This window comes from Sciurus carolinensis, unplaced genomic scaffold (assembly GCF_902686445.1).
Source record: "Sciurus carolinensis unplaced genomic scaffold, mSciCar1.2, whole genome shotgun sequence".
Lineage (NCBI taxonomy): Eukaryota > Metazoa > Chordata > Mammalia > Rodentia > Sciuridae > Sciurus > Sciurus carolinensis.
In genome coordinates, this window is record NW_025920141.1 from 1,702,001 (window position 1) to 1,774,089 (window position 72,089).

The window sequence follows — 72,089 nt, forward strand, 5'->3', positions numbered from 1 at the left end:
ATTTTCTTCTCTTTATATGTATTCTTCCTCTCACTTGTCTGTCTTCCTAGATTCCCTTTCTATCTTTTCTTCACCTAACAACCAATCTGTGTTGGTTCCTCTTCCATTTCTCCTGTGGATTTTTGCTTCTGACTTCTCTCTTTCTCTCTCATGAAACCCATGTCCTGCACTGTTTCTGTTCTTTTGTTGTTCACTATTTGAGATCGTAAATCTGTCTGGCAAATTTTCTGTTTTTATTGTGACAATGATTGAACTCATCATTGCTCTTGATAACAAGAGGGCAGTGGAGACCTTGTTGTGAGCTACTAGATATGAGGCTGTACATTATTTGCACTGGGTGTTGTTGATATTGGTCTCACTCTTAAAGGTGGGATACTGAAAATCTTCAGTGACAATATACATCTACTGGGTAGAATCAGATCCATACAACTTGATGAGAAAACACAGAAGAAACATGAAAAAACAAGAGAACAAAATACCACAAACAAACCAAGATGCCCCATAAGAGAAGTCACTGATGACACAATAGAGGAAATGTTCAAGAAATAGTTTAGAATGTACATAGTTAATCTGATGTAAAGGATGCTATAAAGAGGGAAATCAAAGAGAAAATGAAGTGAATGATAAAGAGTTAGAGATTGTGAAAAAAGCCAAGCAGGGATCCTAGAAATAAAGGAATTAAAAAATCAAATTACAAATTCAGTGGAAGGCATCACCAACAGATTAGACTATTTGGAAGACAGAACATCAGACAATGAAGTCAAAATATATAATACTGAAATTATAGTTGACCATGGAGAGAAGTTGGTAAGAATCCATGAACAAAACTTCCAAAAATTATGGGATAACATGAAAGAACAAATTTAAGAGTTTTTGGGATAGAAGACAGAGCAGAGGTACAAACCAAAGGAATGAACAATCTTTTCAAAGCAAAATATCAGAAAATTTCCCAGACTTAAACAATGAAATGGAAAATCAAATACAGGAGGCTTCCAGGACACCAAATATACAGAACTGCATCAGACCCACACCAAGACACATTATAATAAAAGTGACTAAAATACAGTGTATGTATAAAATCTTAAAGGCTGTGAGAGAAAAAGAGCAAATTATGTATAGGGGAAAACCAATTCAGACATCATGTGATTACTCAGCCTAGATCCTCAGAGTAAAGAGGTCATGGAACAACATATTTCAAGCTCTGAAGGAAAATGGATGCCAACAAAGAATTTTATATCCAGAAAAATTAAGTTTCAGATTGAAAATAAAATAAAGACTTCCATAATAAACGCGAGTTAAAAAAATTCACAATCAGAAATCCTGTACTACAGAACAATCTCAATAAAATATTCCATGAGGATGAAGTGAAAAAAAAAGTAGAAACCAGCAAATGGAGGAACTACACTAAAGGAATAGTGAAAAAAGAATCTAAATCAAATTAAAAGCCAGAAATAAACCAAAATAACTGGGAATACAAGTCATATCTCAGTAATAAACTTGAATATTAATGGCCTAAGCTGATCAATCAAAAGATATAGAATTGTAGATCAGATTAAAAACAAGACCCACAAATATGCTGTCTTTAAGAGACTCCCTCATAGGCAAAGACACCCACAGATTGATGGTGAAAGAATGTGAAAAATCATCACTCTTATGGATTGCACAACAGGGATTTCCTTCCTCACATCAAATAAAGTGAACTTCAAACCAAAGTTAATCAGAACGGACAAAGAAGGTCACTTCATTCTACTGAAGGGAATTAATTATAGAGCAGCAATGCTTAACAATTGTAAATACTTATGTCCCAAACTGTGGAGCTTCTATGTACATCAAACAAACCCTTCTCAATTACAAGAATCACATAGACCACAGCACAGTAATACTGGTGATTTTAACACACCTTTCTCACTACTAGACAGATCGTATCAAGAAAAGCTAAATAAAAAAACTATAGAACTAAATAATACAATTGTAATTTAGACTTAACAGACATATATTAAGTATTTCATCAATTGACTAGTGAGTACACTTTTTTCTTGGCAGCACATAGATCTTTCTCTAAAATAGACCGTATCTTATGTTACAAAGCAACTTCTAGTAAATACAAAAAATGGAGTTAATACCCTGAATTCCATCAGATCACAATGGACTGTAATTAGAAATCAATGATAAATTTAAAAATAGAAGCTACTCTAAAATATGGTGACTAAATAATATACCACTGAATGACAAAGGGATACTAGAAGAAATCAAGGATGAGATGAAAAAATACTTGAGGTAAATCAGAATACTGATAAAACATACCAAAATCTCTGGGAAACTATGGAGGGAGTAATAATAGGAAAGTTCATTGTACTGAGCTCATTCATTAAAAGAAAAAAAGTCAAAAAATAAATGACCTAACATTACATCTCAAAGCCCTAGAAAAAGAAGACAAAATCAATACCAAAAACAATAGGAAACTGGTAATAATTAAAATCAGAGCTGAAATCAATGAAATTGAAACAAAAGAAACAACTGAAAAAACTAACATAACAAAATATTGGTTCTTTGAAAAAAATTAATCAAATTGATAAATGATAGCCACACTAACAAAAAGAAAATGAGAGAAAACCCAAAGAAGTAAAATACTCGATGAAAAAGTAATTATCACTTCAGATACAACTGAAATACAGAAAATAATTAAAAACTATTCTGGAAATAGCCATAGTACCAAAAGTGTCATACAAATTTAATGTAATTCTTATTAAAATTCCAATGACATTCTTCATAGAACTAGAAAAAGCAAACATGAAATTCATTTGGAAAAATAAGAGATCCAGAATAGTCAAAGAAATCCTTAGCAAGAAGAGTGAAGCAGGAAGCATAGCAATACCAGACCTCAAACAATACTACACAGAGCAATAATAATAAAAAGAGCATGGTGTTGGCAGCAAAACAGACACATAGACCAGTGTTACAGAATAGAAGACACAAGACAAACCAACATAAGTACAGTTACTTCATGCTACAGAAAGTAGCCTAAAACATTCACTGGAGAAAAGATAGCCTACTCAACAAATGGTCCTGGGAAAAATGGAAAACCACATGCAACAAAATGAAATTAAACCCTTATCTCTCACCCTGCATGAACCTCAACACACTGTGGATCAAAGACTTAGGCACTATAACAGAGACCCTGGGACTACTGGAAGATAAAATATGCCCAAATCTTCACTATGTTGGCCTAGGACCTGATCTCCCCTAGAGCCCAAGCAGTTAAATCAAGAATCAATAAATGGGATGGAATCAAACTAAAAGACTTCTCAGCAACAGAAACAATCAGTAATGTAAAGAGAGAGCTTACAGTTTGGGAGAAAACCTTTACCACAAGTACCTCAGATAACACTTTAAACTCTAGGATATAAAAAGAATTTTAAAAGCTTAACACCAAAAAAAAAAAAAAAAATCAATAAATGGCCTAAGGAATTGAACAGACACTTCACAGAAGAAGATATATAATTGATCAACAAATATATGAAAATAATGTTCAACTTCTGTAGCAATGAGATAAATGAAAATCAAAATTACTCTCAGATTTCATCTCACTCCTTTCAGAATGTCATTATCAAGAATACAAGCAATAATAAATGTTGGCGAGGATGTGAGGTAAAAGGTACACTTACACATTGCTGGTGGGAATGCACTTTGGTGCAACCATTATGGAAAGCAGTATGGAGAAAATTTGGAATGGATCCACCATTTGACCTAGTTATCTCATCCATTTGTTTATACCCAAAGGACTTTAAATCAACATACTACAGTGACACAGCCAAATCATTGTTTATAGCATCTCAATTCATAATAGCTAAACTATGTAACCATCCTAGATACCCTTCGACAGATGAATCAATAAAGAAAATGTGATATATATATATATATATATTATATATATATAAAATGGAATATTACTCAGCTTTAAAGAAGAATAAAATTCTGACATTTGCTGTTAAATGGATGGATTTAGAGAATATAATGCTAAGTGAAATAAGCCAAACCCAAAAAACAAAAGTCCAAATGTTTTCTCTAATATGACAATGCTAATTCACAATAAAGGTTGTTGGGGATAGGGAAGAAAAGAGTTATTTTATATTAGATAGAGGGTAGTGAATTGAGGAGAAGTGGTACAGGGTAAGGAATGACAGTAGATTAAAACAGACATTATTTCTTAATGTACACATATGACTACATGACCAATGTGATCCTGCAAGATGTAATAATCAGAAAAATTACACTCTATTTATGTGTGATCTATGAAAATGTAAATTCATTTTATTGTCACATATAACTAATTAGAATAAATAATATAAAAATTTTAAAAGAGTAGTACTTATACATCCTGACTAGAATAGAAAAAATCACCCTGATGCAATACAAGAGGAGCTTTTCCATTAACTCAATTATAATTGTTTTCAGATTTTTGAGATTGATCTTTCCAAAGGGAACTTGATTGAATCTACCAACTTCTAAACCAGGAAAGTACATCAATATCTCCATATTAGTTTGGCAGGAGGAATACATTTCCAAAAATTCTCCCCGAGACTTGATGGGTCATTGGGACATCTTATGAAAATAGCTACCTAATGCACAAAGCTATTTATTCCTCTGTGTCTGTGTTACTGACCTCTCAAATATAGCTTCATTCTTCTTAAGGATTTGCAATCATTTTTCCCTTAGATAATTTCTTTGACATTGTCAACATATGGCTGCACCAGTACTATGCACTATTACTTTTCTCTAATGCTATTTGATGTTTTATATTTGTCTTTGAAGTACAACATAATTTAAACTGTTATTTAATTGTTTTGTATCTAGGACCACTTTAATAAATAATTGTATAAATATTTGATTATTCTTTTGGTGTAAACTAAATTATTTGGTGAAAATGTATGTGTATGTCAAAATCCTTAATACCTATTAATAAGTTGCTTTCTACAAAATATTAGCAATTTATACTTGTAGCCATTGTTTGAAATGAAGTCTACTTAACTATAGCAATAACAACAATATGAAGTTTTGCCTCTGAAAAATACAAAATAAATTTTATCATCTTATAAAAAGATTATTGTATGTAAAGACTAATATTGGGGATTCTAAATTAAATATAATTAAATAAAAACCCAAAGATAATATATTTTGTAGTAATTTCACAGCAAATTTAAAGCAAAATTTGCCCTACACAAAGTTGAACAGGCAAGGAAGACTTTACTCAATACTATTGAAATAGGTGATAGAGGCCACAACTGAATCTGATCTCAACTCAGATGAAACAAAAGCTGAGAGGGTTTTGATGCACTGAGCTAATGTTGTTTAAAGATTCTCCAGGATGAGCCCTGGAAAACAATGTTGGGTACATTCCAATTTTGTTAATAATTTTCTCAGAGATTAGACAATGTGTGTTTGCCAACTGGTAAAAATTGACGTTAAACTCGTGCCCACCCATAGAGCTTAGAGCACTGGGGTAACACATCCTACGTGTTTATATTTCAAAATGACCCTTCCAGCTCTTCAGGATGACATGCCTAGGTTCTAACCTGCCAAGATATCTTCAGAAAGACATGTTTTCTTAGTTTAATATTAATAAGAAAATTGAGATTATTATAATAGAAATAAGAAAATGGAGGGTCAAAATCAGGAAGAAACATGTTTTAACATTAGTCAAAAGTAGAAGCCACCTTGATCTCCTGTAATGACAACTTATGGCACAATACTAGAGCAAGACTTTAAGAAATTAACCCAAATTATCAAAATATTTATATTCCCAATGGAAGAATGTCATAAGTCATTAAAACGCATATTAAGTGAATAGATTTACTTCCTTAAATACCACCAATATCTGGGAGGCTCTTGTACAGGATGGCTAAGAGAAAAAACTTTTTGCTAAAGTTTTGAATGTGTATTCCTATATGAATGAGATAATTGGGCTTTCAGAGTAAGAGATTTGAACATAGAGGAACAGAAGTTATCCAGAGTTTCTTCAGCTATGTTCTGAATTATACAAGACTTTGTGACAACTGAGGCTCAATTCAGGAAACATTCCTAGACCCTGCCTTTCATGGGCTCTGGAAGTCCAAGCAGACACTGGTTATGCAATGAAATTTCTCTTGTCCATCAAATATATTTCTGAAATTCTAACTACAGCTTAGTCATTCTAACAGGAGATGTCTGTAATTTTAAAATGAACACAACACATATTCTGTTTTTAAGTAATTTGCAATCTAGTGGAAATAATAAGATGTGCATTAGAATGGATTCAAGAAACAGATGATCCACAGATGCTATCTATGGATTTGAATTTGTTTATAAGTTTAACATTTTAACAACATATTTTTCTTATTGCCATTTTTCTCTTTTCTATTTAACTCATTAACATTCCTTTCAATTTTTTCTGCATACATCAGCAAGTTTCATAGTGATTACTTTTCTGTGAGTATTCTTTTTCTCCTCTCCTTAATGGAAAACATGCTGTCTATTCATATATTTTTGTCATTTCCTTCAGTTAATTTACTTGGCTTTAGCTACTACTCTGAAGATGAACTCTCTGCATTCAGAATATTTACTCATTATTAAAAAGCAACACTGCACAGTGTTCAAATTCTCTAGCTTATAAAAGATGAAGTTATCATATTATTATGATGTAAATTTGTTATCACTTATAGCAAAAGTTCATACTTTGTTTATCCCCAAAGATTGCTATCATTTTTGTCTTTTTAAGAAATGTTCACTTCATTTCATCCATATTCAAATATACAAAAGATAATGTTCTGCTAGCATACACTGTTTTGTTTTATTTTCTTAATAAATTCCATAGTAACACTGAGTAACTAATCGTATTACCCTTAAGAAAAATATTAGCATCACAGATATGTTTCAGTTGTTTTACCCCAATATTGTGAAATTCATCATAATGCATGCAACATGAAAATGTTTTATTATTAATAAAAGGAAGCTTACTTAAAATTGCATACATGGAATTGTTATGTAAGAACTGATGGATTCTTTAGATGAAAATAAATTAACAATGGCCAGAAAGAAGAGGTGCAAGAGTATTTGGGTAGAGAGAGAGCAAAGATGAGGCAGCCTGACTCTTCCTGAGCTGAGCGCGTAAAACTGGCTCTCACTGTGCTAAGCATAAGCCTAGCCAAAGGGGAGACATGGGAATGTGTAACAGAGGCCACTTTTCTCTTTTCCATGCCCACCAAAGAATAACACCAGTTCCTCCAAACACAAGGGGAAGAAGTGAGATGGAAAAGCACCAGACGAAGTGCTCATGTGTGCAGGTGAAGAACTCTTTCAATGAAATATCTCCTAAAGGGGAAAATTAAAAAAAGAACACACATTATTAATTTTTCTATCATTTTTTGAACTGTAGATCTCTAGTTAAAGTTTAGAATAAACTAAAAGGTTAAAAAGAGAGAACTTTTCATGCAAGGGTTTATATAGTACTACAGTCATTTGGGATATTTTGATGAGAGTGTCAGCTTATAAATTACTTGTTAAGTTTCAAATTCTCTTGTTCATAAAATAATTCAGTAAAAGTACAATTTAAAGTCAGAATGACATTTTAAGATACCTCAGCTTTAAACTCTTATTTTTGCTAGATTTTAGGAATTAAATGTGCAAACTCCTTTCCATCATCCTCAGCTAGGATTTAGGCTGTCCTTGGCTAAGTCATCCTAACTGCCTTTCTATTTTTTTTTTTTATTTTAAAGTTTATTTCAACAAACAGCTCTTCATGAATCAGGCAGCTCCAGTCCAGAAGTAGTTCAGTAATGTCAAAGCAGCAACACAAGAGGAAGAGTTTAGTAGAACAAACAGAGAAGTAAATCAAAGAAAATACTTGATTGCTTATAATTATATATTTGCACTATTTGGTCTGTCCTATTAGAAAGAGCCTAGATACACAAATATGCTGTCTGCTTCTAATTGATTGGATTTGAGTTTTGTTTTTCTTTAGGTATTTACAAGAAATAAATCTGATGTGTTCACAAATCAAACAAGGTTAAGGGAATTTATGAGGTCTAACAGATTTTGTCTGCTCAGAAATTCTTCTGGCCCCAGGTCCACAAAAGTGAAGCACCTAAAACAAGGAAGGTGATAATTCTGATCTATAAATTGTTAGTTGGGGCAAGCATGGGCTATTGCCCTAATTTTTAGGTACTACACACTTTCCAGGAAATTGGGGAAAGGAGGCTCAGAATGAAATCTGTCTTCATAAATCTGAAAGGCTCTGATGTGGGAGAGAGATTAGATTTCTTCTTTGGCCCCTGGGAGTACAACCAGAGCCAGGGAGGCAGCTGAAAATAGCACTGATCTGGAAACAGACAGACCTGAGTACAGTCACACATGACCACTGACTAGCTAAGACCCTAGGACAACTTAATTAGCATTTCTGAGGCCCTATTTGTTCACCCATAAAATAGACATTTTATCTCCCCCATAGGACCCTGTAAATATATAAAAACAAAGAATACTAGCATGCAGCAACTAAAGTAAGGGTTCAGATCTATTAAATGGGACTACAATATGTAAGTTATTATCTATACTATTGTGTGCTTTCAGTTCTTCCGCAGTCCCACATTCCTGGGTTATCCTTTTACTTGTAAGAATAGTGCCACCCTTTATATTGTCCTTCCAAATATTCTTGGAGTTTTCCTTCTTTAGGTCAATCACAGCAGAGGAGCGCTTCCTCCTGTTGGGATTCACAGACTGGCCCTCGGTGCAGCCGGTCCTGTTCCCTGTTCGCCCTTGTCCTCCTCTGCTACCTCCTGACTCTAATGGGCAACTCGGGTGCTGCTACTGCTGGCCATGCGGGACCCGCGTCTTCACACGCCCATGTACTACTTCCTCTGCCTCCTGGCCCTGGTGGACGCCGGTTTCATCACCAACTGGTGTCCCCGCTACTGACCAACCTGCGTGGCCCGGCCCCGCGGCGGCTGCACAGCCCAACTGTGCGCGTCACTGGCCCTGCGCTCCGCCGAGTGCATCCTTCTGGCGGTGATGGCGCTGGACCTAGGGACCGCGGTGTGCCGCCCGCTGCTTTAAGCGGGACTCGACTCGCCCCGCCTCTGCTGCGCGCTGGCGGGCACCTCCTCGCTTGGCGGCCTCACCAACTATGTGCTGCGCAAACTTTAAATGCTTAAATAAAAACAACCAATTTGGTCAGTCATCTTATGTAAAAGAACAAATATAAAATGGAACATCACAGGAGAAAGCTTTCACAATTGAAGCATTATCTGATGATAATTCCATTAATCGTATTTTAATATGCAATACTAATTATTTTGGCACCAACTTCATAGTTTGTTCAAAAATCAAAGTTTATTGTCCCTCAGGGACAGGAATTCAGCAGAGAGGAATTAAACCCACGATGACAGAGCTGCTGAATATGTAAAAATGTCAGACTAAGAGACTGGAGTAGGAGTGCAAGAATGGGAGATGGCCTGTACTTGTGATTTTATAGTCACTAAATGACACTTGGTATGAGAACTGACATTCAAGACTTCACAAATCATGAACAACACTGAAATATCGTCATGAAATAATGGAACACAGCACCCTCTATCAGACCAGGATTTCCCAACTTTGTTATTATAAATTCCTCCCATCCTGTTGTTCTTCATAAATACACTGTATTTCAAACATCGTCCTCAATGAAATTTTAATATCACTAATATGTAACCTTTCTCTCTGTTTATTTTGCATATATCTATACATTATGCATAAAAAAATAAAAACTTTCACAGTCCTCCACCTACCAGAATTTTTGGTCTATCCCTGGGAGACAATACAACTCCTCCAACTGCCAATTTCAGAACTCCTCCAAACACTGGTCAGACATATCCTGACTTAAATTTTTATATTTGGCATTTCTGTCCAATTTTAAAGCCTTAATTCATGAATTGTACAAATACATGCAATTACACCATGTGACCACAGTTTTCTTAGACTTTGTATATTACTGCCAAACTTCCCTTGATTCTCTAAAAAACCTGTCAACCTTCAAAATCCAGCATGTCTCTACTTCTGTGAAATTATCCTTTACTCTCTTCTGGAGTTTGTTCTTCAAGACCAATTTGTGCCAATTTATTATTTAGCAGTGATAGCCATTATAACAATTATAGCACTTCAAATATTTTTATAACTTTCCTCCTAGTTATAGTTGACAACAATAATATTTAATTCATTTTCAAATCTATATCAATTGGTCTGATTCAATATACACTTATAGATGAAGGAGTGAATTAATAGTATTGACATGTTAATGGAAAAGGTAGGGGATGAGCCTATACTTAAGGAATTCCTAAAGATGAACCAAATAGGAAAAGTCACTTAGTGTTTTCAGTACAATTTTGTATATAACAATAGAAGTCTTATAATTTTTTCTTTACATGCAAATACAATGACTGCATTTTGCAAAGAATAAAACTGCCTAAATGTTCTCCTGAGGGACTTGCTTATCGCGCTCCCCGCCCGCAGAGAGACACGACACCTGGTTCTTTTCAGCCTTTTTATTGCGCGCACCCCCATCCTCTCAGTTCTTTCTTTGTTCTCTTTCTTTGTTCTCCTTCTTCCTCTTAGAGGAACTTACACTCCAATATATATATTACTGTAACCAATCAGCTTTTGAGCACGAGGGGAGAGCATGAACAGATACAGGCAGTAAATGCAGACATGCAGTGATCATGCACTGTCCACGAGGGAACTCAACCAATCCCTGGAACTTCCTCAAAATAATGTCAGTTGTTTGTGCAAAAGTTAACTGCTCTGGCTCACTGCCAGGCGCCATCTTAGCCACACCTAGGGCTAGGGGTCCCGGGCACCCCGACAGTTCCCCCTTTTTTATTATAAAATTAAGGCTCGGGACCGTGCCTGTCTTAGGCGGAGTGGTCAACCACCGTCCTTACCCGTCTGACTACCGGTCCAGCATCGTGAGCCATACTTGTGGGGAACTGCCGGCCTCTAGGGCGGCCATGGCCTGATGGAAGATGATGTGATCTCTAGCATAATTTTGGCGCATGCACATGATAAAGCGCGTGAGGAAGATAACAGTAATAACCATGAGGATAAATAAAGCTCCCATTCCTGCCCATAGCTTTACAAAGCTGAAAGAAGAGGATATCCAACTTAGCACTTCAGACATTGGCGCTATATCGACTCTAGTAGCGTTAAGGCTAACAATTTGAGATCTAAGAATAGCAGTAAGATTATCAAATTCATAAGACCAGTTGGTACAAAGCTGAACAGATAAGATTCTAGACAAGTTTGCTGCATAGCTGAAGTTATGGTAAGCTACAGGTGTAACGCACAGTCCCGTCAGATGATAAATACATCCCACGTTTAACAGTTCCTGTAAAATGTCCATTTGTTCTTGAAGTAAGTCCACTCTTTGATTTATAAGGAGTATGCCTGCTGTTAGATGTTGGTTTAGGGTCTCTTTAGTCTGTAAGGCTGCAGCTGTATTTTCGGCCAAGTGATTGACTGCTGTTGCTGTAGGTATGGCAGTTGCTAGAGCTGCTGTTGCAGAAACCACTATTGCAGTGACCATAGTCGCTGTGATGCCAAATTCTCTCCTGTTTCTTGATAGTAACACTGGCAATTCTGCATCTGTAACAGAGACTGGGACTGGTAGGAAGGTAGGAACACACATTAAGTCTGCCAGCAGGAACCTAGAAGCATTTTAACATTGAGAGATAGCACAAATCTGAAGTACAATTGAGAGAAGCAGTTGTTTTGTTACATAGTTGAACTGTTCCTCCTAAGAGACTAAAAAGAGGTTGTAAGTTAGTTTATTCCGTGGAAACACACAAACTGAGCCGCAGCTCCAGTAAAGCACCGGGTTACCCTTATTACCCAGAGTTAAAAAAACCCCAAACAAAGAGACAAAGAGAAAGTTTATCTTTAGGGGACCTGAAGGTCTCCTTTATTCCCCCTTTTTGTTTATCATGGATAGAATCTTATATCCATTTGTCCATCCTGCCTCGGTTATCAGTTTGCTTAATCATTTGGTACTGTTGAGTAAGGACCATAGTTTGGATTGTTTGAAGGGAATAATACAGACTTCTCCCGGCAGGGAGAAAGGGGCCATGGCTGATATTTCAAAAGTCCCGAGAAGTGAGCGCACCCTACATCCCCTATAGGTCAAAGTTTCCTTTGTTCTTCAGTTCTCTCCCCCCTTACCTTACTCTCCTTCCTGCCTTCGTGACTAGGCCTGGTTTTGCATTAAGTGAGAAACCATGGGCAGGGGGAGGGCCAAGGTGATTCAGGCAGGTAAGGGCCCAGGGGTCATTAATTAGCATCTCCTTGCTTGCAGTCCTTGATAAAGGCAGGTAAATTTGGTAATCAATGAGCTCCGGAGATCCTTGACATTTGCAAAGGCAGATGGCTTCATGGCTTCATTTCCTCGAATTGACCCGATTCCCTATTTCTACACTAACTACCTGTCCTTAATTCTGGCTTCATTCCCCGCTTTAGCTATAGGAACTCCCAACTGCTTTAAGGAAAAGGGGGCGTCGGTCGTTCTGGCTGCTTCGAAGCTGAAAGGGGGCAGTGAGGGGCAAGCAGTTTGGAGTTCCTTTTTTAAAAATCGGGTCAATCGAGGGGTCCGAGGTAGAAGTCTGGTTGGGGAGGAGCAGGTTGTAAAGTCATCTGGGGGTGGGTGCTTCTATGATAGAAGAACAAAAAGACAGGAGTACTGAAATGAAATTAGTACAAAGTAAATGTTGCAGCATCTGGAACATGCCACTGAGTATCATGAAAATGACAGAAGTCAATCTTTCACCAGGAGGTGGAAGAACTGAGAAATTGTTCCCATAACTAGACCTAGCAAAGGCTGGAAAGGACAAGGCCTTTATTTGGGAACTTTAACATTATCCAGGTTATCAGGAATGTAAACACAACATTTAACTCTTAATGTCATAGATATCCCAAAAAATATAGTTAAGCTACTTAAGTCATCTGATTTTGTAAAATATCCCTTTATTGGTATGACCTGTGTTTAGTAGAGAGCTCTATACTTCTGTTACTTAGGGCTAGGTAATCATACGAGCAAACATAGATTAAGTCTACCTGTGTAGCTTAGGAAGATCTGCAGGCCTTAAACTGACTAAAAACTTCTGACTCTGGCAGTTTCTCTTGATAGTTATCAGGCACATTTGCTGAAGAATCTTTCTTTCATTTGTAGCTTCCAGTCTTTATTCTAGTGGACTAACATAAGTGTACATCTTAAGTTACATTTAATTATTATTTCTCTTAAATGCCCAAGAATGGTTATATTTTGGTTTTAACTGTTTTGCTGGGTGTCCAAGATCAAGCTGGTCAAATTGACCTGGTTTCTGTCTTGTTAGAGAGTCAGCTGAGTTCCCACAGGGGCCACTTGTAGAGAACTGAAGAGCAGCTTCTTAGCTCCTCCAGTACCATTGGTTAGGCAGGGTCTCCTTGATGAGGTGACTTCCTTTGGAAGCATTAAGGGATGTCTCCCTTTTTCCATGACCCTCCTCTGCAGCAGATGCACTGAGCAATTCTCATCCTCTAGTCTCAACAATCTCCTTGATCAGGAGGTTGTGTGACACAGAGTTGCAAAGCTCCTTAGAGAAGTTCTCTTGTTCGTGGGTTCAGGCTGACTGAGGACAAAAGATCCAAATACTGGCCTATATTGCCTTCTGTATTTAATTCCAATCTCTAAGTTTGATCTTAATCATCCAGCAAGCCAGTTTCACCAGTCATAAAGTAAGAGTACTGGGCTTTAACTTTAATGTCCATAACTTTACAGTTATTTACCCTTTTATCTAACTGGAGTCTGCATTAGTTCTGGAAGTTACCACTATCTGTTCTATAGGTGATGGCTTATTATCATAAGTTACCTAGGTTGCGTGTTCTTGAAGCAGCTACTTCTGCAAAACATTAACAGGTAACAGTTTTACAAAATGAAATTAGCAAGAGTAAAAATATATTCTGCTTGTATAATAGCTATCTTGAATTTTGACTGAGAACCACATTATATTTCCTATTTGAGATCATAGTAATTTTACAACAAAAAACCAATCTATTGATTATAACTTTAAATAAGCTGAAGTCTGACTTATTTTGGAGTCACTCTAACATGCAGTAAGGTGGGAGGCAGAGCCTTATCTCAGGTAAGGCGTGACTCTTTATAGATCTTAAGTGTTCTAATCCTACAACTAATTTTTGCCCCTTTTGCCATGACCAGCATGACCAAATATTCAAGTTTAGTGAGGGTCAAAGGAGTATTAGAAAATAAAGGTTTATAAACACAGATTTTGAAGATTAAGCTGAGATCAGATGGAGCTCTATTCTCTGATGGAAATGCAGACCTAAAGAGTTATGTTAGCAATCTTTATACATGTCTTATTATTTTAGAGACTATGTAAGCATTATTCTTTGTTTTTAGGAGAGTTATAGAGACTAGACCATCTATGCAACTTTTTCGCACAACTGCAAAGTACAATGTTAGGAACTCTGTGTAGCTCTCAAAGAAGTCCACTGTCCAAAGTTACTGTAAGGTGGGCAGGAACTAGAGAAGGGAACTGATGAAACACTGGTTACCTAGCAAAACAATTTCTTTCTGCCCAAGAGCTGTGTGCCTGATATCAATGTAAGAGCTGATAGGACTCCTGTACAGAGCCTCCCCAGGGAGGTTACTGCCACAGCAGTTAAGCATCTTGTGCTCCTACACAGGAACACTTCCAGGCACCAGGCATGCTACAGTCATGAAGTCAGGGACCCCAATCTCAGTCATTGTTGTCCCATTTTTGCTATAATGCATTATACTCTTTCTTAAATGTCAATTAAGAAGTTTATATATATTGATTTCTGAGTCCATATGAACATTAGTTAACACAGTCTAACATTATATCCAAAACAGGAATCAATCAAAGAAAGGCTGAGAGAGCTTTTAACTTTTCTTTTGTGTAGCAAAATGTTTTCACCTTTTACAATATGAACCTTTAAACAAATCAGGCTGTCACTAACTCTTAGATATATATTTACATTTAAGTTTTTATCTCAGTGAAATAAGTAACCCATTTTACATATACCTTACTGATAATATGTCCCATAATAGAACATTAAATGATAGAAATAAATTCCCAATTAAAATTTACTCTTTATAAGTTTAAGATTACTATTACAGACAAGTTTAATCTGGAGAATAGCAGCTTGATAAATTTCCTGCTTTAAAAACTTGTATACCTGGAAAATATGAACACATTTAATATACAACTAGAAACCATTTCACAATTACCTTGACACCTTTTTTCTTACCAAATTTAGTTTTTAAAGAAAAATTTAGACTCTGTAACACAGTACAATACTTTAACAGTTGTTTAACCATAATTGTATACACCCCAATTTTTAAGACTAATTGTTCTAAAGAATAAAACTTAATAGACACAAAGTTAAGAGTAAATTAGTGTTTCTAAGAAATCCTTGCCATTTTATCATGTCATTTTACCATGTAGATTAAACTTTGGTTTATATCAACACATTAGTATTTCACTTTAGGAAAAACCTTAAATAGCTTTAGCTGTTTCACATACATACAACCAACTTAGTTACACACAGACTTGTTGAAACTTGCCCTTTACTTACACACAGACTTTCTTAGCACTTAGACCCTCATGTATTCCATCACGCAGGCACTTTCTTACCCAGAAACATTTTTTTTAAATACATTTTCAAACCCAGAACCTTTTATTTTCTCTTTCCTATTTGTTGACCCCTTTTTGTTCACATTCTGAAACAACTGTTATGAAATTTCTGAATTTAGATAAATCACTCTATTTTAATAAGATTAAATATTTTGTTGTTTATAGTACTCTTAATTGAAACACAGTTGAAACTTTTGGGACCCTTTATATATAGAATTCCACTTGTTAGGACATAACTTCTAATAACCTTGTTTTTAGTTTAGTGATGACACAAAGCAAGTTTAAACCCTTTTTATTTACCAACCTATGAAAACACCAATAATGTTTAAGTATGTTACCCCATGTAATTTAAGGAGTTAAAAGTACTTGATGTTATTTAACAATTAGCATTTTAACTTTGTAAATTAACCAGACGTCTCTACAAACACATTTGAGTAATCCCATACATGTTAACTCCAATTTATTTATTTTATAAAAACCAAGATATCAGACAAGTGTCCTGAACAGGATCCATTGCCTCTTTCCTGCTGAAGAAAAGTCCTAGAAGCAATTGATATTAGACATTGTTTAACATTAACATTTCATTAGTTTGACCACCTGGAGACTTGCAAGTTATTTTTAAAGATATTTTACTTTCATTAGTTTACCCAATTTAAATTGAACCTTTTTAAATCACGTGAATAAAAGTATTTGGATCCATTTTTAAATTTTAATTTTAAGAGCGCTCAGTTTTGACAAAACATGACATTAGACAGCACGACATAACACATAACACAAAATCAAAGGCCTTGTAACTTTATAGGTAAATGTTCATTGCAATGAAACAGATGTTTAAAAACTTCAGTTGAATAAAAAATAGAACTGATCAAAAAGAAAAAAAATCATTAACCTAGGTATGCAGGATCAAAATTATGAGCTCAAAAATACAGCATTAAAGAAAAAACAAAACAAACGAAGAATCCTAGAAAATAAGTTAGTTAAGTTTAAAACGGACACCTTTTTTTTCTTTTCTTCAGGTTACCCCCCCCCTTTTCCCGCAGAGACTGCTGTAATTTACATTCCATTGCAGGCTTTGACAAGGCCAGGCAGAGGGGAGGGAGGATCACCCAGGACTTTTTAACCCTTTTTTTTCCTGGTTGAGAAATCAGGTTTAGGTTTGAATGCAGAAAATCATGAAACAATTATCTCCCAATACTTGTGGGGACTATGGCTACTATTTTATGTTCCCACTGTGGAATATTCCATGACTTTTTAGCAACTCCCTAAGAGGCTGTTGCATTCTAGTTTTGGAGAGTTTTGTTCCCATGGTCAAATTCTAACACTGCTAAGAGCTAACCCAATCACCCAGATGAACCACACAAACAGCACGAAAAGTACACACACCACACACACAATTTGGTACCCCTTCATAAATTGAAACTAACTAATTTTACCGGGCAATGAGTCTGCCTTCTGTGAACTTTTACCGGGCTTTCAGCCTATTAACCTCTCTCTGTTACCGGGCTTAAAGCCTATTAATCTTTCTCTGTTACCGGGCTTTCTAGCCTTACTTACTTTATTACTTTATTGCTTTATTATTTTATTACTTTATTACTTACCACTTAACTTACCCTTGTCTGTGAAAAATTATTGTTCTTATGAAATTTCTGAATTAGCCTAGTTTTAGACAGTTCTGTTCCTATGATTAAATCTTACAGCACTAAGAGCTCCAAGCACACAAAAAAGCCACACAACAAACACAAAAATAACACACCACACACACAGCTCTGATCACTGCTCAGACTCAAGGTCTTAATATGAACATTGTACTTTATACTGGATCCCTGCACTGACGAACTCAAGGTCTTAAAATGAATATCACTGCTCGGACTCAAGGTCTTAAAATGAATATCACTGCTTAGATTTACCTTTTAATTACTTCAGCTTGTCGCAATGCTGCGAACGTCGAGACTGTCTCACTATCTTATCCTCGGACTATTTATGTCTTGAATTGAAAAACTTACTCTCGGACTATTTACGTCTTGAATGAAAACTTACTCTCGGACTATTTACGTCTTGAATGAAAACTTACTCTCGGACTATTTACGTCTTGAATGAAAACTTACTCTCGGACTATTTACATCTTGAATGAAAGAAAAAAAAAAAAAAACTTACTCTTACTTTACCTGTAAGGCTCCCGGGTTTCGGCACCACCTATCGCGCTCCCCGCCCGCAGAGAGACACGACACCTGGTTCTTTTCAGCCTTTTCAGTTCTTTCTTTGTTCTCTTTCTTTGTTCTCCTTCTTCCTCTTAGAGGAACTTACACTCCAATATATATATTACTGTAACCAATCAGCTTTTGAGCACGAGGGGAGAGCATGAACAGATACAGGCAGTAAATGCAGACATGCAGTGATCATGCACTGTCCACGAGGGAACTCAACCAATCCCTGGAACTTCCTCAAAATAATGTCAGTTGTTTGTGCAAAAGTTAACTGCTCTGGCTCACTGCCAGGCACCATCTTAGCCACACCTAGGGCCAGGGGTCCCGGGCACCCCGACACTTGCTGATCATAACTTCATCATGAGGGACAAAGTAATCTTGTAAATGTTTCAATTAAAAAGCCAAGGCATAATTTCACAATAATGAAGAGTATCTATTGCCAGTTTTCTGCACCATTAATACTCAGGGAAAATATTTTCTTATAAAATAAAATCCCCAAAGATATACTTGAAATATTTAAGTAAAATTGAGTAAAATCTATTTTATGTAGTTAATTTTAGCATCTCCTGTCATCCCAAATATAAATGAGCCAATTTTCTTTAAAGTCCATTATTAACCTACCAATTTTACATAGAATACCAAAGTGTCTGACATCATACATTATCTATTTAAAGTCTAGAAAGTAACTCACTCAACTAAAACCTCTTGCCCTATGAAATTTGTCATTGGAGTACTTAGACACAAGAAATTCTTTTCTCCCCTTAGTCAAAGTCTTAAATGTATTTCCCACTGAGCCTCATTTTGATAGTTATGAGACATTCTGATTTTTCTTCTGAAAATTAAAAAGAAATCTATCTAATGCCTATCAAATCTCTAAAGATTTAGCCTGATATTAAGTGTATTAAAAAACAGACTCTTTAGGTGTATCAATGATCAATTGGAAAAGTCTGAGTGGTGAAACACAGGGAAGATTTGTGGTATGTGTGTGTTTAACTGGAATACTATGGAAGAAATGGAAAATTATATTTATAAGATAGAACATTACTTCAAGATTCCTTAAAGTTATTCATATGGAATCTCTTAGATAAGAAAAGGAAGACGGAATAAAGTGAAAGTTAAGCAACAAAATTTATAAATAAGTAAGATTGGTGATGTTGGGAAAGGAATAAATGTCTTTTAGTGGCATATATCCAAAGTTTTGCCTAGCTAGAAAACACAAGTAATTCATGTATTATATGTTTTGTATATGTTTAGACTATGTTTTAATTCAGAGAAAGAAAACATTTTAAAGGAAATGTAAAAACAATTATATGAGCTTACTATGCAGCTTATTCTAAATTGTATATTAAATTATTTTACTCCATTTGCCAACTTTTTTAGTCTGCTAAATGTCCAGTTCACATAACAAGCATTGCTGTAATCATTCCCTATAGTGCTAGGCCCTAAAAAATTAAAACATAAAAAAAAATCCTTGCTCTCATAAATCAAGTCTTGAACATATAAAAAGAAAAATGGAAATAAACATTAAGGTTTTGGTCTTAATTAATAATTAGCTATTTCTTATCTCAATGCCCAATGATCTCCTTCCATTCTGTGTTTCTCCATGTCTGCCAAGACAAGGGTTCTCTAAATTCATATTAGTTTATAACAAAGTGTTTTATTATTAAAATTAAAATTTTGTATAAAAGCATTTCAGATAAAAAGCTGTACTATGAATGGGTAAAGCAACAAGCTATACATGCACATAAACTGGACACACACTTAAAATTCTGCTTCTACCAAATAATGATTTATGAAAAAGGAAAGTGAAAGGGTGACACATGAAATCTCCCCAGAAACAAAATGGCAGAGAATGGTTGTCAGCATAGGGTTGGGCGAGGGACAGATGGGCTCCGCTCGCAATGAACGTCTCCTCTGCCTGCCGAGCCCTGCTCTAGCAGCGCTAGCGGCCCAGCTATTGCAGTTCTGGGGTAATTCCGTGCAGACCACAAGCCCTGAGTGCACTGACTGGACCAAGGCGCTGTGGGCCGCCCTGATGGCCAGGTCCACAGGTTCTGTTGCCAGGTCCAGTGACCCTGGTGATGGAATGCTCTGAAGAGCTCAACAAAGACCTGAACCTTTTTACCCCTCTTGTAGGTATCCAGATTCCTCCTGACCATGCCTTCATGCGGGACTTGGCCCAGATGTTTGAGAGACCTCTTGCTCTCACCAGTGCCAACCTCAGCTCCCAGGCAAGTTCTCTGAATGATGAAGAGTTGCAAGATCTCTGACCTCATTTGTCACTAGTCATTGATGGGGGACCAATTGGGGATGGCCAGAACCCTGAGGGTCGCCTCCATTCTACTGTGGTTGACTTATCTATGTCTGGAAGGTTTGCCATCATTTGTCCAGGCTGTGCCCCGGAAAACACTACAGCCATTCTCCAACAGCAATACCGGCTACTCCCCTCACACAGGTCCTGCCTGTGAAAATCAGGAGAAGGACCCAAGGATGGTGCTGGATACTATGTGTCTATCCACTGGTTGTTGGCAAGGCCTCATTTGCAGAGTCTACTCGAGTCACATCACTAGCCCTACCCTTTAGGCAACACGGTCTTGCCAGAAGCTGCTGGTTTAGCCTGCCATTTTGTGGGAAGGTTATATTTATTCTGTGGTTGCATACATCAGTCAAAAGCTCAACAAAGAGGTTAAGAACATTCCTACTGAAATGGTATGGAAGAACATTCCTACTGGAATGGTATGGAATGTTCTTCCATTCCTACTGGTTGGTCTTAATTTTGGTAAGTTTCTTCTCTCCCTCCCTTTCTCTTTTAAATTGAAAAACAAGCAGGTCACAGTGGTTCAAGCCTGTAATCCTAGTGATCCAGCAGGTTGAGCCAGGAGAATCGTAAGTTTGAGACCAGCCTCAGCAACTTAGTGAGACCCTGCCTCAAAATTTGAAAAGGACTAGGAATGTGGCTCAGTGCTTAAGAACCCCTGGATTCAATCACCAGTACCAAAAAAAAAAAAAGTCAGGTGACCAAAAGCAAGGGTTTGCTTCTCAAGCTGGTACCAGGTTAGAATAAAGATTGTAGAACCACAGACCAAACATTTTCCTCCAAATCTGTGGGGCCAGTGGAATGGTTTGTTGTGATGCCTGGCAGGGAGAGTTGTCAGTTTGGCCTAATGGGAAATTTGCTGGGGAGTGGAGGACTCCAAATTAATAATATTAGAAACCAAATCCTTTTTAGCCAGTGACTTTTTCTTATTTATTCATAAAATAAATTATAGTTAATTATATGTATATGCATTTATTTAACTCCAGTGTTTACTCAGCAGCCTTTTATCTTTATTCATATTTATACCAAATGTTAAACATAACTATTGTTGGGCATTTGAACTTTGTTTTTCTTTACTATTAAAAATACTATTAAATGTTAAAAAACAAGGCAGCGATATAAAGCAAAAAACCATTGGAAGCTACTTATCTCTGAAAAGGTACTTCTCATTATGATAAAATGCTTAAAACCAGATTAAAATCCCTGAGCACAGAAACTCCCAGGGATAATATAAGAAATTGCAAAGAATGATAAACTAATTATTATTAGTTTCTAAAAATTTTCTAGCAAGAATATGAATAAGACTACTCTGAGGTTTCTCCATCCTTACTTCCCAGAATATCTCCTAAGGCAGTAGTTTTAAGTAGTGCAGTGCAATGTTGCCCATGGACCTATGGACAACTGTAAACAGGATGCAGGGCTTAACCTCAGGGTGGAAGAAACCAGTGGCAACAAAGTCTCAACTGCAAGGAGTTTTACAGAAACTACAATACATGGGGTAGTCTCATGAGAGCAATAAAAAGTAGTGTATTTCATTTCACAACAATTATCTGATGTTTCCAGATAGTTCTAAGATTTTCATGCCTTAATTCTGCTAAAAATAACTAGTGTGAACATGAAAATCATAAGGATTGTTTCTGTATAAACAACTTAGAGGGCTGCTCTCTGGAGTTTGATAGAAGAGTTAACACTTTGGTATCCTGTATCCAAGTGTCAGGTTTTATGGGTGAATTTCAGGGCAATTTCAACACCAATTAATCAAATATGCTTTTAAAATTGCCACTTAAAAAAATTCTGAAACTAAGTGACCACCGATAGGACCACTGGAAAAAGAGAGGGAGGCTATGAGATGTGGGCAGGGGAAGCAGAGGAGAAACTATAGGAGGGTAAAGTGTAACTAGCCAAATGCTTCCCACCCTCCCCCATGATAGTCCAGAAACACATGCCAATCTAATGATATGAACTTGATTTGAGTTTTCCATAAAGCAGACTGATCGTCAAGATGCTTAACCAGGTTCCAATCAATGACAAAACTGAGAACTTTAAGGACAGTGTGAGAAGCAGATAACTGGCATCTGTAAGTATTATGCTTGCATTTCAAATTCCTGTTTCAAGCTTTTCAAGTAACACACACATTCCCAAAGCCATGATACTTGGCTAAATACATAAAGACCCCAGTTGCACACCATCCATCTCCCTGGCAGTAGAAACTGCAGTTGCAGATTCCTTGACAACATGGGAAATGCCAGTTTGGATTGAGCAAAGCATCCTTGACCTCTTCATCATAACAGTTTCAAAGGCAGGGCCCACACAACTGGCCTCAAATGCCCCAGGGGTTGGGGTTCTACTACCCTGGTGAATGGTTATACATCTTCTCTCAAGAGTTGCTACAGATGTTCTCCAAGTCTTCATCTGTGATTCCTTCCTTCCACTGGATGAATTATGTGTAGAAGAGACATGGATCCTGGTCTCTGACTTCTGGGCATATCATCATCCTCCATGTAGCTGTTCACAGTCTTCCACTTCCTCATCAACATGAACTTATCCTCTTCCTCTTCTTCTTCCTCCTCTTCTGTGGGAAGAGCACTAAGGGACCCCAAGATCTAGGACCTTGACCTAGTCAGAAGATAAATTCTCCAGTCAGAGTTCCCCCTGGAAGCCACAACTGGGAATCTACACTTTGTGGTGACTGTGATCCACTTACTGATCTTGGGTCTGGAAGGGAACATCTTCCAGGGAAGGAACAAGGAAAGTTTTCTAATTCTGACATGATTTTTGTGAACATTGCTTTGTTTTGTTTTATATTTAAAGCCATTTTCTCAAGAGAGTCTGTGCTGCTTTCATCTCTGAATCAGAATTGGAATCAGTGGCAAAATGCTCGGAGGGCCATTTTTGAGACAACAGCCAGGCCCCGTAGGACCCCTGCCCAGACTGACTGAGCCCCGTCTCCAGGATCCCTCAGTCCAACCCATCACTCCCTGCCTCTGGGGCCCTCACATCGACTGACTGCTCCCTGCTGCCAGGACCCCCAGACCAACTGACTACGCCCTATCACCAGGACCCCAGACCGACTGATTGCCCCTGGCCTCCAGGATCCCACAACCACACCAAACACACCAGACCTCCAGGATCCCTGCCAGACCAACTGCATCCAGTCTCCAGGACCTCCAGCTGACCACATCCACCCCTGAGCTGCAGCTCCCCATTTGCCAACACATTTCGAAGCCAGAGCGGCCATCTTGGATAATCCTGGAAGCTGTAGCTCTGATCTTTGGGTGGGGCAAATCCCATCCTGAGATGCCTGCTGGAGACTTGAAGCTCATTGTCAGGTACCTCTCATGCATCAGGCTACTGAACACTGGGAGGTTTTATTAGTATACGACTGATGTACAGATTTTCTTTTTTCTCCTTTTTAAAAATTCTCGGAGGGCTTGGGGGTGCTGTGTTTTGTTGGCTGCCCCCCTGGTGGTTTGTACTGGGAAGTTTATGACCATCTTGAGAATTCCAGAGGGTCTGTACTATTTGCAGGGCCTACAGCCTTGGTGGTTTGCCCACAGTCTCTCCTTTGCAAAACCATCAGAAGCAAAGCTGCCACAACTGTCATCAAAGAATGATAAGGTTTCCATGGAAATCAACTTCAAGTATCTGAATTTCTTTAGGTTCTATACTCTGAGACCCTTTCGCGGCAAGCCTCTATGCTGGTGGCGGGTGCACAGGTTGTACTCTGGGCTGGGTGAGCCTAGCAGCCGCTTGGTGGTCCCACACAGGAACTGTAGTGTGAGCTGCCTCCAGGTTTATAACATTTTATATTTTATTCTGTTTTCCTTCTCTTTTCTATTTCATTTTAGATGTGAATAAAACAGGAGTCTTTGTACCTAAATGTCCAAGCCAATTTTAAAGCACAAAAAGACTGAGATGTGTAAGCAATTCATCAGAATTAAAGCTATTTTTTCATGTAAACCTTACTCTTTCTTTCAATTCTTTTTGTTAAATCTGCATGCAAAAATTTCAAACGGTAGCTTATTTTACAATATTGAGTTTGATGTTTTTCTTCCTGAATATCATGATTTACTTTCAGCATAAAATAGTATGACAATATAAAGCAAACTATTGTGGGAAATTTAGCTGAGCTGTATTAGAAAGGGTTAAAAAAATCTACAATGTATGTAAGGATGAAAATGTATCCAAGGAAAAACAGGAAGATTGCAAGTAATTAAACAGTCCAGGATTGATTTCCTTCCTATACCAAACAATCTTGATGATTTCTAAAATCTCCACAGCAAATGTAAACAAAATTATGAGGCAGAAAAATAAACATAAGTAACACTTGGAAAACGCATCAGCTGGCATACTGCAAAACATAGTACCTTAAAGACACTTGGAAAAACTGTAGTCAATATGCAATATTATGAACAAAAGAAAATAAAAGGTGAGTAATATAAGGTGATATATTTCAATTTAAAATTAATTACAAACATCACATATATCTAACTGTGAAATTTTGAAATCCATGACATATCTATGGAAAGATATATAAAATGAAATATTTCACTACATTCACTAGTGAGAGTAAATTATGTTGAGATTTATTTTTTATACTGTTGATGTAATGTTACATTGCTCCCAGTTTTACACTATTAGTGAAATTCTAGGAGTTATCTCTGAAGATGTCACATTGTGTTGAACTTGAGGAACACAGGAAGCTGATCATAGGAATATAAAAACAATAACATTCATTTTATTTTATGTCAGATTCAATTTTAAAAGTGTCAAAAAGTCATAAGAAAAAGCTTGGTCAAGAAGAATTAAATTATTAATTAAAAAGAGGTAGGAGGGTGAGGGAAGTTAATATTGGAATATAGTCACTGACATAACTGTTGGGTCTCTAGTGAAGGAAGGCACTGAATTTAACTGGCTTCTGTAGTGTTACCCTAAGTAGTTTTATACCATATACCATGTTAATATCATGTCTTAAACCTACACTATGGCCATACAATTAATTTTCTTTTATAGATTGTGTAGTAACCAAATGATTTTTTGGTAAGAATATAGTCTTTTCTTCTATCTGGATAGGATACCTTTTTCCAGATCAAATGAATATTTCATATCCTATGACAATTGTCCTGGTTAACAGGTTTAAACATCAATTTTTGTTAGGTAATGTTAGTTTTTCTTTAGTAAATCTTGAATTTATGATGTGTTTCAGCAGGCTTTTCTTTTATTTCTTTTTAAAAATTTTCTTGAGTTGTACATGGACACAGTATCTCTATTTTATTTTCATTTATTTTATGTGGTGTTGAGGATTGAACCCAGTGCCTCACATGTGCTAGGCAGGTTCTCTACCACTGAGCCACAGCCCAACCAGCAGCAGGCATCTAGGACACTTGGGGTCTGCTGAGTCTGAAGTGACTAAGGAAATGGCTCTGTGTGCCTCTTGGTAGTCATACATACATTCTCATGAGATTAATTTCATATACTAATGTAGATATAAATATTGACTTTTTATATATTGTATAAACTTAAAATACCTAATTGATATGTTTTCAGATAATAGAAATTAATGGGGAATGAAAACATTTTGGACAAAAGTCCCAATACTCTAGTTGAGATACATTTCTTGTACAAATGTTTTAAATTGTTTTGGATTAATATTCAATCTGGGTGAATGATGCTTGCCATACAGTAAATGATTGAAACTCATGAATTAGTAACAAAGGCAATGATTTTAAAATAACAAATCCATTCACACTATTTTATAAATCACAGTTTATTGATATTGGGGTTTTAATTTTTGCATAAATATGCTTTGGAGCTGAATTAGTTCAGACACCTACATTAGTTGAAAAAATCTAGAAAGACAATGGGAAAGTAACTAGGGTTATAATGCAAAAAGAAAAGGTACTTTCTTATAAATACTTAGCTAAACTAAAATATTAAATATGCTCAGCTATCAGTGACTTCTTCACAGTTATTAGGTGTTGTATTTGGTACCATCTCACTCTCATTTTTAAGAGCATACATACCCACGCATATGTGTGATGCATTTAAATGCCTAAATATGTATTTCTGTATTTCACTTAGTGTACATTTATTCAATTATGAAAGTATGATTCCTTAAAAATTTTTATCTCAAGAATAGCAAATGAAATTAGAGATGATGTTTTAAAAATAGATATGAAGCAGAAGTGAAATATGTTAAAATTCATGATTATAAGGATATATGATGTTGAGGGGCATACCTATGGATCTTGTCTCACACGAGTGCATGTGGGTAGGTGCAGGGTATTTGTCATTATTGTGTAAGTGAATTTTAATTTTTAATCTTTAGTTTGATTTTAACATTGCTTTCAGTATGATACCAACCACCTGCTATGCAGAAAGGACTCTAGAGAGATGTTCATAGTAGCACACACCTGTGGCTCTTCTCTGGTTCTGGAGGTTCCAGGGCAGCCAACAGTCATCAAACACATTCTTTAGGCCTTTCTGTGTGAATGCAGAACACTCCACATATTTGACAGTCTTGAGATCATGGGTCACCTTTTCAGCAGTCTCTGGAGTGATAGACTTCTGTTTGTTCTTGGCAAGTTTCTCAATAGTAGATGGGCAATCTCTGAGATCAGTTTGGGTCCCCACAAGCAAGAAGGAAGTCTTTGGACTTCTGAGTTATCTCAGGCACCCACTTTTCTTTCACATTTTCAAATGAGGATGGAGAGACCACTGAAAAACAGACTAGAGATACATCTGTTTATAACTTAGTGGTTGTAGTCTGTCATAATCCTATTGCCCTGCAGTATCAGAAAGTCCAGGAGTATATGGCTCTCCACCAATCATAACTGTGACTGCATAGTTCAAAAACAGTGGGAACATATTCACATGGAAATTTGTTTGCTGTGTAGGATATCAGGAAGCATGTTTTACCAATAGCACCATCACCCACAAGAATGAACATATTTGTTTGCATTCAAGAAAAGTTTTGTATCTACTTTAAATATTTCAAATTTAATGTTGACCTCAGCTGTTCTGCTGGTGTCCCTACATTATCTTTTGATGTTCCTGCAGATGAGGTTAGTATTTGCAAAACCAGATGCCTAATTAGGAGCACTCCCATTGCTGGGGGATCTCAGACTTTGTTCATGCTCAATCATCATGTTCTGAAATATACAAGGTGGGGTAATGCATCTTATAAATGTCAATTAAGTTCTAATCACAGATACTTCATCAACTGATAAAAGAAAAACCTCTGAATGTACACTACTTCAAAATCTGGGACACTTTTCATATAATTTCAGGAATCAACAGGGACAATTAACAGGGACACACAGCTGGAAAAAAAATAAAAAGCTTGCTGAAGTTGAAAATTGCCTTGTAAGCTTGTTTTTGATTAAAGTGAAGTTCTGTTCTTTGAAATATTATTTAGCAATTAAATCTGTTTTAGTTAGGCATTGAAATACAGTGTATTGTCCATGAATGATTAAACCGGTACAGACCTGCCTTAGTTTTGGATATTATATGAAAATGTGAATTTAAGAAAGTATTGTTGCATTGATCACCACATGCTGAAGGTTTTCTTTCAGAGTAATGAGAGGATAAACTATTTCAGTTAAATCTCCCATATAATTTGAAATTTCAGAATTAAATTACATTATTATATTAGGAGAAAGTTGATGATGACAAAGCTGAGTGCCATACCTGGAATTGAACTTTCTCAGGGCTGTACGATCTATATACAGAACATTGTTTTTCCATCTGTTCTATTGTACTAATTTCCCAGGATGGTGTGTTATGCTGGTATATGCAAATAAATTTTTGGTTAATAAAAATCTGTTATCTTCAACTCCGCTCCAAATTTCATTGTTTCAAAATAGATGCTTCAAATAAATAAAATGAAGGTAACAATTAGGAAGGGAAGAAAATTTATTTCCTGCTCTTGTAGCAAAACTTCACTCACAGAAACTATAAACAAAATGAAATTTATTTGATTCATTTTGCAGTTCTGGAAACCTGTAATCACCCTCTGCCTCCTTGGGAATATGGTTTTTTATAGTTTTGTTTTCTAGTTGATATTCTTTACTGTTGAAAAGCTTATGTACATTTTTCTCTAATGTGTTTTCCAATAGAGAACATAATAAATTTCCTGGCAAATACTTTCATGTCTATGTCTCTTTCATGGTAAGTTGTTTTCATTAAAGCTCCTGTATTGGCTAGATGAGCTCACCTCAGTACCTGTAGCTTTATTATTTACCTAGCCTGCATCACACTGTTCAAATTCAATCAGAGAAATTTTATATAATTGTTTTTACTATAAATTCACATCAGTGAGTGAACACTGACAATGTGTTTTAGAAATAAATAGAAGAGTTCCACTAGAATGACTGCCTTAATAGAATTGCTCTGGTCTTATTTGCAAAAACTGAGTCATTCTCCTCCACATAGGAAGGATTCTGTTTGACAATTGATTGCTCTACTCATATACTCTTTTATAAAACACAAGTGGCTAGCCTTGCCTTCTGAATGAAAACTATTTTGTCTATGCTCTCTGGGATGCTCACCTTGAAAGCCAGTCTTATCTCTCTGTGAAGAACAATATAAACTATAAGTACATAAAATTTGAAGATGCCCAGGAGATGGAAATATCAGGTTTTGCACATTTTCTTCAATGGATGCTGTACTGTTGATAGGGCTCTGGGCCTCACAGCCTGCGAGTGGCTCCAGCTGAGAGAGACAGTTGAACCTTGGAGTGGTGGAGTCAGGCCTGGGTGGGTCTGAGCACTGGAGGCCCTGTTGCAGCATGAATGCTGCCACACAAGCACAGCGAGCCAGCACCAAGCGGAACTAAGGCTTGCTGACTTGTCACCCTGTAGCCATCAGACACAGAAAGAGTAGGGAGGCCTGTTGCAGTAGCCTGCCCCACACAGCACCTGAGGGCCATCCAGGACCTCAACCTCCCACTTCTCTACCGGCATTGAGAAAACGGAAATGAGCAGAGCTGAATGAATCCCTGACTCAAGAATTGACCAATAGCATTTCCACATTTTGGACCAATAGCATTGGTACACTTGCAAACCCTAATTAGCATAACTGTGGACCAATCACAGTAACATAAGTGCTATATAGACCCCTTGGCACCACTTGCCGAACACATTTGGAGGAAGAATACCTACCAGGAGCTCCATTGTTAACCTGCTGGTTTTCTACCATTCATCTTCATTGAATGCTTTTTCTCGTCCGTGGATCGCAAATTCAAGAGAGAAGAAATTTGGAAGAAAAAGAGGGTGAGTTGCTGCGGTGCCCTGCACTGCAGCATGTCCGGGGAGTGGGGTGCAACCAGTTTCACAGCATTTCTTTCTGACCTTCCAGAGGTCAGTATGCACTGAAGGATCCTGTACTGACTTTTTACTTTTGTTTTCTCCTAGTTACGGGAAAATGCAAAATGTGTTTTGTCTTGTGAAAATTCCTTTTTTCTCAAAACCCTGTTTGTTTTTGGGTGAAGATATCTGAAATGTAGGCTTTCAGAATCTGATGTAAGGAAATCTGAAGTACTTAGATACCAATTTCAGGAAGAACAAAAAATAATGTGCAGGGGAGACACACACAAAAAATAAATGTAAATGAAATAATGTGTTAAGTCTTGATTTTCATGTGCTTGTGTGCTTATATACATAAACGTACACACATTTTTAATCATATAATTAAAATTTATTCCAAATGTTTTAACTCCAGTTTTATCAGGATTTTTATGGATTTACCCCCACAAGTTAAAGTATATCATTTGTTAATTTAAGCATCTTAAGGCCTGGAACTTTTTTCCCAAATCAAAACGGGTTAGTGTGATAGGGTGAATTTACCAATGTCTGAGGAGACTAAAGCACTACAGTAACTGCTTGTAACTCAGGCTGACAGAGAGTTGGTCTGTGAAATATTGAAAATGTTGAATTATCTCAATATTTTAGGAGCTCTCTACTGCTATTTTCATTGTGATATTAGGTTTAACCTTGGTGTGTAAGAAAAAAGTTTAAATATCCACTTTGAATGATCTATCTCACCTGTTCCCTGAGGGTCACAGAGCAATGAGAGGTGAATGTTTGCTGAGGTTCATACTAGCCTCTGCACAGGCTAAACTTGGGCTTTCCAGACCCAGTCTGGGCTTTGGTCTGCATATTGAGCAATGTTCACTTGAAGCTGTTTGCTAATAGCCCCTGTCATTTCTTCTTTGACCAATCAGTTACTTAGAAGGTGTTAATTTTTAAAAATATTTTGTGGTATGCTATATCATTTTATTATTGCTATTGAATATAATAATTCTATTGTGGCCAGAGTATGTAACTGATAAAATCTCAATGGTTTTAAGTTTATTACTTCATAGCCCAGTATATGGTCATTTCAGTAAGTGTGCCAAACATTTGAAAAACTAAAAAAAAAGGGAAAAATTCTGCTATTGTTAGATATGGTGTTTTGCAAAAATAACTTGTTGGTTGGCAATTTTCTTCATATCTTTTAATTTATTCATGAAGTCTTTGAATTTTAATATTTCCAACTATAATTAAAGAATATTCTATTTTTTGCTTTAATTCTGTAAAATTTTTCACTGTATTTGGAAACTATATTTAAATCTGTAAAGTGGGTATGACTTCTATTGTGCCCTTATGAATTAACACATTATTATGATGATATATTCCTCCATAACTTTACTAATACCCATTGTCTTGATCTATTTTGTCAAACGTTTGGGTATGCTTACATTTACTGAATTAATGACACATTTTTCCATTAACTTATTTAGAATTCATTTTCTCTTTATATGTAAAACACTTCACCTGTCAACAGCATATATTTAATAATGTTTTAAGCCTATCTTCTCAGTTTCTGCCATTAAATTTGCCATGAATTCATTAAGCTTTAATAAAATTGCTGACATATTTATATTTGGTCTACCATCTTATTAAGTATATACTACTAAATAGTCTTCCATTTTGTTTCTCTTTTTTCTTATCAAAACTTCAAAAATTTGTATTAGAATTACCTTTAATTTTCCTGTCTTTGTAAATATGCTTCTTTGAATTGTTCCAGTAATATTAGGAATTTAATTCTAGGGATTTAATATTTACTTTTCTAAGTTCATTCATATTTAATATTGTATCATCTCATGTAAAACATATTCTCATACATTTATCCTGTCTTTTTCACATAGTTGTCATATTTTTATGTCTGTTAGTGAAGAAATAGTCATACCTAGGTGTTTATCAGCAGTTATTCCAGCTGTTCTTTATTTTGAAGAAAAATTTGGACAACAAAACATTCCAATTTCAACATTTACTGTAAAGTTATATTAATCAAAGTTTTATGGTCAGTAAAATACAGGTTAAAGGGAAAAATATGAAACTGAGAGTCACATGTGAATTGGTTTGGGAAATTTTGGATTGGAAATTGATGATTGCTGTTGTGGCCTCTAAAGAAATAGCATACAATATAAGTATCATACTATAAGTTCAGGAAGGTAACCTCTAAGAGACTATCCAAATGAGAGTGCAGAAATTAAATTCAGGAAACATAAATGAGGAATGTCTCAAAGAGAATCCTTAGTAAGCTGAACACACATGGGGGAAAAAGTGAGTTTGACAGTATGCCAGTAGAAATTTTTCAAAGTGAAATGCTAAGGAAAATAAGGATAGGAAAAAATGAACAGAGCATTCCTGAACTATGGGAGAATTATGACAGTATAGCACATGTTCCAATGGAAAATAAGAGGAGGTGGAAGATGAAGAGAGGCAGGGGAGATAGAGAAGGAAGGCAGTAAAAGAAATATTTCAAGTAATAACAGCTTGGAATTTTGCAACATCACTGACAGACAACAGTCAGGTTCAGGAAGCTCAGAGAACATCAAGTAGAATATATAGTATAAATCTGACTGTTAGGAATTTCCGGCTTATGTCGCTGTAACCTTCCTGCCTCCTACATTACGTTCCACTATGTCATTGGTCCATCAGTCAGTCTGTGATAATTCTCCTCCGTGATTGGTTCCTCCCAGCCCGTGAAATTCCAATACAAAGAACCGTGCGCCATCTTCTTCCTTCTCTCTTTCCCTTTCCCCTTTCCCCCAAGCGGACTCGTTTTGTCCGCTTGAATAAAAGTTCCTCGTGTGAGACCTGTATCTGCAGAGCGTCTTTTCTGGGAGTTATCGACGAACCAAAACTGCCCCCTTTACATCTAACTAACATCTGGTGCTGAGAAACCCGGGATGGGTGTTTTTTTCCCGCTAACTAAGCAAGCGGAACCCCATCAGATTTCTCCTGCGCCCGCAGATTCAGGTTCACCTTCCATTTACCTGGATGCCCAGTTTTCTGCATACAACACCGGACTCCAAAATTGGTGAGTTCCCCTTAGGCAGGCCCCTGACCATTTAAACACATCTCGGCTACCCTCACCTCCACCTGCAGTCTGCTGCAGCCCCCTCCTTATTATAAAGCGGCCAATCCCCAGCTCCCTCCGCTGGCTCGCAGCCTTTCGCTGCCCGCCCAGCAGGTTCATCTCTCGCCGCCCTGCGGCTTCACCCCTCGTGGCTCCTGCCACTCAACTGCCGAGGTGTGGGGGTACCTCCTTGGTCCTCATAATTGGTCTTAGTTGTTGGGTGGATGTCTGAATTTTATGGTGCTGTGATTCTTTCTCGGGTTTGAAGTTTACTCACTTCTGCCGCTGCTAGTCCCTCTCGCCGCTCTGCGGCTTTTCTCCCCCTCCTCTCGCGGCTCCCTCCCGAAACCCTGGCCAGGTCTTCAAACCCTCTCTCGGCTTTTTGCCCAGTTAAACAGTGATTTCGGGTGACGACCTAATCATTGTTTTTAACCTCTTGTTGCCTGGTACCGTGGATTCTGGGACGCCAAATCCACTACCCAGGTGGGTCTCAGCTTACCATGAAATTCAAAACATCCAACCCAGCAAACTCGCCCCTGAGATGCTTATTAAATCATCTCAAACCCCTTCACCTACTCCCTGAATCAGAGCTAAATTGTCCTTTAGATAGTAAGTCAGAATGGTCTATTTATGACACCCTAAATTCTAGCTTTATACTAGGTAAAATTGTATGTCTAATTATGCTAGTTATAATTAAGTACATATATGGGCAACCTGGTGAATGGAAAGGAACTTTTCCCCTTCTTGTTTTTCCTTTCTTTCTTGCTAAACCTCTCTTGGCTTCTCCCCCACCTTTTAACCTTTCTTTCCCTTCTGAGTTCACCTCATTCTGTTCCTCCTTCCACTCCTCCATTAAGCCCTCCAAGTTCCCCAACCATGCGGTCTCGTACACACATTCTAACTCCTTTACTGGAGGAGGCTGACATGGAGGGAGTAAAACCTGAACACATTCTCTTGGCTAATTCCTTATTTTCAAAACTTTTCTTTCTTATCTTAGCTCTCCCTACAGATTCAAGAAATTAAAAGGTCCTAAGCATCAAGTTTCTGCTAGAACATATTATCCCCTTTCAGATTCAGATCTCAGTCAAGGGTTACATTGAAATGTAAATGTAGAAAGGCTCAGTAGGAGACCAGTTTCAAGCCCAAGGAAAAAAAGTGTCCATTTTAAATTTCTCCTGGGCCACAACCCAGAATACTTTTCTCCCTTTCAACTTTTCTCTCCTTCTCATTTTCGCATGCTTTAATTAATAACCATTATCATTTTTCTTCCAGGACTTTATTTTTCTTAAATGCTGTATTTTTGAGCTCACAATTTTGATCCTACAGACCTAGGTTAATGATTTTTGATCAGTTCTTTTTATCCAACTCGAGTTATTTTTGAACATCTGTTACATTACAATGGAGATAAATATTACAAGGCCTTTACTTTTGTGTTAAATATAAGCGTGCATAAAAATTAAATTTTTAAAAAATGGATCCAAATATTTTTAATTCACGTGATTTAATGAGGTTCAATTTAAATTTGGTATACTAATAAAAGTAAAATGTCCTTAAAATTAACTCACAAGTCTCTAAGTGGTCAAACTAATAAAATATTAATATTTATAAAATGTCTAACATCAACTTTTCTAGGAATTTTCTTCAACAGAAAAGAGACAGCAAATACTATTGATACACTTGTCTGATATCTTGGTTTTTCTACAATAAGATGAGTGAATTGGAGTCAACGTATGGGATTACTCAAATGTGTTTGTTAGAGACATCTAATTAATTTATAACATTATTCCATGGAGTAACATACTTAAAAAGATTATTCTTTGTATATTAAATGTGTTCATATTTTCCAGGTATGCAAGCCTTTAAAGCAGAAAATTTATCAAGCTGCTGTTCTCCAAATTAAACTTGTCTGTAATGGTAACCCTATCATTTAATATTCTGTTATAGGACCTGTCATCAATAGGGTATAAGTAAAATGACATTTAAGAAAGAGTGTAATATGCAGTAGCAAAAATGTGACTCAGCCAAAATTCAAGATAGCTATTGCACAAACTGAATGTTTTACTGTTGGTAATTCTATTTTGTATTTTCCTTGTAAACTCTAATTGTTGCCTGATCAATATTTTGCAGAAGTACTGCTTCAAGAGTGAACACCGTAAATTAACTTGGAATAGTAAGCCATCACCTATAGAACAGATACTGTAAACCCAAATTTAAAAAAGGGGGTAAATAACTGTAAAGTTATAAACATTAAAGCTAAAGCCCAGTACTCTTACTTTATGACTGGTGAGACTGACTTGCTTGATGATTAAGATCAAACTTAAAGATAGAAATTAAATACAGAGGCCAAGAAAATCTCCATATTTGGGTCTTGCCCTCAAAGTCAGCCTGAACCCAGGGAATAAGAGGACTTCTCCAAAAAGCTTTGCAACTCTGGGTCACACAACCTCCTGAGCAAGGAGAATGATGAGACTGCTAGAGAAAAAGCAACTCAGTGCATCTGCTGCAGAGGAGGGTCACAGAAAAAGGGAGACATCCCTGGTGCTTTCAAGGAAAGTCACCTCATCGAAAAGACCCTGCCTAACCAATTGCACTAATGGAGCTAAGAAACTGCTCTTAAGTTCTCTATGAGTTACCCCTGTGGAAACTTAGCTGACTCTTTAACAGACAGGAACAGGTCACTTTGACCAGTTTGATCTTAAACACCTAGCAAATCAGTTAAAACCAAAGGATAGCCATTCTTGGGCATTTAAAAATAATAGTAACTATCAAGAGAAACTGCTAGAGTCAGAATTTCTGTTTTTAGTCAGTTTAAGGCCTACAGACACAAATAGACTTAATCTATGTTGCTAGTACTAAATTTTGTGTTCACATTCCTGATGACCTAGACAATGTTGAAGCTCCCAAATGAAGGCCTGTCCTCTCCAGGCTTTGCTAGGCCTTGTTATGGGAACAACTTCTCAGTTTCTTCCACCCCTTGTCTTTTACTTCCATGTCAATTAATCAACTTGTATTGCAGAAATATCAGGATTTCACAAAAATTGGAGCCTGGCTGCAGGTGTGCCTCCAGGATTGGAGCCTGGCTGCAGATGTGCCTCCAGAGAAACTATCAAGTCTCCAGTTCTCCCTGTCACAATGATACCAGCTCTACGTCCACACCCCAGCAGGAAGTAATTACAGAAGACTGACCTTCATCCATGTACCCCCCCAAAATTTTTTTTTTTTTTTATAAAAAAGGAAATGGGGGAATGTTAGGAATTTCCGGCTTATGTCGCTGTAACCTTCCTGCCTCCTACATTATGTTCCACTATGTCATTGGTCCATCAGTCAGTCTGTAATAATTCTCCTCCGTGATTGGTTCCTCCCAGCCCGTGAAATTCCAATACAAAGAACCGTGCGCCATCTTCTTCCTTCTCTCTTTCCCTTTCCCCTTTCCCCCGAGCGGACACGTTTTGTCCGCTTGAATAAAAGTTCCTCGTGTGAGACCTGTATCTGCAGAGCGTCTTTTCTGGGAGTTATCGATGAACCAAAACTGCCCCCTTTACATCTAACTAACACTGACAACCTAAAAAGCTATTTGTAGGTATATGTATTAAAACTGCTGAAAACAACTGAAAGGAGAAAAATTTGAAATAAGTAAGAGAAAAACATGATTGCATATATAGAAAAAGGGTTAGGGATTATAAGGAACTTCTCACCAAAAAGAATGAAGAGAGTGGAATACATTTTTATATTTACATTATGTTGAAAGGAGAAAAAAAAAACCTTCACTCACCTCAAAATGTTTAATTGTTTTTATAAATACACATGTTTGCTGAGGGGCAGAGAGATTGTGCTGTACAGAGCTGGTATAGGCTCGGGGCTCAATGCCAGAGAGAAAGATGCACAGAGTCCACCCAGTAGGGCAGGTGGGGCAGTATTCTGGGGTGGAACACTTGTTGGAAGGTGTGAGCAGACAGGGGATCTGGTCCAGGCCTGGTGGGTTCTGGGCACCCCAGAGACTTCCCAGTCTAGTCCAAGATCCTGGGCAACATTGCAGTGTCACCTGGGCTCAGCACACATTGTTCAGGGCCTTGTGGGTGAATTCAGGCAGCACAAAGGCTACAAGGTGCACATCCATGTTGTAGTACTTCAGCTTCATGTGCTCCACCTGTGTCTGTATCAGTGATTGCTGGGGTTCCTGGAAATTGGTGGTCTGGTTTTTGCTGCATAGCATGAAGCCAATTTGTCCACTGTGGTAGGTGGGGATGGAGCAGCAGGCCTAGGCTATCATCAGGAAGAACTGCCACATCGCCTTGATGAGGTCCAGGTGCAGCTTGTGGCAGTAGCCCCTGGCAGCAGAGGATTATAGTTCAGTGGTAGAGTGCTTACCTAGCACAGGTGAGAAACTGGGTTGGAACCTCAGCACCACATCAAAAATAAATAAATGGTAAATTCTTAAAAAAGAGAACATTACACAGAATAATGGAATAATGTCACAACTAAGATACTGACTGACACAATATGCTTGTCTTAGTTTCCTCAATTTTAACAGCACACATTTGTGAACATGTCTGTGGTGTACATTTAGCTCTGTTTCCACGAGTCTTTGTTGTGGAAAGACATAATTAGTGGTTTCATCACAAGAATTTCTCTTTTGCTGTCATTTTATAACCTCCATCACCGCCCTCCCAGCTCCCTTTGCACTCAAACTCCAATTATCAATAATCTGTTGTCTATTTCCAGAATGTTTCATCTCAAAATGTTACATAACTGGAATTATACAGTATATAAACTTTTGTGTTTTAACTTACAAAAAATAATTCTGATGAATCTGTATGTATTAATGGAGTACATCTTTTTATTATTCATAAAATGAAGGTATCACATTTGCCTTATAATTTCTTTCAAAAACACCTGATATTCTGAGTTTTGCAATTACAAATAAAACTTATAATCATTTGTAGATAGTATTGGCATTTCAATGACTAAAATGAATCTGTAGATTAATTTGGGTAGTGTAACCATGTTAACAATGTTAATTATACCGATCCATAAACAATTGAGGTCTTTCCACCTTGAAGTGTTTTCTTTAGTCATTTCTTCAGTGTTTTGTAATTTTCATTGTAAAGGTTTTACTCATCCTCAGTTAATTCATTTTCATGAAAGATACTGGCCTGTAGTCTTTTATGTTGTGACCTTGTCATAGTTTAGTACCACATAATACTGTCTTCATGAAAAAGAAAGTTGGAAAGTGATCCTTTCTTTTAAATTGTATACAGTAGTTTGAGAATTAGTGCCTTTTCCCCCCCCCAAAATCTGTTCAAATTCAGCAGTGAATCTAACTGAACTTGGATTTTCTTGCTCAGTCTTTCTATTCCTATTTCAATATTATAACTTGTTACTGATGTATTAGATTTTCTGTCCTCTTATTTCAATTTCAGTGGTTTTATGTCTCCAAAGTTTGCCTATTTTTTTAAGATTTTAAAATTTATTGGCATATAGTCTTTCAAAATATTTCTTAGTGATCTTTTACCTTTTATTCATGTCTGTAATAATGTCATCTTCTCCATCTTTAATTTGAGTTTTCACCTTTTATTTTGGTTATTTAGCTAACGTCTTTGTTCATCTTTTCAAAGGACCAACTCTCAGTTTTACTAATCACTTGTATTGTTCATTTAGTCACTATTCATTTATACTCTGAACCTTTCTATTTATTCCCATTAATTTGGGTGTTTGATTTGTTGTTCTTTTAGTACGAATTTTAGGTGCATCATGGGGTTATTTATGTAAAAGCACCCTACTTTTTAAATGTAATCATTTTGTAAATTTTTCTTTTAGGCTACTTTTAGTATGTCTCACAGATTGAAGTGTGTTTTGCTTCCATTTTCATTTAATTTAAGGAACTTTAAACTTCCCCTCTGGTTTTTTCAAAGACAATGTTCATTCCATTGTGTGCTACCAAATTTCCATGTGTTTGTATAATTTCTGCATTTTTCTTGCTACTGATTTCTAGTTTTATTCCATTTGGGATGAGATAAGATGTAATAAATTATTTCAATTCAAAAAATTGTAAAGAAGTACTTGTGGAATATATGTGATACATTTTGGAAAAAGATCCACATGTTGATGAAAAGAATGTGTATTCTGCATATGGTAGATGGAATATTCTGTGGACATTTGAGAAATCAACTTGATGTGTAATATAATATAACTTATTTATTCATTGATTTTTGTCTGGATTTCTGTTGGTGAGAGTGTGGTATTAAAGTTATTCATCATTCTTATATCAAGGCCTATATCACCCTTTATGTGTGGTGATATTTGTTTTATGAAATTAGGGCCTCCAAATTTCAGGACATTTACATGTGTAATTGTTATAGCTTCTTTTTTCTTCTTTGGTACTGGGGACTGAACTCAGGGTCACTTTACCACTTTACCACTGAGCCACATGCCCAGTCCTATTTTGTATTTTATTTAGAGACAGGGTCTCATTGAGTTGCTTGACACCTCACCATGCTGGGGCTAGCTTTGAACTTGCAATCCTCCTGTCTCAGCCTCCTGAGCTGCTGAGATTATAGGCATGCACCACCATGCCCACCTTGATATAGCTTCTTGATGTATTGTTCACTTGATCAATATATAGTGAAATTGTTTCACAGATCTTGTTTAAAAGTCTATTTTGTTGAATATAATTAATGCTATCCTTGTTTTAGAATTCCATTTGCTTTTAATACTTTTTCCATCCTTTCACTTTCAGTCTGTCTTTGCATTTTGGATAAGTTTCTTCTATGTAGCATATTGTTAAGTCATTTATTTTTTAAAGCATTTAGTCAGTCTGTTACTTAATCAGAGAATTTGAGGCTATTTAATTTCAGAATTATTAAAATATATGTGTTCCTGCCATTTCAGTGATTTTTCTTCTGGTTGTTTTGAATATTTTGTGTTCATTTACTCATCTTTTATTTCTTTCATAAGTTTGATGGTCTACTACATAAATATCTGATTCCTTCCTATATCTCTTTAGCATGTCTACCCCTTGACTGTGATTTATTCTTTCACATGTTCTCATGACTGCAGTTGTCTTTATTACTCTTCTTAGTGTAGAGTTCTCTTAAATATCATCTAATAATGCTGTCCTAGTGATTATGAATTCCCTCTGCTTATGCTTATTTTGACATGTTTTTGATTATTCTTCAATTATGAATGATAACCTTGCTCTTATATTAATGTTCTTTGAGTTATTTTCTTTCAGAACTTGAAGCACATTATTTCATGCCCTTTTGGCCTTTAGAGATTTGGCTGTAAAATCTGTTTTTCTAATGGGTTTTTATTTAATATGGCATGACTCACCCTCTTTTGCAAATTTGATATTCTTTTCTTCTGCATTTTTGGCAGTTTACCTATAACATGTCATTAAAATGTTAATCTCTGATTATTTCTATATTGTGGTTCTAAATATCCCTCAAACATGGATGTCCATGTCTTTCCTAATATTCGAGAAATTTGTGACTCTTATTTCAACTTATATTGTTTCTATGCATTCAACGTATCTTTTCACCTTCTGGTATGCCAATTATATGAATGTTTGATATTTTAATGGTGTTTTGGAGGGGAGGTTTCTTTTATTTATTTCAGTCTGAATATAATATGTTGGCAAAATTACCTTTGAATTCAGATATTCTTTCTTCCTTTTGATCTAGTCTAGTATTTTGGTATTCAGCTGAGTTTTTATCTGACAACATTATTTCATTTCTAAGATTTGTGTTTGATTTTTTTCCCCAAAATTTTCTATTTGGTTTCTCATTTATATCCTGTATCTTTTTCCTTAATTCTCTGAATTATTTGTATTCTCTCAGATTTCACTGAGTTTTTTTTGAATGATCCTTTGAATTCTTTGGCATTTCATCCACATTGGTATTTTTGGAATGATAGTATGGAACTATATATTTTAGAAGATGACACATTATCTTGTTTTTCTGTATTGCTTGTATTGTTATGGTAAGATTGCTCATCTGCTAGGATGGCTATTTCTTAAATTTCATGTGGTGCCTTCACAGTATGCAACTTTCTTTTGTCAGTGTGACTTAGGTTTGTTGTATAAGTGAGTTTATTTCAAACTGGACTCCACAGTGTAATCTTCTACATCCTTGTTTGCTTTATGTATTTACATACAGAGTGTACTGCATCCTGGTCAGAGAGACCACTGTCTCTTAAGACATGTAAATATGGAGTAACTAATATTCAGGCAGATGTAGTATAGGCAGCAGAGGATGTGATAGAACATAGAGAGAAAAACAGAAAAAGAAAAAAAAATCAAGAATTCCTCTTAGCCAAAGGGCTCAGAATATTTCTCAGTAAGTTTTCTAAGACTTATGTTTATTTTGGGGGGTTTGTGGAGTCTGAAGTATATTGGAATCATAAACATTTATTTGTGTATGTTATTTAATATTAGAATTATAATTATCGCTTTAAATCATTATTCAAAAAAAGTAGAATGGTATTTTGGTTATGAGTAGTTTTTTGTGAAATTTCTATGAATTTTCTCATTATACTGAATGATAGTATTTCCAATTATGTTCTTATCAATTTTTATAAATTTCAGCTTTTCCAGAAAATTCAAGATTTGGTACATAGCTAATTTTATTTTATAGAGTTCAATAGGAACACACTTGTAAATTTATAACAGTATAAAATATACAATGTAACATTATATTGAATACATTATATTTTTTCATATATTAGTATTTATTTAAAGTTCACATATACATTTGTAATATAACATTCACTATATTTTATGCATGGTATAATCATACATGCAATGTTATATTTATGTATTTTGTAAAATTTACAAAAGTTGATACAGGATTCATATATACACACATATACCTATTCCACCATAATACTTCATTCAAGTGCATTAGTGATGGCTTTTTTTGGGTGCAAGCCCTTTTTTATATTTTCTACAGAGACAGGGTCACATGCCCATCCTAGTGTTGGCTATTATCCTGATTAAGTCACTCTTCTTTCTTTCTTCTTTGTACTTTTTCACATATTACATCTTCAGAAAGAATGCATAGAGAATTTAGCAGACAGGTATGTTCAAATAGAACTGTAACCTCCTCAGCAAAAAACTCTATGATAGCTTACCTATGTTTAATTTAACTAATGAAATAAAGCTAATTACATGCTGGAGACACCTGTGTGAAACAATAAATATGAGAAATATCTATCTTTTTTGGCTTCTATTGCATTAGTTACTTTGCCTTAAGTAATACACCTTTAGTTAAGTTTTCCTTTTTGGTTACTAGGTTTTTTAATCTGAAATATATATTATAAAGACATACTTTTCTGTGTGATAAAAACTGTATGATGTTTTAAAACTGTTAGGATCTTAATTTATACTTTTCTGTTTCTTATTGCATGATCTTAGTATCTTTGAAATTGTATTTCTTTCCTGCTTTTGGTTTTGTTTTGTTTTGTTTTAATGCAAGCTATTTCCAGCAAATATTTTAGAGTAGTAATACAAATTTTCTTGGAATGCAAGTGGAGCAGCAGTATGTTTAATTAGTGAACATTACTAAGGTGATTATTTTTCCTTCTGATGGAATAACAGCAGTACTCAACATTTGTAGCTCCTTTTTCTTGAATTGATTATTTGTAAAGGAAATAATCCTCTAAAAGAAAAATTCCAATATCTTAACTTTTGCACTGAAACCTAATAACAATCCTTCTTAGAACTGAGTGGCCTCCTTTCTCACTCTTTATCTCAAGGAATTTTATTGCACATGTTAAGTAGAATGATCAATAATTCTTTAGCACAAGGAGTCAGGAGGGTGTTCGACAGTGGAGAGGTGGTGGTGAGGCAAGGGAAGATTCAAGTGGAAGATTGTCCTCTTGCTGGTGCATCCTGGAAGTTGCAAGAGGAGCACTTGCCCCTGCCCCAGCTGCCCAGATCTTGAACTGGCACATCTGCAGGGATGCATATGAGTTGCAAGAGTTTATCTGCAGTGGAGTTACTGCTGTGGTTCAGGGTGCCCTATGCAAGCCCAGTCAAGAACATGTAGCAATAAAGTAGATCAAACTGGAAAAATTCCAGACCTGAATGTATGAACTATTAAAACAAATTCATGTCATCAATCAGTGCAGCCATCCCAGTGTAGTGACCTATTACACCTCTTTTGTGGTAAAAGTTGAACTGGGCCTGGTCATGAAATTGCTCAGTAGAGGCTCAGTGTTAGACAACATCAAATACATTGTCAACCAAGGAAAGCACAAGAAAGGAGTGGTAGAGGCAGAAACAGCAACAATTCTTAAAGAGGCTTTGGGAGACTTAGCTATCTACACAGAAATGGTCAGATTCATAGAGATTTGAAAGCTGGTAATATTCTTCTGGTTGAGGATGGTTTTGTACAAATTGCAGATTTGGGGGTAAGTGCATTCTTAGCAACAAGGGGTGATTGTACAAGGAATAGAGTATGAACAGCATTGTTTGCATCCCATGTTGGTTGGCATTCGAAGTTGTGGAACAGGTGAGAGCCCATGACTGCAAGGCTGACATGTGAAGTTTCGGATTATTGTCCATTGAAATAGCAACAGGAACAGCACAACTTACCACAAATACCTTCCTATGCACATCTTAATATGGACTTTGAAAAATGATCCACCCACTTAAGAAACCTAAGTAGAAGATAAAGAAATGAAGAAAAAATATGGCATGTCTGTTAGAAAATTCCTTTCCTGTATTTTCAAAAATATCCTAACAAAAGGCTCACAGCAGCAGAACTTTCAAATTCAACTACTTTCAGAAAGCCAGGAACAGAGAATACCTGATTGAGAAGCTGCTTACCAGAATGCCAGATAACCCAAAGAGCTAAGAGTTCCAGGGTCAAATAATCACCTCCATAAAACCAAAGAATGGGACTGGGAGTACAGTGATGAGGAAATGGATGAGAAAAGTGAAGAGGGGAAATATCGCGTTCCCTGCCCGCAGAGAAACATGACACCTGGTTGAAGTTTCAATGCTTTATTGCGCGCTGTCCTTCTGCTTCTATTGTTTCTTTTTCTTATCCTCCTTCCCTGCAGGGAAGTTACAGACCTTATATAGGTAAAACCACCAATCAAAGGAGAGCACACGAGGGAAAAGCGTGGACAGATACAGAGAGCCAAGCAGGGCATACCGATATCATGCGTTGTGCATGAGACCAGAGAACCAGTCATAAAGACTTCCTTAAAACGATGTCAGATGTTTGTGCAAAAGTTAACTGCTCTGGCTCACTGCCAGGCGCCATCTTAGCCACACCTAGGGCCAGGGGTCCCGGGTACCCTGACAGTTCCCCCTTTTTTATTATAAAATTAAAGCTCGGGACCGTGCCTGTCTTAGGTTGAGTGGTCAGCATATGTCCTTACCCGTCATCAGAGTCTGCAGAGCATGCTGCAGCTCCTGTCTTAGGTTGGTACATAGCCACCTCCTTCATTACCCATCTTTGACTACCGGTCCAGCATCGAGAGCCACACTTGTGGGGAGCTGCCGGCCTCTAGGGCGGTCATGGCCTGATGAAAGATAATCCGATCCCTGTGTTGGCTGGCTCGTAGATGCACAAACAGACGAGTGAGGAAAAGGATAACAATGAGGAGAAGCAGTCCCAAAGTGCCCAGACCTGCCCACTGTTTTACAAAATTGAAAGCAGAAGAAAACCATTCAGCCATCTCAGATACAGAAGCAATATGTACCCCAGTAGAATTAGCTTTGACAATTTCGGCTCTAAGTTGTGAGGTAAGATTATCAAATTGAGATGACCAAGTAGAAGTAAGGTAAAGTGACAAATTACTAGATAACTCAGCTGCAGTGCTGAAATTATCATATACAATAGGGGTAACACAAACAGCTCTTAAAGAGTAAACACATCCCAGTCCCAAAAGTCCTTGTAATATGTCCACTTGTTCTTGTAATAGGTCCACTCTTTGATTTACCAGGAGTAAGCCTGCCCTTAAATGTTGGTTTAAAGTCTCTTGAGTTTGTAAGGCAGTAGCTGTGTTTTCAGCTAAACGGTTGACTGCAGTCGCTGTCTGTATAGTAGTTGTCAATGCAGCAGCTGCAGTCGCGGCAGCCGCTGCCGATGCAACAACGGCTGCAACCACAGCTGCTGCGATGCCAAATTGTCTTTTATTTCTTGATAGTAGCACTGGTAATTCTGCATCTGTAACAGAGACTGGGATAGGTAGGAAGGTAGGGATGCGCATTAAGACCACGCGGGAGAAATTGGTAGCATTCCAACATTGAGAAAGGTAGCAACTAGATTGAGAGTAATCAAGGGTTGTGTTATTGGAAATATTGGTTAGTAGAAACATAAAAGGAGGGAACACACAGGCTGGAGTGGATGAGAATGTAATGTTTTTAGTACAGTTAGTATTAGTCTCAGCTCCAGCATTTTTTCCGCTCCACGTCGAAGAGTTCCATTCGCATTGTCTAAAAGATCCTCCTTTAAGAGCAAAAAAAAAAAAAAGGTTGTAAGTTAGTATATCCTGAAGTCGAGGTGAATAGCAACCAGCTATCAAAAGGATTAACGCGCTCCATGCCCATGGCGTCATGATCAGCAAAATTATCAGTGGTACGCTGGGAAGTAAAATTTGGTGTGAAGAAAAATCCATGTTGAACTGGGGTCGCTCGCTTTGTATTTTGACAACCTGTCCAAATGGGAGGTGTGGAAAATTTTGGATTACATGGAGGAAAAATTCTGGGAGTTTTAAATCCATTAGTGGGAAGAGGTAATTTGTGAGGTACAAATCCTGTGATCAAGGTAGCTTCCCCTTCCCAGTATGTCCTTGATATGGTTATTAAATTATTATTGGCATACTGAAGACCAAGCATAGCATAACCCTGGAGCGGAGCATAAGGTGATTCCATACTCTTATAAAAGAGACCCTGTACCTGCTTTTGGAGAACAATACAAGGACTAGAGTTATTATTACTAATAGCATTATCCTCAGGTATATCAAAGCATAAGGCTCCAGGGAGGGAGAAAGCGGAAGAATTATATGGTTGAGTCTCTGGATCATAAAGTGTAGTGGGTAATCCTGTAGCCGCATTGGTGGTGAACAATGGAGGGAGTAGAGAGGAAGTATTAGTTAACAGCAAATGATATGGCCAAGCTTTAACTATTGCCCATAGGTTCCGGGTCTGGCTGTCCGTTTGTGTCTTTGCAGTTATGGGAAGGCTCACTATCGTGAGGAGGAGTAGTATCACTTCCATGTTGTATAGGTCTGGTCAGTCTTTCAGGAACCCAGATCGGAGTTTGATCCTGTGAAAAAATACAAACAGACCCTCGGACCCAACGTAATACTGGATCTGGTCCTTTCCAGCAACCTGTCAATATGTCTTTCCACTTGGCCCATGTTTGAGGGACAGGGGAAGGGTTGCTATGGCGATCAGCCGCAGAGTGTCCATAATTGTCTATAGTCAAAAAATTTAAAATAAAAAGAACCAGATTAATTTTGTCCTTGGGAGATTTAAAGGAGGCTCCTATTACCCCTTTTTGTTTATTAAGACAATTTTTTAAGGTGAGATGCATCCTCTTGATTATACCTTGTCCTTGTGGATTATAGGGAATACCAGAAATCAATTGAATATTAAATGTTTGTAGAAATAGCCGGAAGCTTTTGGAGGTATAAGCAGGACCATTATCTGTTTTTATAACTTTAGGTATGCCCCAGCAAGCAAATGCTTGTAGGCAGTGTTAAATGACATCTTTTACCTTTTCTCCAGAGTGAGCAGAAGCCATGATGACCCCTGAAGCAGTGTCTACTGACACATGTACATACTTTACAGTACCGAATTCAGGAATATGAGTTACATCCATTTGCCAAACATGACTAGGTAACAATCCCCTGGGATTGACTCCAAAAGATTGTACTGGGATCAAAGGAGCACAGTGTTGACAATTTTTTACTATTTGCCAAGCCACACATTTAGAGATAGGAAATTTTCTACTCAAGGTAGTGGAATTTACATGGAATTTCTCATGAAAGAGTTTTGCTTGTTCCTCTATGGAAAAAACAAAAACGGATTTGGTAGCCATATCCACCAAATCATTTGCTCTAGCCAAAGGTCCCGGTAAATTAGAATGAGCCCTAATATGTCCTATATAGAATGGATGTTTACACTGCAGAATAAGGTTTTGCAGTGTAGTGAAATAGGAAGCCACGGTGGATAAAGAAGAAATACATGGCACAGTTTCAAGAACACTTAAAGCATTAACAACATATGAACTATTAGATAGGAGATTAAACGGCTGATTATCTGTTATTTTAAAAGCCAACACCACAGCTGCGAGCTCAGTAACTTGTGCCGAGTTAGATTGAACTATTGTAGTATGAAGTTGATCATGAACCAGTGCAGCGCCTACTCCATTATAAGATCCATCAGTAAATATAGTTATACAATTTTTAAAAGGTTGGGCACTAGTCACTTTTGGAAAAATTATGGGAGTAACTTTACAAAACTGAATCCAAGGATGTTGGGGATAATGGTTATCAAACTGAGCTGAGGTGGAACAATATAATACTGATCAATCATCATCATTATTGCTTAGCCATTTAATTTGTTGAGTGGAATAAGGGGTTATAATGATAGAAGGATGGATTTCAAAGACAGTAATGCAAGATTCTATTCCCTTAAATATTACTTGAGCAACAGCTTTGGGATATGATTGTAATATTTTAGCTGGTAGGAAGGTAGGAATAGGCATTAAGACTGCTCATGAGAACCTAGAAGCATTCCAACATTGAGAGAGAAGTTTGGAGAATAGCAGCTTGATAAATACCCTGCTTTAAAACTTGTATACTTGGAAAATATGAATACATTTAATATACAAGGAGTGACCATTTTACAATTACTTTGACACTTTAATCTTATTAAATTTAGTTTTTAAAGAAAAATTTAGACTCTGTAACATAGTACAATACTCTTAACAGTTGTTTAACCATAATTGTATAAACCCCAATTTTTAAGACTAATTGTTTTAAAGAATAAAACTTAATAGACACAAAGTTAAGAGTAAATTAGTGTTTCTAAGAAATCCTTGTTATTTTACCATGTTATTTTACCATATAGATTAAACTTTGGCTTATATCAGAACATTAGTATTTCACCTTAGGAAAAACCTTAAATAGCTTTAGCTGTTTTACATACATACAACCAACTTAGTTACACACAGACTTGTTGAAACTTGCCCTTCACTTACACACAGACTTTTTTAGCACTCACTTAGACCCTCATGTATTTCATTATATAACACTTTCTTATCCAGAAAGATTTTCTTCTTCACTAAATATAGTTGTATTTTTAGAACCTTTTATTTTTTCTTTTTTATGCGTTGACCCCCTTTTGTTTACATTTTGAAACAACTCTTATGAAATTTCTGAATTTAGATAAATTACACCATTTTAACAAGATAAAATACTTTGTTTTTTATAGTACTCTAACTGAAACACAGTTGAAACCTTTAGAACCCTTTGTATATAGAATTGTACTTGTTAAGACATAACTCTTAGTAACCTTGTTTTTAGTCAAGATATTAGACAAGTGTCCTGAACAGTATTTGCTGTCTCTTTTTTGTTGAAGAAAGGTCCTAGAAACAATTGATATTAGACATTGTTTAACATCAACATTCCATTAGTTTGACCACCTAGAGACTTGCAAGTTATTTTTAAAGACATTTCACTTTTATTAGTTTACCCAATTTAAATTGAACCTTTTTAAATCACGTGAATAAAAGTATTTGGATCCATTTTTAAATTTTAATTTTAGGAGCGCTCAGTTTTGATACAGACAAAACATGACATTAGACAGCACAACATAACACATAACACAAAATCAAAGGCCTTGTAACTTTATAGGTGAATCTCCATTGTAATGTAACAGATGTTCAAAAATAACTGTAGAGTTGGATAAAAATAAAACTGATCAAAAAAAAAGTCATGAGCTCAAAAATACAGCATTAAAAAAAAAAAAAAACAAGAATCCTGGAAAATGAGTTAGTTCTGTGTAGCAGCCAGAAGCTTAAAACAGACACCTTTTTTTTTTTTTATCTTCAGGTTACCCCCCTTTCCCGCTGAGACCGCTGCAGTTTACATTCCAATGCAGGCTTCAGCAAGGCCAGGCAGGGGGGAGGGAGGATCACCCAGGACTTTTTAACCCTTTTTCTTCCTGGTTGAGAAATCAGGTTAGGTTTGAATGCAGAAAATCACAAAACATTATTTCTTACTACTTTTGAGGAATGGAGCTGCTGAGATCTCTGCCTAGGGGGAGGACTGCTTCAAGGACATGGGTGTTCCCTCCCTAGGTGGCCATGGAGCTGCATGGAAGGGATCAGGAGGGGGGCCTTTTTCTGTCTCTTGTGATAGTTTCTCTTGATCCAACAATCCTGCATTTAAAAACCAAGGGGCTTTATCTTCTACAGTTTTTAAAAACTTCCTAGCTGAGGAAACCTTTAAAGGTGCTCCATTAGCCTTTAATAAAACCTTTAATAGGCCTTCCATGCGAACTCTAGACACCTCAGAACCCATGATTAATTTACTGTGATCACTTTTCACATAACAGTTTCAGTTCACTGGACCGCCTTCCGCTTGGTCCGGGTTGATTGATGGCCACCTTTCGCGCACCACTTTCACTTTAATATCTCCAATGTGGACCGCCTTTCGCTTAGTCCAGGGTGTAGCCGCCTTTCGCGTGCTACTTTCACTTTAATACCTTTAATGTGGACTGCTTTTCGCTTAGTCCAGGGTGTAGCCGCCTTTCGCGTGCTACTTTCACTTTAATACTTTTAAGGTGGACTGCCTTTCGCTAGTCTACTCCGAGCCGCGTTTTGCTTAGCTCTGTCTCTGGACTGCCTTTCGCTAGTCCACTCCGAGCCGCGTTTTGCTTGACTCTGTCTCCGGACTGCCTTTTGCTAGTCCTTACTTTCACTTTAATCGGACCGCATTCCGCGTGTCCCCGGACCACCTTCCGTGTGTCCTGATAGTCGCTTTACCGCGAACGTCAAGGCTGCCTTTATCACTTCTTTTTTATTATTTATAACATTAATCTCTAAAACTTACCTAGGTAGTTGCTGCTGGTTTGTTGTCTTCCGGGTCAGGTTTCTGCACTTATCGCGTTCCCTGCCCGCAGAGAAACACGACACCTGGTTGAAGTTTCAATGCTTTATTGAGCGCTGTCCTTCTGCTTCTATTGTTTCTTTTTCTTATCCTCCTTCCCTGCAGGGAAGTTACAGACCTTATATAGGTAAAACCACCAATCAAAGGAGAGCACACGAGGGAAAAGCGTGGACAGATACAGAGAGCCAAGCAGGGCACACCGATATCATGCGTTGTGCATGAGACCAGAGAACCAGTCATAAAGACTTCCTTAAAATGATGTCAGATGTTTGTGCAAAAGTTAACTGCTCTGGCTCACTGCCAGGCACCATCGTAGCCACACCTAGGGCCAGGGGTCCCGGGTACCCCGACAGGGAAAGAAGCTGCTCCTCAGGAAAAGTTACAAAGGGTAAAGAAGAAAATCTAGAGTTCTCAGTGAACACCACCAGCAGCCCAGAGCAAATACAGTCCTCCTCTGTGCATGATTCTCAGGGCCAAGCCAATGTGAGTAAAGACGACAGAGAAGCTTCTTGCACCACAAACCTCATCTTAAGATTGAGAAGCAAGGAACTTAATGATATAGAATTTAAGTTTACTCCAGGAAGAGATACAGCAGATGGTGTATCTCAGGAGCTTTTCTCTACTGACCTGGTTTATGGTCATGATGAAGTTATAGTGGCTGCTAAGTTACAGAAGATTGTAAATTATCCCAAAGCTTTAAAAAATATTGATACTTAAGTTGGGTTTTGGCTGTTATGGGGTCAGAGATTCCTGATGAAGTGAAGCTGATTGGGTCTGCTCAACTGTGTGTGAGCTGATATATGGCCCTTGCTATTACTCTGATCTGTTGTGCCCCCCTCCATACCAACTCCCTGTTCATGTCCTTACACCACCCATTCCCAGTCCCAGCAGAATCAGAATATTGAAGAGACTGGCTTCAATGAAATGGAATAAAAATATTTTTTTAAAAAAATTTAACACTCTGAGTTCTGTTTTATTGTCTAGCAATTCACTATATGAAAATGAGGAAATGCTACAGCTGTCTGACCTGATTTTTCCAAGAGCTCTTTAATATGCTTAGCATTCAGTTTAGATAGCTCATAAATGAAAAGAATCTGAAATATACTCATGTGGTCCTATTTACTGGAAGCAAAATGAATTTTCTATCAGAATCCTATTTCTCCTTTCATTTTTGTTATTTCTGTTATAATACTTGAAATGTACATCTAACAATACTGTTTCTTTTATGCTGTACTTAGAAATTAATATTCTTATAAAGAGATTTACTAGCCAAATTCTTGTTTTAAAAACTGACTGAATTTTATTTTTTATATATTTGTGCCTTACACATATTAGCTATAAGAAAAAAATGTTTTGATTATATGCTTCTTGCAGTTGATCTCTTGTTACTTAAACAGAAATTTCAGGTCTATCCTTGTAATTGTAAATTTTAATTTTTGAAATGACTGAATTATGAACTAGGATGTTTTTTCTTTTTGCCTAAAAAGCAATCCACAATCTGATTGTCTCTTGGGAAAGGAAAGTGCCTTGCAAACTTTCACATGAAGAATGTGCCTGAGGCTGATATCCTTGGGAACAGTTTCAGATCTAAAATTTCCTCTATATAAGGTGGCATATGGAAGGGCTGTTTCATTGGAACATTTAGAATGCTATGAAAATGTTGCCATTCTGTTAGGTTGCTAACTATATACCCATCTCTGATTTGGATCTCTTTAAGAGATAGGATTTGTTATTCTAAAAGTGATAAAATTGAAAATCTCAGAGTCTGTTTACTTGAAATTCTGAAAAATCATAGATGGAGTGAAAATAATAAGAAAGGGTTTGTGCAATGACTAATAGGTAAATTTCTGTAACGTTTCAAGAATAAATACTTTTAACCCAAGTAGCCTTGTGCTGAACTATATATTCTGGAAATAGTACACCTAAGGATTTTCACAGTTGGCATCTAAATTTTCAGGGAGGTGAGCTCCTAGGATGTCACTATGGTTCTTTCCTAGCTAACCCTAGAAAACAGCCAGTCTTTAATATACTTTAAAAAGGAAATATATATTAGCAATGAAGAAAAGTTTTTTACAATTTCCTTGTCATAATTATTATGTACTGGAGCCATTTTCCATTTCATTTTATTGTTTACATGATGCTTACTCAAATATGACTGCAAAGATAAAAGAAAAATGAAATTGTATTGTACAACAAAAAATCATTGGTGAGATATCATAGAAGCATAATCTGAAATAGGATAGATGCTTTGTACTTACTGAGAGATGTTTGTTCTCTTAGGGAGAAACGTGTACTAGAGTGAAAAAAGGTAAATAAGGAAGAAGAATATATGTGATTCTGATAAATTATCTGATCTGTGGAAGAGCAATGTGTGATCTGGAACATCTTATTATATGATGATCCTGTACTTCCTTTAATTTTTATCAGTGATTTATTGCCACATGTCTTCATAGAGCTAGTGGTGTGGACATGATTCTCATTCATTTCTGGGTAAGCAAATAGAAATTTTCCAGGCCTAGTAATAGATGAGTAATAGATGTAAGCTGCTACTCACTGTCACTGTGGGAGGAAAGCACTCATTAGAAAAGAGATCTTGCTGGGTGAAGTAATGTTAATGGTCTTGATGTTTGTGTCTACCTCAAATTCACGTGTTGAAATTCTAACCAACAGGGTATTGATGTTAGAAGGGGGCAGAAGTGATTATGTCAACTATAGGATTTGTGTCCTCCCAAACAGGCTTACAACTACACACTTGGAACCCTTCCAACATGTAGGACTCAGTGAGAAGGTCCTGGAAACTAGGAAACTTGTTCTCACCAAAGTATTGACATTCCGCTACCCAGATCTTGGTCTACCCAGTCTCAGAAAATGTAAGAAACTGAATTTCTACTGTTTGTAAACTATTTAGAATATGGTATTTTGTTGTAGCAACCCAAATTTTCTAAGAGCAGTATCCAAATGCCAATATTCTAGTGTTCAAATTCTGTTTCAACAGTTCCACAGAGTAAACTGGGTAAATAATGTTCTAAGATTTTAATTATGTGATAGATATTTTTAAACCAATAGTCTTAGTTTTTGGACTAACGGCATCTACACTTTTAAAAGAATCTATTCGTTTAAGTTCTTGACTCTTTAAGTGTCTATGATGTGATTTATTTTGTATGTGAAATTTCCCTTCTTGCTGGTTTGTGGTCTAATTTTTTTTTGCCTTAATAAGTCTTTATGAATTTTTTTTCATTTCCAGTTGTAAAAGTGTTGTTGCTCTAATTTTCTTTATTATTTTATGTTTTAATAACTTACACTCTTTTTGTCCATTTAACATTCAGAATTGATTCAGGAGGGATAGATTATAAACATGATTTGATTTTTTTATTGTTTATTCTGTTTAGCTATACATTATAGCAGAATGCATTTTGATTTCTTGTACACAAATGGAGTACAATTTTTCATTTCTCTGACAGAATATTCGTATTTGAGAAGAGTATCCTAGGGAACATGGAATAACAATAGTAAAAGTCAAGATAATGCAGTATTAATAATTAAAATATACTGAATGTTAAACACCATTTAACAATTTTGCAAAGGTCAGTTTATTAAATCCTGACAGCATTTTCAAATAATAGTTGTGCTTACTCTGAGATATCCACTATTATTATTACTATTCAGTTGAATGTTCTGTAAAGTGAAGATAATAGTAGCAAGCAAATAAGTTCTTGTGGATATGAAATACATAATTATACTCTGAAATATATGAGTTTAACTCAATAAAATTAATATGAATTTATAAATTAAACTAAATATAATACATAAAAAGATATAGAAGAGTGCTTGCATCATTTGCATTTGTGGCAGGTATAAAATTATTACTCTTTCAAAGATGTTACCATCCTAATCCACAAAATTAGAAAAGATTCAGTGTTATATGATCAGAGGAAATTAAGGCTGTAGGGAGGATTAAGGTTTCAGTGAGATGATAAATAGATCACCCTAGGACAGCCAGGTTAACTCAGTGTAATTGCAAGGGATTTTCAAACTTGAAAGATTTTAGAAGATTCAAGAGAAAACATGATAGAAAGCAAAGTTGGAATCATGCAAAGTGAAACCTCATTCTGGTTGTCCTAGTTTAAAAGATCATCAGAAACCATAGGCCAAGAATTCCACTAATTCCTAGAAGATAGAAATAGTAAAGCTTGAGATTCTTTCTTGAGTCTCTAGGCCTTATTTTAATCTAGTAAATAAGTAATAATTTTTTCAACAGCAATCAGAAACACTTGAATTCTCAAAAAGCATTATTTTCATAAACCCCATAAATTTAAAGATGAATAAAATGAGCAAAAGAAGAATAATAGACATTTTGAAGAGCGAATTGTAAACTTTAGAATTAGAATATAAATGCAGAATGTCTAAATTAATGAATAGCCTTAGTTGTAATCACAGTGCTAAAGATTTTTATGCATGTAATACTACCAGAAAAAATTAATGAGAAAACACAACTCAACTTCCTGTATATAGCATTTATTAAATTTTAATTTTTATAGTTAAATAAATCATTCAAAAATCAAACATTTCTAATTATCAGAGGTTAAAAGATATGTAGGTTAACTTCTAAACTCTCATTAGATTTTATAAAACCAATTTATGATAAATTATAACATATGCAGTATATTTTTGTACATTTTATGGTACGCAATAAAATTTTTATCATTTTCTATAAAAAAAGAATTTTTGCATTTTAATTCCTGAGTAGAGTAACATTATGTCACATATAACTACAACAGAATCAAGTTGTATACATTCAAATAACCACTTTTTAGTGAGATTTATATAAATACAAATAATTTTAGATTTCTAAATTCATATTGTAATTCACTGTGCCCAGCATATGCCAAATTTGGACTATTTTAGAAATTTTTTTTTTAATGTGGGGAAGACAAAATTTAAAGTCTCTATTTACATAACACTGATTCACTGCAACATAGTCAAGGATAACAAAACTTTATACACATAGTAAATACAGTATTTCAAAGAAAATAATTCTTTTTAAAGTATCCTTCACAGGTATATAATAAATATTTCTTGAATAAAAGTAAAAGTAATACTATATTTCAAGTTCCACATACACAAAATAATATGCATTAAAGGAGGCCATTTTTATGAGTAGAATTGTTTTCTAAAAATAAGTAAAACATAGTGTGCATTAGTAAGATAAATTTTATGTGCATATTTTTGTTGATTATAATTTATTATAACTATGATAAACATAAATCAATAGAATTGAATATATGGAAATACATTTAAATTATTTCTAGACAAACACCAAAGGGACATGTCATCAATGTTTTAGATTTAAATATTTGATGTGAATCAAGCTTAAGAATTCCTTTCTATCCCTGTGATATTTATAAGCTTAAGTAATCATTTTTCACCTTCTTGAACAATTTGAAAGAATTGTATATATTCTACTTTTCCCCAGAAAATAAAGTATGAACCAAAATTTTGTAAAATAATTTAGTTTAAAATATGGGTATTTAAGTACATAAGTATTACTCAATTTGTAATTAATTATTTGCTAAATTAATTAAAATAAAAGTATAATTGTTTCCTAAATTATTTAAAATTTTATCTTTCATATAGTAGCATAGTGATCTTCTGCATCCTAGTAGGAATACATTTTAAAATAATTTCTAACTCAGCTACATGGTCTACTTCTCTGCCTTAACTTTGAATCATTTTATTGCATTTCTTTTTCAATGAGTTTTGGCATGAGACCACAATCTTTGCTAGCTTTCTTATAGTCAGATATTTTATTTATAATAAACTTTAATAGATAACCAAAGACTTAAATGGTATTTTGTGGATTTGTTGATAAAAGTGGAGAAAGATTTTAAATTTGTTAAAAGGCTAATGACCAATGATTTCATTGTGGAATAAGAGCTTAAACTGGGCCCAGTGGCACATGCCTGTTATCCCACTGGCTAGGGAGGCTGAGACAGGAGGATCATGAATTCAAAGTGAGCCTCAGCTAAAGCAAGATGCTCAGCAACCCAGTGAGAATTTGTCTCTCTGCAATTACACACCACATAAATAATATAATACTGAATATGCCATATACATAGACATTACTAAATGCTTTAGTTAATTCTGTGATTGCCCATAAAACATATAAATTGGAAATAGTAGAATCAATTGTCCTATGCAATACTCAAAATGATTTTGCAGTTATCACCAAAGAATCAACTCTCTTCATCTCTCGTGTACATGATCCAATCTTCATCTACTGCTCCCTAGTTACTAAACTTAACAGGGAGTTAAATGGAAAAAAAGTGTAATTTTGTAGCTTCCCAGTACAAGTGTGTCAAATCAGAATATAAAATGGTAGGCTTGAGAATGGGAGACAAGAACATAATGATTGATACCTCATTAATATTTGGTTTCATGACTTTTGGCTTTTTGTAATAACAGAGTCAGATCCTTTTGGGTGCTTAACCTCTTCAAACAACTATTAAATGTGGCCAAAATGTAAAAAGCAATCAGCTCAAGGTACAGGAGTTTTAACAACAGACAAGCTGTTAAGGAGTGCACATGCAAAGGAGCTGGGCAGATAGTTTTTTGAAGTACTCATTTCATAGCCTACCTTCCCTTAGTCCAGTTTGTGGGACATAGGTGATGAGATGGTTATACCCCTAGTAAGAAAAAATCTTTGTGGTCAGGTAAACAAGAAATTGCACCTGGTAAGAAGGCAGTGGAACACATTATGGATTATTCAGAAAACTAGAGATGGGATCTTCATATTCTACCCACAATCCTGACCAACAAATCCTGATTCATACATTGGTTGCAATATACTTAAAACAACTACAATAAATATGACTTTATTTTAACTGTTATTGAAACTGCTAAAAAAATGCTTCAAAGTAAAGAACAGTTAGAATAACTGCTGATTAAACAGCTAGGTATGACCATTTCTTCCCTAATACAGACATAAAAATATGAGAATTATGTTAAGACAGAATATGTGTATGCCCAAGCAAACGTTTTACATGAGATGATACAATAGTAAATATGAATGAACTTAGAAAATTTAAGTAAATATTAAATCCCTAGAATTAAATTCCTAATATTTTTGGAAAAATTTGAAGAATTTTATTTATAAAGATGAGAGGAAAATAAAAGGTAATTCTAATGCAAATTTTTAAAGTTTTGATAAAAAGAGAAACAAAATACAAGAGTACTTAGTAGGATATACTTAGTAAGATGGTAGACAAAATAAAAATGTCAGCAACTTTATTAAAGTTTGATAATGAATTAAGAGCAAATTTAATGGCAGAAGCTGAGAAAATAGGCTTAAAACATTATTAAGTATATGCTGTCTACAGGTGATAGGTTTTAAATATAAAGAGAAAATAAATTCTAAGTAAGTTATTGGAAAAATGTGTCATGAATTCAGTAAACATAAGCATACCCAAATGTCTGATAAAACAGATCTCAAGACAATGGGTATTAGCAAAGTTACAGAGGAATATATCATCATAATAATGTGTTAATTCATGAGAACACAATAGCAGTCATACCTGCTTTACATATTTAAATAGTTTCCAAATACAGTAAAAAATTTTTACAGAATTAAAGCAAAAAATAGGATATTCTGTAATTATAGTTGGAAATATTAATATTCAAAAGAATCTGCCAATAAATTAGAAGATATGAAGAACATTGTAAACCAAATTAAATTATTTTTACAAAACACTATACCTAACAATAGCAGAGATTTTTGCCATTTTTTAAATTTTTAAAATATGTTTGGCACTCTCACTGAAATGACCACATACCAGGCTATGAAGTAAGTCTTAATGAACTTAAAAACACTGAAATCTTATGTTATATACTCTGACCACAATAGAACTGTTGTAATCAATAGCAATAATAAAATAACATAAAATAGCACCACAATATATCAGAAAAATGAACATCTTCTAAGTAACTAATTGGTCAAGGAAGAAATGACAAGGGGCTATTAGCAAACAGCTTCAAGTGAATGATGGTCAATATGCAGACCAAAGCCCAGACTGGGTCTGGAAGGGCCAAGTTTAACCTGTGTGGAGGCTAGTAATGAACCTCATCAAACATTCACCTCTCATTTTTCTGTGACCCTCAGGGAACAGGTGAGATAGATCATTCAAAGTGGATATTTAAACTTTTTTCTTACACACCAAGGTTAAACCTAGTATCACTATGAAAATAGCAGTAGAGAGCTCCTAAAATATTGTGAGATAATTCAACATTTTCAATATATCATAGATCAACTCTCTGTCAGCCTGAGTTACAAGCCAATATTGTACTGCTTTAGTCTCCTCAGACATTGGTAAATTCACCCTATCACACTAGTCCATTTTGATCAGGGAAAGAAATTCCAGGGCTTAAGATGCTTAAATTCACAAATAAGATATACTTTAATTTGTGAGGGGAAATCCACAAAAATCCTGATAAAACTGGAGTTAAAACATTTGGAATAAATTTTAATTATATGACTAAAAAATGTATGTATATTCATGTGTATCAGCACACAAGCACATGTAAATCAAGACTTAACACATATGTTCCTTATGGGTTCATTTTTGTCTCCCCTGTACATTTATATCTTGTTCTTCCTGAACTTAGTATCTAACTACTTCAAATTTTCTTACATCACCATCTAAGAGCCTATAATACAGATATCTCTTTTAATGAAAAAATAATTTCCACAAAAAAGACAAAACACCTTTTGCATTTTCCAATAACAAGAGAAAAACAAAAGTAAAAAGTCAGTATAGGAACCTTCAGCACATACTGACCTCTAGAAGATCAAAAAGAAATACTGTGAAACTGGACAAACCCCACTCCCCAAATGTGCTACAGTGCAGGGCACCCCAGCAACTCACCCTCTTTTTCTTCCAAAGTTCTTTCTTGAATTTGAAGAACGTGATCCACCAGCGAGAATAAGCATTTGCCAAAGGTCAATCTGATGATGGAACTCCAGGTAGATATTCTTCCTCCAAATGTGCTTCGCAAATGGTGGCAAGGGTTTATATAGCACTTGGGTTACTGTGATTGGTCCACAGTTATACTAATTAGGGTATGCAAATGTACCAATGCTATTGGTCCAAAATGTACAAACCTATTGGTCAGTTCTTGAGTCTGGCATTCATTCAGCTCTGACCCACTTCCATTTGCAGGTGGAGAAGTGGGAGGTTGAGGTCCCGTATGAGCCCACAGGGCTGCATAGGGCAGGCTACTGGGACAGGCCTCCCTACTCTTTCTGTGTCTGATGGCTGCAGGGTGAGAGGTCAACAAGCCTTCATTCCCCTTGGTGCTGGCTTGCTGTGCTTGTGTGGCAGTGTTCATGCTGCAGCAGGGTCTCCAGTGCTCAGACTCACACAGGCCTGACCACTGCTCCATCGCTCCACTGCTGCTTCTCAGCTGGAGCCAGTCAGCAGACTGTGAGGCCCAGAGCCATATCAACAGTACAACATCCATTGCAGAAAATGTGCAAAACCACTGAAATTTCCATCTCCTGGGCATCTTCAAATTTTATGTACTTATAGTTTATGTTGTTCTTCACAGAGAGATAAGACTAGATTTCAAGGTGAGCATCCCAGAGAGCACAGACAGAATACTTTTGATTCAGAAGGCAAGGCTAGCACTTGTTTTTTTATAATTGAGTATATGAGGAGAGCAATCAATTGTCAAACATTGAAGTGAGATGATACTGAAAACAACACCTAATAACTGTGAAGAAGTCACTGATAGTTGAGCCTACACTTAATATTTTACTTTAGCTAAATATTTATAAGAAAGTGCCTTTTTTGCATTATAACCCTAGTTACTTTCCCATTGTCTTTGTACCAACTAATTTAGGTGTCTGAACTAGTTCAGTTTCAATGCCTATTTAAGCAAAATTTAAAACACAACATTAATAAATTGTGATTTATAAAATAGTGCTCATGGATATGTTATTTTAAAATCATTGCCTTTGTTACTACTTCATGAGTTTCAATTATTTATTATATGGCAAGCATCACTGTTCACCCATATTGAAAATCCATCCAAAACAATTTGAAACATTTGTACAAGAAATGTATCTCAACTAGAGTATTGGGACTTTTGTCCAAAATGTTTTCATTCCCCATTAATTTCTATTATCTGAAAACCTATCAATTAGGCATTTAAGTTTATACAATATATAAAGTCAATATTTATATCCATGTGAGTATATGAAATTAATTTCATGAGAATGTACATATGACTACCAAGAGGCACACAGAGTCATTTCCTTAGTCACTTCAGACTCAGTAGAACCTGAGTCTCTTAAAATGATTTTTGACCATTTTATAAATGAATCTGACTTAAAATAAGATGAATGTTATTGTTTTTATATTTCTATGTTTATCTTACTGTGTTCCTCAAATTCAACACAATGTGACATCTTCAGAGATAAATCCTAGAATTTCAGTAATAGTGTAAAACTTGGAGCAATGTAACATTACATCATCAGTATAGAAAATAAAAATCTCAAAATAATTTAATGTCACTAGTGAATGTAGGAAGATATTTCACTTTATATTTCTTTCCATAAATATGTCATGGATTTCAAAATTTCACAGTTAAATGTATATGTGATGTTTGTAATTAATTTTAATTTGAAATATACCACTTTATTTTACCATCTTTTATTTTCTTTTGGTCATAATATGGAATATTGATTACAGTAGTTGCAAACTTCTTTAAGGGTAGGGTTAGTTTAGGGTGTTGCAATATGCCAGCAGATGCATTTTTCCAAATGCTTCCTAAGTGCTTTTTTTTTCTGCCTCATATTTTTGTTTACATTGTTGTGGAGATTTTAGAAATCATCAAGATTGTTTGGTACAGGAAGGAAATCAATCCTGGACTGGTTAATTACTTGCAATCTTCCTGTTTTTCTTGGATACATTTTCATCCTTACATAAATTGGGTATTTTTTTAACCCTTTCTAATACAGTCAGCTAGCTAAACTTGTCACAATAAATTGATTTGTATAGTAATACTATTTTTATAGTCAAAGTAAATCATGATCTGGAAGAAAAACAACTCCATATTGTAAACTAAGCTACAACTTGAAATTTTTGCATACAGTTTTAACAAAAAGAATTGGAAGAAAGAGTAAGGTTTACATGAAAAAAAATAAATATGCATTTATTCTAAAAAATTGTTTATATAACTCAGACTTTTTGTGCTTTAAAATTGACTTGGGCATTTAGGTACAAGGACTCCTGTTTTATTCACATTCAAAAATGAAATAGAAAAGAGAAAGAAAAAAAAGTAGAATATAAAACGTTATGAATCTGGAGGCGGCTCACACTGCAGCTCCTCTGTGGGACCACAGAGCAGCTGCTAGGCTCACCCGGCCCAGAGCACAACCTGTGCACCTGCCGCCACCATGGAGGTTTGCCAGAAAATGATCTCAGAGTATAGAACCTAAAGAAATTCAGATACTTGAAGTCGATTTCCATGGAAACCTTGTCATTCTTTGATGACAGTTGTGGCAGCTTTGCTTCTGATGGTTTTGCAAAGGAGAGACTGTGGGCAAACCACCAAGGCTGTAGGCCCTGCAGTCAGTACAGACCTTCTGGACTTCTCAGGGTGGTCATAAAGTTCCCAGTGCAAAACACCAGGGGGGCAGCCAACAAAACACAGCACCCCCAAGGTCTCCAGAATTTTGCCACCAATTCCAATTCTGATCAGAAGATGAAAGCAGCTAGAACTTTCTTGAGAAAATGACTTTAAATATGCAATGCATTGTTGTATAACTCCTCACAGTTGAGACTTTGTTGCCACTGGTTTCTTTCAACCTAAAGTTAAGTCCTAAATCCTTTTTACAGTCATCCAAAGGTGCAAGGGCAACATTGCACTGAACTACTTAAAACTACTGCCTTAAGAGACATTCTGGGAATTTAGGATGGAGAAACCTTAGAGTCTTCTGATTTATAATATTGCAATAAAGTTTTTAGAAACTTGATAATAGTCTATCATTCTTTGCAGTTTCATCTATTATTCCTGGTTGTTGCTCTGTGCAAGAAATTTAATCTGGTTTTAAGCATTTTTTTAAAATTTATTTTTATTGTAAACAAATGGGATACATGTTGTTTCTGTTTGTACGTGGAGTAACAGCATAACATTTGCGTAATTATACATTTACATAGAGTAATGATGTTTGCTTAATTGTTTTCTTTCCTTCCCCCTCCACCCCTCCCACCCCTCTTTTCCCTCTTTACAGTCCCTCTTTCCTCCATTCTTACCCCCATCCAAACCCCATTATGTGTCATCATCCGCTTATCAGTGAGATCATTCGCCTTTTGAATTTTTGAGATTGGCCTATCTCATTTAGCATGATATTATCCAATTTCATCCATTTGCCTGCAAATGCCATAAATTTATTATTCTTTATAACTGAGTAATATTCCATTGTATATATGTATACCATAGTATCTATATCCATTCATTAATTGAAGGACATCTAGGTTGGTTCCACAGTCTGGCTATTGTGAATTGAGCAGCTATGAATATTGATGTTGCTGTATCTCTGTAGTATCCTGATTTTAAGTCCTTTGGGTACAGGATGAGGAGTGGGATAGCTGGTTCAAATGATGGTTCCATTCCAAGTTTTCTGAGGAATCTCCACACTGATTTCCCGAGTGTTTGCACTAATTTGCATCCCCACCAGCATTGTATGAGTGTACCTTTTTCCCCGCATCCTCTCCAACACCTATTATAGCTTGTATTCTTGAAAATCACCATTTTAATTGGGATGAGATGGAATCTTAGTGTAGTTTCAATTTGCATTTCTCTTACTACTAAAGATGGTGAACATTTTTTTATATGTTTGTTGATTGCTTATAGATCTTCTTTCTGTGAAGTGTCTGTTCATATCCTTAGCCCATTTGTTGATTGGGTTATTTGTATTCTTTGTGTAGAGTTTTTTGAGTTCTTTATATATTCTGGAAATTTGTGCTCTATCTGATGTATGAGTGGCAAAGATATTCTCCCACTCTGTAGGCTCACTCTTCACATTGCTGATAGTTTCCTTTGCTGAGATAAAGCTATTTAGTTTGAATCTATCACAGTTGTTGATTCTTCCTGTTAAGGAAGTCTGATCCTAAGCCAACAAGTTGAAGATTTGGAACTACTTTTCTTCTATAAGATGCAGGGTCTCTGGTCTGACTTTAAGGTCCTTGAACCACTTTGAGTTGATTTTTGTGCAGGGTGAGAGATAGGGGTTTAATTTCATTTTGTTGCATATGGTTTTCCAGTTTTCCCAACACCATTTGTTGAAGAGGCTATCTTTCCTCCATTGCATTTTTTGGCACCTTTGTCTAGTATGAGAAAATTGAATTTATTTGGGTTTGTGTCCATGTACTCTTTTCTCTACCATTGATCTACCTGTCTGCTTTGGTGCCAATACCATGCCATTTTTCTTACTATTGCTTTGTAGTATAGTTGAAGTTCTGATATTGTGATACACCCTGCTTCATTCTTCCTGCTAAGGATTGTTTTAGCCATTCTGGGTTTCTTATTCTTCCAGATGAATTTCATGATTGCTTGCTCTATTACTGTAAGGAACGTCATTGGGATTTTAATTGGAATTGCATTGAATCTGTATAAACTTTTGGTAGTATGGCCATTTTGACAATATTAATTCTGCCTATCCTAGAACATGGGAGATCTTTCCATCTTCTAAGGTCTTCCTCAATTTCTTTCTTCAATGTTTTGTTGTTTTCTTTGTAGAGTTCCTTTACCTCTTTGGTTAGATTGATGTCCAAGTATTTTAATTTTTTTTGAGGCTATTGAAAATGGAATTGTTTTCCTCATTTCCCTTTCAGCTGTTTCATCGCTTGCATATAAAAATGCTTTATATTTATGCATGTTGATTTTATAGCCTGCTATTTTGCTGAATTCATTGATGAGGTCTAGAAGTTTTCTGGAGGAGGTTTTTGGATCCTCTAAATAGAGAATCATGTCATCAGCAAATAGTGACAGCTTAAGTTTCTCTTTTCCTATTTGCATCCCTTTAATTTCTTTAGTCTGCCTAATTGCTCTGGCTAGAGTTTCAAGGACAATGTTGAATAGAAGTGGTGAAAGAGGACATTCCTGTCTTGGTACCATTTTAAAGGGAATGGTTTCAGTTTTTCTCCATTAAGAATGATGTTGGCCATGGGCTTAGCATAAATAGCCTTTACAATGTTCAGGTATGTTCCTTCTATTCCTATTTTTTCTAGTGTTTTCAGCATGAAGGGGTGTTGTATTTTGTCAAACATTTTTTCTGCATCAATTGAAATAGCCATGTTTCTTATCCTTAAGTCTATTGATATGATGGATTACGCTTATTGATTTACAGATGTTAAACCTTCCTTGCATTCCAGGGATGAACCCCACTTGATTGTGGTGCACAGTTTTCTTAATAAGCTTTTGGATATTGTTTGCCAATATTTTGTTAAGGATCTTTGCATCAATATTCATCAAGGATATTGGTCTAAAATTTCCTTTCCTTGATGTGTCTTTTCATGGTTTGGCTATGAGGGTGACATTAGCTTCATAGAATGAGTTTGGTAGGGTACCCTCTTTTTCTATTTCCTGGAATACTTTGAGAAGTATTGGAATGAGATCTTCTTTGAAGGTCTTGTAGAACTCAGCTGAGAATCTGTCTGGTCCTGGACTTTTCTTGGATGGTAGATTTTTAATGGCTTCTTCTATTTCATTGCTTGATATTGATCTGTTTAAATTGTGTATGTCCTCCTGGTTCAGTTTGAGAGGAGTATTTGTCTCTAGAAATTTGTCAATGTCTTCAGTAGATTCTATTTTTTGGAATACAGATTTTCAAAGTAACTTCTAATTATGTATCTCAGTGATGTCTGTCGTTATATTTCCTTTTTCATCACAAATGTTAGTAATTTGAGTTTTCTCTCTCCTTCTCTTTGTTAGTGTGGCTAAGGGTTTGTCTATTTTGTTTACTTTCTCAAAGAACCAACTTTTTGTGTAGTCAATTATTTGAATTGTTTCTATTGTTTCAATTTCATTGATTTCAACTCTGATTTTAATTATTTCCTGTCTTCTACTACTTTTGCTGTTATTCTGTTCTTCTTTTTTCTAGAGCTTTGAGCTGTAATGTTAGGTCATTTAGTTGTTGCCTTTTCATTCTTTTCTGGAATGAGCTCCATGCAATGAATTTTCCTCTTAGTACTGCTTTCATAGTGTCCCAGAGATTTTGATATGTTGTATCATCATTCTCATTGACTTCTAAGAATTTTTTTATCCTCTCCCTGATGTTTTCTGTTATCCATGTTTCATTCGATAGCATATTATTTAGTCTCCAGGCGTTGGAGTAATTTATGTGTTTTATTTTTTTATTGATTTCTACTCTGAGTCCATTATGATCTGATAGAACATAAGGCAGTATCTCTATTTTTTTGCATTTCCTAAGGGCTGCTTTGTGGCATAACATATGGTCTATTTTCGAGAAGGTTCCATGTGCTGTGAGAAGAAAGTAAATCTGCTCATTGATGGATGGAATATTCTGTATATGTCTATTAAGTCTAGATTATCGATTGTGTTATTGAGTTCTATGGTTTCTTTGGATGGTTTTTGTTTGGAAGATCCATCTAGTGGTGACAGCGGTGCATTAAATTAACCCAGAATAATTGTGTTGTGGTCTATGTGATTCCTGAAATTGAGAAGGATTTGTTTGATATACAGGGATGCACCATTGTTTGGGGCATAAATATTTACTATCATTATGTCTTCCTGATTTATGGTTCCCTTAAGCAGTATGAAATATCCTTTATCCCTTCTGACTAACTTTGGCTTGAAGTATACTTTATATGATATAAGAATGCAAACCTCTGTTGTTTTACTGAGTCCATGTGCATGGTAGGTTTTTTTCCCATTCTTTCACATTTAGTCTGTGTATGTCTTTTTCTATGAGATGAGTCTCTTGCAGGCAGCATATTGTTGGGTCTTTTTAACCCATTCTGCCAGTCTATGTCTTTTGATTGATGAGTTTAGACCATTAACATTCAGGGTTGTTATTGATATATGATTTGTATTCCCAGTCATTTGGCTTATTTTTGGTTTTTAAGTTGGCTTGGTTTCTCCTTTGAGTGGTTTTTCTCTAAGGTAGTTCCTCCCTTTGCTGACCTCCATTGTTGTTTTTCACTTCCTCCTCATGGTATATTTTGTTGAGAACATTATGTAGCACAGGCTTTCTATTTTTAAACTCTTTGAACTTTTATTTATAATGGAAGGATTTTATTTCATCTTCAAATCTGAAGGTTAGTTTTGCTGGGTATAGGATTCTTGGTTGGCAAACATGTTCTTTCAGAGCTTGAAATATGTTGGTCCAGGCCCTTCTAGCTTTTAGAGTCTGGGTTGAGAAGTCGGCTACTATCCATATTGGTCTCCCCCATATGTAATCTGATGGTTTTCTCTCGTGGCCTTCAAAATCCTATCTTTTATTTTGAATGTTAGGCATTTTCATTATAATGTTCCTTGGTGTGGATCTGTTGTTATTTTGTGAATTTGGTGTTCTGTAAGCCTCTTTATTTTATTTTCCATTTCATTTTCAGGCTTGGGAAATTTTCTGATATTATTTCATTGAACTGGTTGTTCATTCCTTTGGTTTGTATCTCTGTGCCTTCCTCAATCACAATAATACTTAAATTTGGTCTTTTCTTGATGTCCTATAGTTCTTGGAGATTCTGTTCATGATTTCTTACCACCTCTCTCTTTGGGCAACTTTCTTTTCTTTCTTTTTTTTTTTTTTTTCAGTACTGGGGACCAAACTCAGGGCCATGTGCTTGCAAGGCAAGCACTCTACCAACTGAGCTATCTCCCTAGCCCGCAACTTTATTTTCAAGATTCAATATTTTTTCTTCATTGGCTGAGGTTCTGTCTTCCAAGTGGTCTAGTCTTTTGGTGATAGTTTCCATTGAGTTTTTTACTTGGTTTATTTTTTCCTTCATTTCAAGGATTTACGTTTGGCTTTTTTTTTTGAGGATCTCTATCTCTTTGTTGAAATGATCTTTTGCTTCCTGCAGGTGTTCTTTCAGCTTATTGGTATTATCATTCATTGCCTGCATTTGCTCTCTTTTCTTATCCTTTGCTTCATGAATCATCTTAACCTGAAGTCCTTTTCTGACATTTCTTCTAACATGCTGTCATTGGATTCTATTAATATAGAATCTGGATTGCTGGATCATTTTCTTCCCTTGTTTTTTCATGTTGTTCATGTATCTTTCCCTCTAGCAGTGCAGATCTGGGGTATTGCAGATTTCCCCCTATAGGCTTATAGTGGCCCTATAGGTTTCCAACACCCTTTCTTTAAGGGGAGATCAGTATTAGCAGTGCCCAATTCAGACACTATGCAATCCTAGATCAAATAGCCCCTATGAGGACAATAACAAAATTGTCATAATAAACAGAATGAGTTCAAATATTATCTTCAATAAAACAAACAGATTTGCAATAAGGTCTGCAGTTTCTAGTGGAGGACAAAGAGGATGCAGAGGAATGTTGTATGTGGCTGTTAATGGGATGAGAAAAGATTATACAGAAGTTCTAGATAATAGAAAGTGTGAGAGTGTAGTCAAAAGAAATTGGATGTTAGCATGCAAAAATGGAGAAAGAGACTCTGAGGGAACAGGTAAACAAAAGGAAAAAAGAACAACAAAAGTAAAGAAAGGCAGGATGTAGTTGGTCAGGCAGGGGTCCTGGAAGTCCGGTGTGTTTGGTGTGGTTGTGGGATCCTGGAAGCTGGGTGCAATCAGTTGGTCTGGGTCCCGGTAATAGGGCACAGTCAGTTGGTCTGGGCATCCTGGTGGCAGGGTGCAGTCAGTCGATGTGAGGGCTCCAGAAGCAGGGAGTGATCAGTCAGGCCTGAAGGATCCTGGAGACGGGGCTCAGTCAGTCTGGGCAGGGGTCCTACAGGGCTTGGCTGATGTCTAAAAATGGTGGCAGCCTCATGTAATCAAACCTGCATGTACTGTGACAGAGAACTTCCAGGCAACAGTAGGCAGCTGGTGCTCCAGTGGTGGTCAGTGATCTGTTTGCTGACTGTTGTCGGATGATCGGGAGCTGAACCTTGTGGGTTGGGTGATGAATAGGTGTAAGGCAGGTGATGGACAGGTGGGAGGCAGGCAAATTGCGGATGATAGGCACCTGACAGTGAGCAATCTGCACTCAAAAAAGGCATCAATATGCTGGCAGACTGCAGGTGATCACACCAGACAAATGGGGTAAACACCAGGGAATAGATAAGCAGCAAAAACTGCCTCACCAAGAAACAGATATCCTCTGCTTGAAACCGGAGTTATGGAGCGACAAGGAACACAGCCTCCCTCTAGTCCACCATCTTGGATTTCCTGGTTTTAAGCCTTTTATCACAATGAGAAGTGCCTTTTCAGAGATAAATAACTTTCCATTTTTGTTTGTTTGTTTTCTTCTTTAACTTGGTATCTCTTCCATTTTTTTTCTTGGAAGATTGCATGTGTCACCCTTTCACTTTTCTTTTGCATAATTTTTTATTTGGTAGAAGTGAAATTTTAAGTGTTTGTGTGTCCAGTTTATGTGCAAGTATAGCATGTTGCTTTACCCATTCATAGTACAGCTTTTGATCTGAAGTGCTTTTATACAAAGACTTTAATTTTAATAATAAAACATTTTGTTGTAAAAAATATGAATTTGGAGAACACTCACCTTAGCAGACATGGAGAAACACAGAATGGATGGAGATCATTGGACACTGAGATACCAAATTTGAACAAATAGCTAATCAGTAATTTGGACCAAGACTTTAATGTTTATTTCCATTTTTCTTTTCATATGTTTTGATTTTTTAGGGCATAGTAGTATAGGGAATAATTACAGCAATGTTTGTTATGTGAACTGGACATTTAGTAGGCAAAAATAAATTGACAATAAATGGACTAAAATAATTCAATATACAATTTAGAATAAGCTGCATGGTGAGCTCATATAATTGTTTTTACTTTTCCTTTCAAACTTTTTCATTCTCTGAATTAAAACAAAATATAAGCATATACGAAACATGTAATAGATGAGTTGTGTTTTCCAACTAGGCAAAACTTTGGATTTATGCCACTAAAAGACATTTTCTTCCTTTCTCTATTTCACCAGTCTTCCTTCTTTATAAATCTTGTTGCTTAACTTTCAGTTTATTCATTCAGTCTTCCTTTTCTTATCTAAGAGATTCCATATGAATAACTTTAAGGGAATCTTGAAGTAATGTTTTTTCTTACAAATATAATTTTCCAGTTCTTCCATAGTATTCCAGTTAAAAACACATGTCACAAATCTTTTTCTTCCCTGTATTTCACCACTCAGAATTCTCCAATTAATCATTGATACACCTAAATAGTCTGCTTTTTAATACAATTAATATCAGGCTAAAACTTTAGAGATTTGATAGGCATTGAATAATTTTTTTAATTTCCAGAAGAAAAATCAGAATATCTCATGACTATCAAAATGAGGCTCAATGGAAACTACATTTAAGACTTTGACTAAAAGGAGAAAAGAATCTTGTGTCTAAGTACTCCAAAGACAAATTTCATAGGAAAAGAGGTTTTAGTTGAGTGCGTTACTTTCCCGACTTTAAATAGATAATGTATGATATCAGACACTTTGGCGTTCTATGTATAATTAATTGGTAGGTTAATAATGGACTTTAAAGAAAATTGACTCATTTATATTTGGGATGACATTAGATGCTAAAGTTAACTAAAATAGAAAAATACTTTGAATTTACTTTAATATTTTAAGTATATCTTTGGGAATTTCATTGTTTAGGAAACATATTTCCCTGAGTATTAATGGTCCAGAAAACTGACAATATATACTGTTCGTTATTGTGAAATGATGCCTTAGCTTTTGATTGAAACATTTACAAGGTTACTATGTCCTTCACGATGAAGGCACAATTAGTAACTCACTCAGGAGAACAATTAGACAGTTTTTTCTTTAGAAAATCCATTTTATTTGCTTGTAAAGAAAAAAAAATTATAAGACTTTTATTGTTATAAAAGCACTTGGTGAATTTTCCTATTTGGTTCATCTTCAGGAATTCCTTTATTATAGGCTCATCCCCTACCTTTTCCATTATCATCTCAATGCTATTAATTCACTCCTTCATTTATAAGTGTATACTGAATCAGACTAATTGATACAGATTTGAAAATGAATTCAATGTTATTTTTGTCAACTATAACTAGGAGGAAAGTTATAAAAATATTTGAAGTGCTATAATTGTTATAATGAATATCACTGCTAAATAAATTGGCACAAATTTGTCTTAAAAAACATACTCCAGTAAGAAAGTAAAGGATGATTTTACAGAAGTAGAGACATGCTGGATTTTGAAGGTTGAGAAGGTTTTTTTAGAGAATCAAGAGAAGTTTGGCGATAATATACAAAGCCTAACAAAATTGTGGTTACATGGTGTAATTGCATGTGTTTGCACAATTAATTAATTAAGGCTTTAAAATTGGACAGAAGTGCCAAATTTAAAAATTTAAGACTAGATATGTCTGAACTTCATCAATGTTTGTTGTTGCTTTTAATCTCGATAATTGTCATTCTGACAGAAGTGAGATAACATCTTAGAATAGTTTTGATTTGTATTTTTCTAATTGCTAGAGAAGTTGACCATTTTTTCATATATTTGCTGATCAATTGTATACCTGCTTCTCCTCTGAAGTGTCTGTTCATTTCCTTAACTCAGTTATTGATTGGGTTATTTGCTTTTTGGTGTTTTCTGAGCTCTTTATATGTCCTAGAGATTAATGAGTTATCTGAGGTATATATGGCAAAGATTTTCTCCCAAACTGTAGGCTCTCTCTTCACATGATTGATTGTTTCTGTTGTTGAGAAGAAGCTTTTTAGTTTGTGTCCATCCAATTTATTGATTCTTGATTTCACTTCTTGCACTTTAGGGGTCTTGTTAAGGAAGTCAGGTCCTAGTCCAATATGGTGAAGATTTGGCCTAATTTTTCTTCTAGTAGTCTCAGGGTCTCTGTTCTAGTGAGTAAATCTTTGATCCACAGTGAACTGAGTTTCATGCATGGTGAGAGATAAGGATTTAATGTCATTTTGATACCAGTGTTTTTCCATTTTTCCCAGCACCTATTGTTGAACAAACTATCTTTTCTCCAGTGAATGTTTTTGGCACTTTAGTGTGAGATAATTGTACATATGATGGTTTGTCTCTGGGTTGTCTATTCTGTACCATTGGTCTACATGTCTCTTTTGGTGCCAATACAAAACTGTTTTTATTACTATAGCTCTATAGTATAGTTTGAGATCTGGTATTGTGATGCCTCCTGCTTCACTCTTCCTACTAAGGATTGCTTTGGCTAGTCTGGATCCCTTGTTTTTCCAAATGAATTTCATGCTTGCTTTTTCTAGTTCTATGAGGAACATCATTGGGATTTTAATATACATTGTATGAAGTTTGTATAAAGCTTTTGGTAGCATGACCATTTTGACAATATTAATTCTGCCTTTCCAGGAGCATGGGAGGAATTTCCATCTTCTAAGGTCTTCTTTAATTTCTTTCTTTAGTTTTCTGAAGTTTTCATTGTAGAGGTCTTTCACTGAACTCTTTTGTTGGATTGATTCCCAAGTACTTTTTCATTTTTGAGGTGATTGTTAGTGGGGTACTGTTCTTTACTTTTCAGTGGATTCATTATTGATATATAGGAATGTTTTTGATTTATGGATATTAATTTTATAACCTGCCACTTTGCTGAATTTATTCATTAGTTCGAGAGGATTTTTGGTATACTTTATGGATCTTCCAAATATAGAATCATTTAATCGACAAACAGTGATAGTTTGAGTCTCCTTGACTTATTGGTATACTTTAATTTCTTCCTTCTGCCTAATTGCTCTGGATAGAGTTTCAAGAACAATGTTGAATAAAAGTGGTGAAAGAGGGCATCCTTGTCTTCTTCCAGTTTATAGAGGGAATGCTTTCAATTTTTCTCTATTTAAAATTATGTTGTCCTTGGGTTTAGCATAGATGACTTTTATGATGTTGAGGTATGGTCCTACTATCCCTAGTTTTTCTAGTGTTTTGAACATGAGGGGGTACTTTATTTTGTCAAATGTTTTTCTGCATCTATTGATATAATATAATTCTTGTTTTTAAATCTATTGATATGATTAATTACATTTATTTATTTCCATATGTTGAAACAACCCTGAATCCCTGGTGCACGATCATGGTGCACTATCTTTTAATAT

General features: G+C 35.9%; 2 pseudogenes; one reads left to right on the plus strand and one right to left on the minus strand.

Annotated features, from left to right (window-relative positions):
• Positions 1-22,312: 22,312 nt before the first annotated feature.
• Positions 22,313-36,846, minus strand: LOC124974276 (cell division cycle-associated protein 7-like; annotated as a pseudogene).
• Positions 36,847-36,928: 82 nt separating this feature from the next.
• LOC124974277 (STE20/SPS1-related proline-alanine-rich protein kinase-like) lies at positions 36,929-50,560 on the plus strand (annotated as a pseudogene).
• The last annotated feature ends 21,529 nt before the right edge of the window (positions 50,561-72,089 follow it).